General features: G+C 48.5%; 4 protein-coding genes across 5 annotated transcripts; 2 read left to right on the plus strand and 2 right to left on the minus strand.

Annotated features, from left to right (window-relative positions):
- Positions 1 to 800: 800 nt before the first annotated feature.
- On the minus strand, positions 801 to 7,705 carry TRNP1 (TMF1 regulated nuclear protein 1). Its single transcript, XM_072975021.1, has 2 exons — positions 6,686 to 7,705; positions 801 to 2,180 (listed from the first exon to the last, which is right to left on the minus strand). Exon 1 carries the CDS (start codon positions 7,554 to 7,556, stop codon positions 6,855 to 6,857), a length of 702 nt encoding a protein of 233 aa, XP_072831122.1. The 5' UTR covers positions 7,557 to 7,705; the 3' UTR covers positions 801 to 2,180; positions 6,686 to 6,854.
- Positions 7,706 to 29,436: 21,731 nt separating this feature from the next.
- Positions 29,437 to 36,552, plus strand: KDF1 (keratinocyte differentiation factor 1). Of its 2 annotated transcripts, none has more exons than XM_072975022.1 (4): positions 29,437 to 29,553; positions 33,706 to 34,776; positions 35,273 to 35,347; positions 35,910 to 36,552. In XM_072975022.1, the coding sequence occupies exons 2-4, from the start codon at positions 33,738 to 33,740 to the stop codon at positions 35,990 to 35,992; spliced, it is 1,197 nt and encodes a 398-aa protein (XP_072831123.1). In that variant the 5' UTR covers positions 29,437 to 29,553; positions 33,706 to 33,737; the 3' UTR covers positions 35,993 to 36,552. The 2 variants fall into 2 exon arrangements, with proteins under 2 accessions (XP_072831123.1, XP_031539736.2); XM_031683876.2 differs by lacking the exon at positions 29,437 to 29,553 and adding an exon at positions 33,471 to 33,514.
- Positions 36,553 to 38,449: 1,897 nt separating this feature from the next.
- Positions 38,450 to 49,271, minus strand: NUDC (nuclear distribution C, dynein complex regulator). The gene is made up of 9 exons (XM_006196834.4): positions 49,059 to 49,271; positions 46,787 to 46,864; positions 41,670 to 41,873; positions 41,517 to 41,582; positions 40,606 to 40,725; positions 40,337 to 40,531; positions 39,378 to 39,461; positions 39,167 to 39,285; positions 38,450 to 38,718 (listed from the first exon to the last, which is right to left on the minus strand). Exons 1-9 carry the CDS (start codon positions 49,137 to 49,139, stop codon positions 38,667 to 38,669), a joined length of 999 nt encoding a protein of 332 aa, XP_006196896.1. The 5' UTR covers positions 49,140 to 49,271; the 3' UTR covers positions 38,450 to 38,666.
- Positions 49,272 to 58,043: 8,772 nt separating this feature from the next.
- Positions 58,044 to 60,279, plus strand: NR0B2 (nuclear receptor subfamily 0 group B member 2). Its single transcript, XM_006196833.4, has 2 exons — positions 58,044 to 58,585; positions 59,700 to 60,279. Exons 1-2 carry the CDS (start codon positions 58,045 to 58,047, stop codon positions 59,939 to 59,941), a joined length of 783 nt encoding a protein of 260 aa, XP_006196895.1. The 5' UTR covers position 58,044; the 3' UTR covers positions 59,942 to 60,279.
- The last annotated feature ends 2,830 nt before the right edge of the window (positions 60,280 to 63,109 follow it).

The raw sequence follows: 63,109 nt of genomic DNA on the forward strand, positions 1-63,109 counted from the left end.
GTTTGTCTGCCTCCAGAGTCATTGCTGTTAACCCTTGCTCCATCCTGCCCCTACACTCTGATTTCACATGGCCAGCATGACATATGTCTCCTGTACGTGTATGTGACAGAGTATGTTTGGCATGTGACAGAGTTAAAGAGCTGGCATTACTGTGACTTCGCCGTTTTATATATAACCACGCAGCACAGTGTAGCAGAGTTGTACATTTTCTTGATGCAGCTGTGCCACCAGCCGTGGCTTGTGGTGACTACATCAGAGGCCCGTGTAGCAGCAGGTGTGCCTGTGGGTGTGTTTGGGCGTGGTGCAGTGTTTCCAGGTATGAGAAAAACACTGACTCAGTGGCTGGCATTGTTCTTTCGTGGACAGTTCCTGCAGCCACCTAAGATGCCAGGACAGGAAGGAATCAAGTACTGGGAATCAGAGCCAGAGAGGGGAAGGCTGAGGGGGGAAAGCCCCGTGCCCCACCCCCTGCCCCCACAGTGCTCTCCAAGCAACAGTCCAGCTCTCCCCCATCTCCCTCAGTGGGTGGGTGAGGGGAGCTCCAGAGGGGGAAAAAGCCTTGCTGTGAACTTTGGGAAACAGAAGATATGCCCCCGGGCAGTTATGCAATGTGTTGTCCCTTCCAGTCCCACTCTCTGCCCTTCTCCATGCTCTGTGCCCTTGAGAGGCTGACCTCTATGGACTGTGCATCAATGGCTCCCTTGTTCCCTGCCTCCCTGTTGGGTTCAGCCAGTGAGAGTCCCCAGCAGAAGTTACTGGAGAGAGGAGGAGAATAGGGTGTTCATTTCCCCTGCTCCCTTCCCACCAGGTGGCTGGTTGGCTGGTCTCTCAACCAAAGACCACTGCTCTGGTCAGGGGCTCTCCATACAGCTGTACTTTCCAGTCCTTGTGCCCTCCTCTCCCCTTCCCTTCTACCCTTTCTCTCCCCCTCCCTTCTTCCCCTCCTCTCCCCCTTCAGGCCCAGGACATGTAAAGGCTTCTCCCAGGTTGCTAGCCCCAGAGAGCTGCACCTTATCTTGTTAGTTTCTTAAGCTCAGCCCCCATCTTTAGAGATATTTCCTTTTAAAATCTCTCCCCAGTCTGAATGTGCCCAGTCTCCTGCTGGGACGCTGACTGACAGACAGGTCCATCCAGTCACCAGCATGGGCCCCAGATCATGCTGCCAGTTTATCACAAACATGCTCAGCCTCCCTTTGCATGCTTTCCACCCCCTGGCTTCCTCATCATGTCCTTAATTGGGGAAGACTTCCTGGAGAGGGTCAGCTTTGAGCCAGGTCAACGGAGAAGTCAGTCTGCAAATCAGTCAACCAGGCCCAGACTGCCAAACAAAACTGAACAGAAGCTGCTCAAGGAACTGCCAACTTAAAGAGCCATGACAGACACACACAAAGGAAAGCATCGAGCACACTTGCAGATGTAAGTAAAGCCTCAAAGCCTCAAAACCACACACATTTGTCTCACATTACTGAGCTTTATTCTTTCTGAATGTATAAATCAGGGGACTGACTCAATATGCATTCATTTTGCAGAATTCTACAAGTTCTGGGTTGCGTGTGAGTTAGTGTGGCCCCCATCCCTCTATCCCTAGGATATTTGAATAAATGTGCCCATTTTTTTTCATTTAAAACTTAGCTTGGAATTTTTATGTTACCAACACTTCTTCCAGGGACCTAGAAGCAATCATTTTTCTGAGGGGCCACATCCCCGTGCCCATGAAGAGAGGGCAAGGACAGTGAGGAATTCCTCAGAGCAATGTTTTCCCTCAAACAGGCCTCCTGGTGCTGTTAGACTGAGAAGCCAAATGGGGGCCTCAGCTGCACTGTGATTTAAGAATGATGACTATATTTTTAAAAGAAATCTTTTTCACTTTCACATTGGAAATGTTTGCTGCTCTCTTAAATAATCTGATTGCATCTCAAGGACCTGTATAATTGTAACATTTCCAATTGTACAGTGTAAGCCAAAGTCATATGTGGCATATATAAAGAAATTCATAGTATAGGCAACTTCCCCAGAATCCAGCCCCTTGCCACTATAAAGTGAAGGGCTCCTGTGAAGTGAGGAGGGCGCCATGCTTGTGTAAGGTCGATTCGAGAAGTCTTCCTGAAGGAGGTGCCCAGGGAAGGAACAGAATCCAGGAGTCCAGATCCAGAGACGAGGCTCTAAGGAGCTGGGAGGAGCTGGAAAGAATCATTTCAAGTGCTTTAATTAACTCTCTCCCACAGCCACCCAGCCCCACCCAAACCCTTCAACATCTACCTCCCTAAGAGGGACCATTGTGGAGAGAAGGTGCAGGGGCAATATTTTGGAACTGGGCTCCACTGGCTCCCGCCCTAGAAGGGGTGGGGGCTCCTGGGGTGAGCTCCCTTGGGCCTTTGTCCTTGGCTGGGATCCCCACTGGTCTGAGCAGCTGGAATGGAATGTTCCTGGGATAAAAAGCCTGTCCCCTCCTCCACCTCTCCCCTTATGGAGTTCCTCAGGGACTGTAGTGGGGGGAGAAAGGGGACTGTTTCAGGGCTGCCTGATATGGCGATGCTCTGGAGAAGCAAAGGCCCACACTGCCTTGGGGATCTGTCCTGGCAGCCTGTCCTGGGTTAGGCAGGTTGGCTCTATCGAACATTTCCCAACCTCCTCTATGTGTTAGGCACTTAGTGTGACCTCTCATTTAATTCTCAGAAGTTATCTCCTTTCTAGCTCCCCATGAAACACACACACACAACTGGCTCAGAGAAGGGTCATTTGCCCAAGGTCTCCCAGCTGAGAAGCTCCAGGCCAGGACTAAACCCCAGGTCTGTCTTGTTCTAACACAGGACACTTTGTGCCCTACCTTTCACCCTTCTCCTCTGCCATCCGAGGCACTTTGCTCTCCTTGGCACCAAACTCTCCAGCCCAGGTGTGCAGGAGAGGAGGCAGACCTCCAAGGCAAGCCCAGACCTTGAGCATCCTTGGCCCACCCTTGCCTGAAGCCAGGTGTGCTGACTCAGCCTGACTCACCCCACAAAACCCAGACAACCAAGCTGGGGAGCCAGCCTCTGGGGTTGTGTCCAGATCTTGTTGGGGGCACCTTCTGCCACTCCTCCAACATCTCATCACATCCCTTCCCAGAATCAAGGACCAGGGGTGACTGTACCCAGACTTAAAGGATGAGAGCCCAGAAACCCTCCAAATGGAGCCCTCATTAGCCTAATAAATAAAAAGCCACATAGCCTAATGTTTAAGGTATCCTTCACTTACAGGTTCTATGTCCTTGGACAACTCACCTGCCTTCCCTGACCCTCAGTTTCCTCATCCATGGAAATAGGGATAATTCCTACTTTGCAGAGTAGCCGAGAGGATTGAAACAGATAATAGGTGTTAAGTGCTTAGCACAGTACCTGGCATAGAGGAGGTGGTTAATATATTATTCTAGAACCAAGGATTCCCTTCACTCCTGGCCAGGGTGTGGTCAAGGACTAATGTGGGAAGAAACAGGCTGGGGACCTCCCAGCTTTCCCAAATACCTCTTCCCACGCTGGCTATCAAGCAAGTGACAAGGTTAAGGCTCTCCTTCAGCTTGGGGAAGCCTGGGACGCTGGGTTTTTCTCGAAGGACCTGGCTGTCAGGGAAAGGGAGCCTTCTAGAGACTACCCACTGCAGGCTTGGAGCACCTTAGCTGAGAATTGTTGCTTCAACCCAATCTCTAGGAAGCCTCCTGTATCCCCAGGTGGCAGCGGGATAAGGCTGTTCTAACAATTATCAGTGTAACAAATCTGTGAGGAGTGAAAACGACTCTGGGCTTTTACTCAGAACGTGACTGCCAACAAGGGCAACCTCTCTTTTCAGGAAAGTCTTTCCTGATGGACCTTCTCCCTGAGGTCAGTGGGCCCGCCCCTTCGCTACATGACCGCAAGTACCAGCTAATTCCGCCAGACCCGTAAAGCTCAAAGCCTGAGAAGCCCGGATAACGTGCAAAGGGGCTGATCGGGTGCTGGGACACTGGGGACCAAGCCTACTCCAAGCCACGCCCCCACGCCCCAGAAAGCAGCCCCACACTGCCCTCTGGTGGCACTGCCCAGAGGCGCCCTCACTTGGCGAGGGCCAGCCAAGAGAGTGAAAGAGCTCATCCAGCCAAGGGCCAAGTCCCAACTAGAATTCTGAACTGGTCTTCCAGCCCCAGGCACTGGCCTGAAGAAAGGCTCCTATTTCCCTCATTTCCTTCTGCTGAGATCCCACATTCACTGGTGGCTATCAACGTCCTCAGTGCACAGATCCCTCAAGATCCCCTGTACTCAGTCCAGTCCCCAGTGTTAGATGGCTGGGGGCCATCTAGAAAGTCTTCAGGAAGTCATGGGGGGCATATTATATAACCAGGGGCTATAGTTATTTGTGAAGGCCTAAAAACAGCCCTCCAACACCACAAACTGCCCAGCCCCAGAGGGTTCCTTGGGATGATGACTGCCAGGTAAGGCTGCCAAGAGGATGGCTGGGAGACGTGGGCCCTTGGAAGCATAGACTCTCTAATTCAGTGTTGCTTCTCAAGTCCCTGGACTGAGCAGATAGCAATGTTGGTTGGTTGAGTAGAATATGGAGCCTTCTAGAGGGGTGGGCTAGGCAGGAGTGCAAAGGTGACTTTAATTAGTTGGCTAAGGGGTAGTGGGCAGAGCACTGAGTCAAGAGCTGGGGTTAAAGTCACTGAGCGCTGTGTGCCCTGGCCAAGGCCCTTAGTGAGAATCAGTGGGACATCTGGAAGTGGAGGGAGGGGACAGAGCTGCCTGTGACACTAGGACCAATGTCCATTTCCTACATTTACCACTTTCTCCAGCAGGAGCCATCTCTAATTCCCTACCCTCCCCCACCCCCTCCCCCAAAGTCAGGACAAAGCTGATTACCAATAAATCCCAGAGAAAGGCAAAACTGTGGTGACACAGAGCACTTTACACCATTAGCTAAAAGCTTCTCTGGACCAAGCGTCCCTCTCCTGTGCAACCCAGAAAGCAAACAGTCCTGGCTGCAGCCCAGTGCTGCAGCCTGAGCTCCTCACTGTGTCACCTCCAGGGAGTCCTTGTCCTCTCTGGGCCTCTAGACCCAAAATGACCTGAGTAGCTTTGGGAGGTTCTCCCTTTCTGGGGAGGCCAGAGGATGCCAGAGCTCCTCACTGCTCTCCTGGTCCCCCAGCTCTTAGAGTCTCTGAGAACTCCTCCTGGACTTCTTTTCCCCAGCTAAGAATGCATTCAGGAAGGCCTGGCTATTAGCTGAGAAACCAGGCAAAAAGTCTGGTACCTGGGGAGAGGAAAGGTTGCTGAGGAAAGGTCAAGTGAGGGCCCCTGGGGCTCTGCCTTTCAAAGCAGTGCACCTGACCCTGAGGACTCCAGCATTAAACCAGAATCCCGTGACTCTGATGATCTTATCCGGCTCCCTTCTCCCCATTCCAAAGCCCTGGCATGAGGAGGGACAGCTATGTTCAGAGAGGGACGGAGGGAAATCCACCCAAAAAGGGGGCAGAGATGTCCTGGTCACACAGCAGGCAGGCTGACACCAGTTCTCTCTAGCACCTGCCCCGGACAGTGAAGAGATACTGCAGGAAGGATACACACAGGCCTAGGACCTACTTCTGTCCCTAGCTGGCATGTGACCTTGCCACTCTAAAATGAGGGCTTTGAATTAGCTCCTGGCTCCACCAGCAAAAGCAGCGCCTGTTTCTAGGACCTAGTAATCTAGATTTAAGAGAATAAAACACTCTTCCATGACTTATGGGAGAAGAAGACAGACCCCTGCCTTGTGTTAACCTCACTACAATCCTTCCAGGAAGTGAGGATACCCTCTTCAGAGACTGATAAATGAGGCTGCAGTCAACTCAGCTGGTGAGCAGCAAAGCAACAGCCCGGCCATTCACAGCTGAGTGGGGCAGGGACCTGAATGCCATGTGGAAAGAAAGAAAGGCAGATCTCATTTCAGGTCTGGCCCTTTAAGGCCCCCCTCTCAAGAAGCCAATGACATACCTGCCCCCCTGGGACCTGTTAAAGGATATCACCTGGTAGAGCCATCTTAGCGATTGGGAGGGGGCTCCTAGGAGATCCAGCAAGGCTTTAGGCAGTCACCAAACACCCCACCCTGGTCATCTGAGTCAGGCTGTACTCTTAATGAAGCTTCATGGGGGCTTGAGAAAAGATCTGTCTCCTGGAAGTGGAGGGGCCTAAATATAAGTATGATGCAAGCAAATCCTTAGCTTCTCTGGGATTCCACCTCCCCAAATGTGAAACAGGGACTTAGGAGAGAACTCAGTGGTAAAAGTTGTGCCAACCCCCACCCTATCCTGGGGCCTCATTACTCTGTCCTCCCAAAGGGAGGTGCCAGGAAGCAGCAGCCTCATGGGCAAGACTCTTCTTACAGCCCCAAGGGATCCAGGAAAGGCAACACAGGTGGTGGTCAGGGTAGGGGGTTCTGCAACAGCGCAGCGGGTTCCAGCTAGTAAAAGTTTGCTGGCAAACCCCTCCTGGGATCTGAGCACCCTCAATTTGTCCAACTCTATGGTGAGGACTTGATGCTATCACCTCGTTCCCCAGGAGGTCTGGGAGAGGCAGCAACAGAAAGCGGACATCTTTATTAAGGACCCACTGGACTTCAGAAGCCCCAGGAAAGGGAGGTCCGGAACCTGGCACCATCCCGCCCCGCCACCCCTCGGATGCACCAGCCGCTAAGACCGCACCTCAGTTCAGCCTTCTACTGGTCCCCCGGCCCCCTGACTGTCTCTTCCTGTGGTCGGCCAGTCGGTCCATCAGCGTCGGTGACACCGTCCATTCAGCTGGCGTCCCCAGTCTATCGGTCGGCACCTTGGCGATGGCTGGTCGGGGTGGCCAGGGGTCCCGGCGCGGAGGTCAGCGCTGAGGAGAGGCGGGGCCGCGGGGCGGGCTCCGGCGGAAGGGTGAGTCGGGCTCAGGACCGTGGCCCCGCCGCAGGCGCCCAGCGCCCCAGGGCACGCAGCCGCCCAGACCTAGCGCGGAGGCGAGCAGCGCGGGCGGGCGGGTGCGGCGGCCGCGGCGTGAGCCCTTCTTAAGGCGCGACCCGTGCGCCGCCAGATAGAGCTCGGCCTGGGCCACGCCGCCCCCCAGGCGGCCCAAGCTCTCGGCACGGTGCGCCAGGCGCAGCTCGGCCGCCAGAAAGACCCGGTGCAGCTGCAGCACTCGGCTCTCCAGCTCTGATACCAGGCGACGGCGGCCCTCCACCTCCAGCAGTCGCCGCCGCGCTTCGGCCAGCTCTAGCGCGCGGCCCCCGGGCCCCGCCGCCGCGGCCGCAGCGCCCGGGCCGCCGCCCGCGCCCCCTGCTAGCCCAGTGCTCCCCGCGGCCCCACTAGCGCCCTGGTGCCAGCGCTGCAGCTCCTGCCCCTTGGCCGAGCTTGCCGACTCCAGGGCTGCTTCGGGCAGCGGTGAGGCCTGAGCTGCGGTCGAGGCCAAGGTCGGGGTTGGGGGCGGGGGCTGAGGGGGCGACAGGGGCTCCCGGGGAGGCGGCGGCGGGGACCCCGGTTCCGCCGTCCCTTCCTGGGCCCCCGGGCCGCAGGCGCTGATCCGGCAGCCCGGCATCCCCCGCCCCCCGGCGGTCTGCAGCGGTCGGTCCGCGGGTCTGGCTGGCTGTCCCCCACGCTGTGGGTGGATGGACGCTGCGCACCGGAGAGAGATGTGGCCGGAGAAAGATGCGGCCGCAGCCCCCACGCCACCGCCGCGCCGGCCTCCTGTGCGTCTTATAGAACACGGGGCGGAGCGAGGGGCAGCACAGCCAATCAGAGACCGGCATCCCTAAACCCGCTTCCCCTGCCCCGCCTAGTCGGGACACTGCCCAAACCCTTCAGGTCCCTGGTCCTTCGTCCCATTCTACCCTTCTAGGGCATCCAGTCCCCATCTACCTCCTCAAAATTGGGTGGAAAGGGGGCCGTATCTTCTCTGGTCTGGCCCTTGAGCTCATATGCCCTGGTAGCTGTTGCTTAGAAATCATGGACTCCAGACCCCACCTGGGGGACGGTTTTGCCTGAGGTCACACTGTTTGACAGTGAAAGCCTGAGCTAGAACACAGGAGGCTTGACTCCTTGCACAGTGCTCCTTCCCGTATCCCACGCTGCTCGTCGGCCGAACCGGCTGTACCTGATCACCAAGACCGAACTTCGCCAGGACTCCCTTCTCCAATCTCCCTGTGGCGATGGAAAGGTTAATACAGAGGGATCCCAGTAGGGATCTGGCGGGGTTGGTTCCGAATCAGGCAGACCCTTCCCTAGTAGAACAAACCATAGCGCTGCTGTTGAGCTTGGTGAGGCTTTCACAAACCTTGGTGGCCGTCTTGAGCAGTCCGGGGCCTCACGGTGGGCAAAATTCTTCCCTTGCCCCGCTTCTGTTTGCTCCTCCCAGTAGGTGTCCCCACACCTTTACACAGAGGGCAAAACAGACCCAGAAGGTGCTGTGGAGTCTTGACCGAGGTCAGTGGCTGAATCTGGACCACTAAATGGGATAAGCTGAGCCATTCAATGCCCTTTAGGGGCTTAGATTCCTGGGTCTCCTCACTATCATTGAGGGGACCCTCCTTAACTAAGACTTTAGTCATATTGGCAAAATGATAGAACTGAGCCCTGGCCATTTTTTCCCACAGCAGAAGTGATCCTGCCATTACCCCCTCCAAACACAGACCTGGACATCATGGCCCTACCATCCACTTGAAAGTGCCATCAGAAATGGGAGGTCTCTGTGTTGGGCAGGTGCAGGGGTTGGAGGGCCAGAAACCAGCTAAAACCAATGGGGAAGAACTGTGGTGAACTTGGGCTCAGAGGGAACTAACAAAAGTGTAGCCAGTGTGATTACTGCCCCAGCCTGAAGAGGAGGCTGATGGGGTTACTGTACTGGCCTGATGAGGAGAACAATGAAGCACGCCCCACCCTCCTACTCTCCACATCATGTTCTCTAAGTGCTTTTAAGTATCTTAGATTGAGTGATGGGGACTCGTGGGTGAGACAGCTCGGCTCCTGAGAGGCAGCTCAGAAGGGGCTCAGAGAGGAGGAGAGGTTCATGAGAGGGTGTCAGGCCCAGTGAAGGGGAAAGGAAGACTTAGAAGGAAGGAGTGAGGGGGAGGATGTTCAGTGACCAGGAGTAGCAGAGGCTCAGGGAAGGCGAGGGGAGGGGCTCAGTGAATGTGATGGGCTAAGTGAGGGGAGAGGGGTTTACTGGGCACACTGGTGCTAGAGGCCCACAGAAGGAGAGGAAGAAGGGAAGTTCAGTGAGGGGGTTGGGGGCTCAGTGAGTCAGAGGGGCTTAGTGGGGATGACAGAAGCTTAAGAGTGACCAGGTTGCCTGAAGCAAGGAGGAATGCCCTGCTGAATGTTGTTATCCCTTTGAATGGTCTCCTTTGTGTTATCAAACCTTGTGTCTTTCTCTGTGCAGAAGACCCCTCCCCCATCACTGTGCGGAGACTGACAGGTGTTTTGCCTGCATCAAGCAGATCACCACTCCCAATTTCTGTGGGATGAATCAAGGGGAATAAGATCAGGATTTACCCCACCCTCCACCATCAGCCAGATCCAGAGAATCAGTCAGATCTGAGTTCAAATCCCGCACACACTTATCTTGGGCAACTTGTTTCTCTGAATAGGAGGAGATACTCAACCTACATTTACTGAATACATGAATGTTTGTGTCTCCACAGCATCCCTAAGAGAGGGGCATCTGCAGCCCTTGTTCCTGCTGAGAAACTGAAGCCCAGAGAAGCGAAGAGACTTGCTCAAGGTCACACAGCAGATAAGTAGCCAAGCAAAGATTCAAACACAGATCTGACCCACCCCAATGTCATAGCATACCTCCCTGCTCTTCTCTGATATGTCCCCAGTTCCTATCCTCTATGGAATTTCCCACAAGTCATTTATATGTATTGGTTTATTGTTTAGTTAATTTCTTTCCTTCCTTTTTTTTTTTTTTTTGGCTTGGTGGGAGGAGGTAATTAGATTTATTTATTTATTTATTCTTAGAGGAGGTACTGGGGATTGAACATAGGACCTCATGCATGCTAAGCATGCGCTCTACCACTTGAGCTATACCCTCCCCCCTTACGGTTCAGTGATTTAATAGTCTCTCCTTAGACTTGTTTTGCTCACCGATTTACTTTTCTGTTTTTCCCCTCATCTCTTGTGATGAAAATTTTGCCCTGTTCTTATTCCTAGAACAGAAGGCTGTGACTTGTATTCACAATGGATGTAGCAGGTTTCACGTGCTTTTGTGCTTCATCACATTTTGCTTATATCATTAGATTCCCTGAAGTTAGGTAGAGTGCCTGGCCCCATAGGCCATTTAAATAGTGTTTGTTTGAATTGAAAAATAATACAAGGGTAGACAGAACTTGTTGAGAAGTCCCCTTCTTTATTCATTCATTTATTCATGCTTTATTTCACCCATTCGACAAATGTGATCATTACTCTCTCTGTTGGGCTGGCTGCTGGAGGTACAGCAATGATCAGATAAGATCCCTGCCCTTAGGGAGCACACAGTCAAGGGAGGACACAGGTGATGGCAGTTTAGTGCCGTATCTCCTGGGATAGGGGAAATACAGTGGCTATAGGAACACAGAGCAGACAGTGAGCCCAGCTGGGTGGGGAGGGGAACAAGGAGGGTTCCCTGCAGAAGGTGATATTTAAACTGAAACCTGAAGGATGAATCAAAGTATGTGGTGAACAGATGGTGGGGGAACAGGAAGGGAGAAGGATTCTGGATGGGAACACCACGTGCACAGGACCAGAAGTGAGAGAGCTTTGGCCTCTGCCTGCTTCCTTAATTGTCCTAAGTTCCACACTCCTGGGAGTGGACCAGGGTCACAACCAACCACCTCTTGGGGCACAGCCAGCCCAGCAAGCACAACATTTGGAATTAGGAAATACATTTTTAAACTATAATGATTACTCATTTTTTCTGATCTTTATCAAAGTTATACATTCCTTTTGTAGGAAAGATGGGAAATAGAGAAAATACTAAAATTTAAAAAAAGAATAGAGAGAGGAAAGGCATCTGGAATTTGAGAGACTTGAGTTTGAATTGAAGCTCAGTCCTCTTTTAGCTGCCCAGCTCTGAGAAAGGCACTTTTCTCTGTGAACTTCAGGGTCTGAGAAATGGAACTGCTAATACTTAGGGCACAGACAAGGACACACGAAGATCAAGGATTTGTCTAAGGTTGCACAGCTGGTCGTATCTGTTTTCAGTCTGGGTCAGAGACCCTGAAAGAGAAGAGGCGGCCTAGGGGGGACCTGGTTCCAGAGTCCTGTTTATTATATACAATCCTACACTCCCCTCCCACGACAGCAGAGACAGAACCATATGGAGGGAGTGGTGGCCAGTGTGGCTGCGGCCCAAAGCCGGATCCCCTCCATCAGCTGAGAGTAGGGTGGGGCAGGAGGTCAAGGTTTGAGGAGTTGACTTCCATCCCAGCCTAGAAGATTCAAGGCCTCTGTGAAGACATCCAACCCCTCCCTTTCAGTCTCTTCCTGGCAACCTGGCCTGGCACCCTCTAGGATGTGATATCAGTTTAATAATTTAGCAGATGCAGACAAAGATAGCAGCTCTGAAAATAACCCAGCTAGGCCCCCGCCTCCATCTCCTCTTTCCTCAGCAGACTCCCCTGCCCCCCCACCAAGGTCTCCGGTTGCCCCAGGCCTGTCGGTCCCCTTGCCTGCAAATGATCACCTGATTTGACAACTCCTCCTTCCACTATCCTCCTCCTCACCTCCTCTTTCTCTCTATTCTCATATTAAGAGGTTTTGTATTAATTAGAGTTTAAAGGAATCTCATGCTAGAAGTCAGAAGACTTGGGTTCAATTCATTCTGTGGACTTGAGCAAGTCCCTTCTCCTCTTTAAGCCTCTGTTCCCTCATTTGTAAAATGAGGCCTCAGGATTCCTAAATGTGGCATGAACATAATGTCTGGGTTGGGGGAGGCACTGGCTTGGACAGGAGACTGGCTATCTCTCCCAGGAAGGCACAACTGCAGCACCAGTGCCATCTCAGTCAACAGCACTACAACCCACCCCATTCCTCCATCCAGAGAGTTCACAGGTTGTCTCTTTCTCTCTCTTTTTTTCTTTCTCTTGTAATGAAAAATTTTGCCCTGGTTCTTATTCCCAGAATAAAAGGCTATGACTTGCATTCACAATGGATGTAGCAGGTTTCATGTGCTTTTGGTGCTTCATCACATTTCTGACAAGTAGAAACGTTACTCCCCTCTGGGAAACTGGAAAGAGCAATACCTCTTCCCCCTCGAAGCTTTGCTCAAATCACCCTACCTTTTGGGTCTCAGTTTTCACATCTCTAAAATGGCCAGGTGTGGAAGAGTAAAAAGGGCAAGGTTAGAGTCTGCGATCTCTAGACTGCAAGCTCCAAAAGGGGTGAGATCAAGTGTGCTTTCGGGCATTCATTCAGCAACATAATTAAGCATTTAGTAGGTACCAACCACTGTGCCAGGTGCTAGGGGCACAGCAGTAAATATGAAAAGCACAATCATTTCAGAAACCAAAATAATTAAATCCCAAGAAATGTGCCATGAAGGAATAATAAAATACCTGCCAATATTTACTTAGTGCTTACTCTATGCCATACACAGAGCACCTATGCTATGAGGTATTTTTTTTTGAAGTACAGTCAGTTACAATGTGTCAATTTCTGGTGTACAGCATAGCATCATCCCAGTCATGCATACATATACACATATATCCATCTTCATATTCTTCTTCATTAAAGATTACTGCAAGATACTGAATAACATTCCCTGCGCTATACAGAAGAAATTTGTTTTTTATCTATTTTTATACCTAGTGGTTATCATTTGCAAACCTCAAACTCCCAAATTTATCCCTTCCAACCCCACTTCCCCCAGTAACCAGAAGATTGTTTACTATTTCTGTGAGCCTGTTTCTGTTTTGTAGATGAGTTCATTAGTGTCCTCTTTTTTCTTTCTTTTTTTTTTTGATTCCACATATGAGTGATATCATATGGTACTTTTCTTTCTCTTTCTGGCTTACTTCTATGAGGTATTATTATTAATATACCCCATTTTACATATAAGGAATCTGAAGGACAGAGTGGTTAAGTAAATATGGGCAAAAGACATATGGTCAAGGAGTGGCCAAGCTAGGATTCAACACCCAGGCCATCTGTCTCCAGAGCCTGTTCTCAACCACCATGCTTCTCTAGAAATCATGAACAAGGAATAATCTGATGACATGATAGAGAGGGGATTCAGGGAGGCTTCTGCTTAGGAGGTCTCATTTAAGATGAGACCTGAAAGATGAGCAGGAGTCAGTTATGTGGAATTGGGGAGAGAGATTTCCCAGCAGAAAAAAATAGTATGTGCAAAGGTCCTGAGACTGAAAGATCAGAATGTTCAGTGCCTGGTAAGCTGGCAAGAAAACAGGGAGAGCTGAGGTCATAGGAGCTGGGTCTAGAGGCCAGGGTGAGGGTTTTGGATTTTACTCTAATGTGCAGGGGAAGCCTTTAAAAGGTTTAAGTGAGGATCAACATAATCTGATTTGCTTTTAAAAGATCGTGCTTTTAGCTGTGTAGAGAATGAACTGAAATGTGGCAAGAGGAGAATGAGGGAGACCAGTTAGGAGATTACTGCAGTAATCCAACTGAGAGGACAGTGGCCAGACCAGGAATAATGGCAAGATGTTGGAAGGGAGGTGGATTTGAGTTTATTTGGAGGTGAAATGAGAGGACTTGTGGATGGATTAGTGTAGGGGTGAGGGAACGCCCTCTGCGTTTGTGGATAGAGCAACGGAATGGATTCTGGTGCCCTCAACTGAGAAGGGAAAGACCAAGGGAGGAACAGGTTTAGTAGAAAAATCAAGGTCGAGAGGTTTTGTTTTCTTTGTTTTCCCTAAATGATACCTGCTTCATTATGAAAATAAGAACAAAAGAAGTCTACAGTAATAGCGCATTATATCGTCCCATTTCTTAGTCTAATTAAGAAATAGTATACCTTGCAAGGGAAATAAATCCAGTTTCAAAAGTGGAAGAGTATTTGAAATAACTGACGTTAGCATAGCAGCAGTCAGATAATGCTGTTGGATGGTTTGAAATGGTTTGAGTTACAGCGCACTGGAAAATGAAATTCTGACTTGTAAAATCATGCTCAATATGTATCAGTCTAATGCAAAAAGGCAAAACTCAATTTAAATAACACAAAAGTAAAATATCTATTTCTAGTAAAGGTCTACACACATAGGGGATTCTTTTGGAAAGAATTTTGTTTTGGACACTTGTTTTGGAAACGATTTTGTTTTTCTTTGCTACTCTCAATACTCCACTCACAGAAACTTCACTTTCTGACACTTCTGGTCACCAAACGTGTGTGTGTTTTCCCACACCAACCAACTCTTCAGCACTAGCTGGATGTCCTGCAATTCAGTCTGATTCAATTCTGACACTAACCAGAGTTAGCACAGACCTTGCAGGTTAAGGGCTTATCCCCACAAGACAACCCTTCATTTCAGATGCCAATCACAAACAGTAGATCCCCGGGTTATCCATAGCTTCTGTCCAACTTAACTACAAATCAGAGGTTCCCACCACCTGCTCCTTGGATTCAATAATTTGCTAGAACAGCTGGAAAACTCTTGGCCTTGATTTCTCTACTAAACCTGTTCCTCCCTTGGTCTTTCCCATCACAGTCAAGGGCACCACAATCTGAGCACTCTCAATCCAGAGGAAGAGAAGAAGGCCATAAAGAACCAAAACAAATAAGATGATTTCAGATTGTGTTATGTGTGTGCTTTGAAGGAAGTAAACAGGGTGATGTCATAGGGAGTAACCCAGGCAATGCACTATAGACAGAGAAGTCTAGGATGATGGAGTGGGTAGATGTGGGTTTTGCCTTCTCGTTATCCATTTGTCCTACTTCTGATAACACAGTCTTTATATTTTGGGGGTAGCCTCTTCTACTATATGTTCAATGTGTGTTTCTTGTGAGGCTGACCCCAGCCCATCACCAAGAAAGGGCTTATGATCCTGGCCTGGCCAATGAAATTCAGTACTAGTATGTTTGCTAGAACTATTAAGAAAGAGAAACGTTCTTTGCCCAGGAAGTTTTGGCCAAGTAGATTATAAACCTGGAGCTGAAGGCAGTCATCTTGCCAGCACAAGGGAAGTACCTGCCTGCTGGCTGGAAGGAGAGCCCAGAAATCACTTGAGCATCTGATGCCAGCCTTACCTGAAGGTAGTGCTACCTTTGGACTTTTCAGTTTAGTGAGCCAATAGATTCTCCTGTTTTTCTTAAGCTTTTTTGAGCTATTTTGAACTTATAATTGAACAAATCCTGATTGATGAAGAAGGCAAAGGAGCAAAGCTACCAGGCTTAAAAGTGCCAGGGAGAAGTAGTCCAGATGGAAGGAACAGGAAGTGCAAAGATTCTTTGCAGAAGAGAGTTTGGCACATTTGGGGAACACAGAGGAGGCAAGTGAAGCTAGAATATAATGAGCTGTGGTGATGGAATGAGATGGAAAAGACCCACAGGAAAAAAGTTCCATTTCCAGCAGAGTGGCAGAAAAGGGGAGCAGAGAAACACTTCTCTATACATGGTACTTAAAAATGATGGATAAAGTTTTTTAAATTATATTTTGTAAAGCGTCAGTGAGCTGACTACAAAGTAAGGGAACTAACAGAGGTCAGAAATGACAAGAAAGGGCAATTCCTCAGGAGGAAATGAGTCCTGTAGCTGGTGTTTGCCCTGAAGGTACCTGTTGAACTCTAAGATCTAGACTGGTCAAATTTTTTTACTTAAACCCATGATAAGACATTTCACAACAATCATTTCATGATGTGTGTAAGTCAAATCATCATGCTGTATACCTTAAGCTTATGTATACACTGCCATATGTCAATCATATCTCAAAACTGGAAGGAAAAAAAAGCCATTTTACAATAGAACCCAGGACACAGACAAAAGTTTTGCAAGCAACATTCACCCTAATTATACCAGTCTAATCTATTCCATACTATTCAGTTATCTTTTTTTTTTTTAATGCTCCGTTCAACAATGGAGTGCTAGGAGCTGGAAAGTGTTCTGTCTGGGAAAGGGAAGCCAGGGTGCAATCAAATTGAAAGTTGCAATCAGTAGGCATTCAGAAGAAAGGGACCGTTTGGGGTCCCAGCTCCAGCATTTTGTTGGATTTTTCTTTTCTAGGGAGTTAAATATTGGCCATGTTGAGTTTGAAATGCCAATTAGATATTCAAGCAGAAATTTCGTGTGGGCAGTTGAATTTATATGCCTGGGAGTCAAGAGAGGCCTGGGTTGCAAGTGTGAATTTGGAGTTATCCGCAGGTAGGCAGTATTTAGCTGGCTGACACGACCACGGGAAGAGAGAAGGCAGAGAAGAGGAGAGGACCAAGAACTGAGCCCAGGGCACTCAGATGTTAAGCAGCCAGTGAGAAGAACTGACCCACAAGCTCTGCCCTTTTCTTTCTCCTTTTCCCCATCCTGCTGTCAGAAACATGGATGTGGTGGATGTCATCAAGGACCTTAAGATAAGGGCCTTACTCTAGGGGTGACAGAACAGTGAGCCATGTGGGGTCTGATACTTCCAGCTGAATCCAATTCCTAACTGACACAGGAACAATACTGAGAAACTCCTGGCAAGATTGACCAAGGGGGAAAAAAAGGAGATGGCACAAATAAACGTTAGGTTTGAAGATTGGGACCATAGAACTAGGTGTAGTAGGGGTTGAAAAGATAATCAGAGAATATTAGAAACAATTTTATGGCAACAAATTTAAAACAAAGGTAAATAGACAAATCCTGGAAAAATAAAAATGTGTATCAAGAACAGTCAAGGACAGTATGAGAAAGAAAAATTACAGAAAAATATTACTTAAGAACATAGCTGTAAATGCTCTAAACAAAATATTAACAAGATAAATCTAGCAATGTATTTAAAAGATAATAAACACGTAACGACCAAGTTGAGTTTATTCTAAGAAGGTTGATTCAACATTAGAAAAATCTACTGATGTAATATGTTAGAAGAGGAAAACCAAGCGAACTCTTCAATTTACTCAGAAAATGCACCTGATGGTTCAACAATCTTTTACATTAAAAATTCCTAGCAAACTAGGTATAAACCATTAACCTGATAAAGCGCCCCCTCCTGGAGAGTGGAGTATCTACATATATTTGGAATTTTGTAAGGAAAACGTCTTCTCCCCATTTATTCAATCATCTCTGATATTTTTAGTTTTATTGAGATATAATTAACATACAGTTATGTGTAAATTTAAAGTGTACAGCATGAGATAAACACATTTTTGCTGTATAGCACAGGGAACTATATTCAATATCTTGTAATAACCCATAATGAAAAAAGGTATGAAAATGAATATATGTATGTATATGTATGACTGAAACATTATGCTGTACACCAGAAATTGACACAACATTGTAAACTGACTATTCTTCAATTTAATAAAAGAAAAAAGTAAAAAAAAAATTAAAGTGTACAGCATAAATCAGCTCTCATTGTAAAAGAAATTAAGATATTTGTGCAGACCCCTAAAAATATTGAGACTCCTATGTACTGTGCTTATTGTACCCAGGGGATGAATCAGCCCAAATGATTAACACCACTAAGGGAATGATTAACACTATTTTCAGGATTTTTTTTGGAAGTATGAGGAAAGCAGAGGCCACAGAGGAGAGTCACACAGAGGGTTTCAAAAATGCTGAAATGTCCCATTAAACTAGTTGTGGGTGTCTTCATTTTTACTCTTTAAACAAACATATACTTTTATATTTTTATATGTATGTATATATACATGTATGTACAAACATATTCTTCTACATGTACAAGATATTTCACAATAAAATTTTTTACAATGGAATATGTAAGGACCAGGTCATGTAGGGCCTTATGAGACCAGGGTAGGGCCTGGCCCACCACAGGCACACATGAATATGCACTGAATAATTTAATGACCAGCTGGCTATGGATCAGGTCCCTCCTACTCACTCACACCCTCCTGTTTCAGTTCTGTCTGTCTGCCATCCCTCCCCACCACCACCACCACTACAGAGGTGGCTGGTAGAGATTCTAGGGATCTTCCTCCAGGCTCTCTGGCTGGGCCTAAAGCCTCCAGGCTCCAGAAGGACTGCTGGGCTGGCCTCAGCTGCTCAGCTGCAGTATGCTAAGGAACAAGGACTCTGCTAAGGGACAGAACTCCAGACTCAGGGGCCAGAGGGATGCAGGGGTATGGCTCTGCACTTCTAGGGGCCTGCCCTGGGCTTCTAGGGACCACAGTGGGAGGCACTTTCCACATCTCTTAGATAAGGAGTGGGAGTGGCAGTTCAGTCTCCCAGATTCCAGGGAATGGATGGATAGGCCCTGGGTTCAAGAGGACAGGTGACATTCAGAAGACTGGACCCAGCATCAAATGGCTTCCAGATCACCAAAGATTCCATGCCTCAAGCATGGCCAGCACAGTCCTTGACCTGATGGAGTCATGCTGGTCAGGTGATTAGGAAGGCCTGGTGACCAGGCTGAATGAAGGATCTTGTCTATGTCTGGTTCTGTGACCCTCTGGGCCTTGGCCCAACTCTAGGGGTCGTCATGGGTTGAGAGAACCCAACAATAATGGAAACTGGATTTTCCACCAGCCAGATGGAATGAGGGCTCTGAGTGGGTTAAAAAATAGCCTCTATCTTCCCTACCTGATTATGTACACCCGTATTCATACCCTCTACACTTGCTTCTACCATTTTTCTTCCTTCTCTCTTGCTGACTCTCTCTAGATCTGTCTCCATCTCCCTTTCCAGATCTTAGTCTGATTCTGCCTTCTCCTCCCCCCAGCCTCCCTCCCCTGCCCCACCTCCTACAGAGTACTCTGGTTCCAAGGAAAAGAGGCTTTTGCTGTAAGGGTATCAGATGTCAGGACCCAGGACCTCCCTCTTTCCATCTCTCTCCATCCATCCACCCTCTATCCCCGCACTTGTTCTCCTGTATCTGAGGCCTGGATTCAGCAGCCGCCCCCTCCATGGCCACCACCAGGCAAAAGCCGGGGAGGAAGGCACAGCAGGGCTCTGGCTGGGCTTGGTCTGCTCAGAGAGGGGCTGCCTTTCCCTTCTGAGGGGAGGCCAGAGCTCAGCTGGCTCATTGAGCTCCTGTGTTAGTGGCTCCACTTGGCAGAGTGCTGGGACCCTGGCACCAGTCTAGAAGAGTGGGACAGCTCAAGGTCATTCAGGCTGAAGCTGAGCTGGATGAGGCTCTAAGCTCCCAGCCTCCCTCCTGTTCCCCTGCCTGAGCCCCCAGGGATAAACCTGGCAACTCCTCACCCTTCCCCACTTTACAGGGAACCCAGCCCAGCCCTAGTCAGAGGTACCCCCTGGCCCTAACTTCTGACCTCTGCACAGTTTCCTTCCATGCTTCATTCCTCAGACAGGGGACCCCTGAGGGTGGGACTTCACAAGAGGGGCCTGAGGGAAGGACTGGGGTTCTCTGCTCAGGCTGGGGGCTCCAAATCTGGGTCAGCTCATCCCCAGTCCATGTCACCATCTCCTTTAATGTTTCTTCACAGGGCTCTGTCCTCCTTAAGGGAGGTGGCACAAATCCAGGACCCAGGGAGGAGCACTCCACAGCAATGCCAGGCCAGCCTCTAGGTACATCCCTGCAAGCTCAGGAGAGAGCCCTCTCCTCCCCTACCTTCCCTATGATTTCAGCAAGAATTGAAAAGGGTGGAGAGAAGCCCAGAATGTGAGGAGCTGAATCTGGGTTGAGTGACTTGACTTCCCCACTCTGAGCTTCAGTTTTCATCCATAAAATGGGAAGAAGAGTATCTACAGCTGGTCTTCCCAGAGCCCACTTGTGGGCTTGCTTTTACCTCTCCACTGTCAGGGCTGGAAGGCAGCTCAGGGCCAGGCTGGGGCCCAGTCTGGCCTCTACCTGCTCCAGCTCCACCATCTTGTCTGTCTAACTATCTATTCTTCAAGTACTCCTCCGTTGGAAACCACTCCAGGTCCTTTCCCTGGGACCCCAAAAGGCCCTGGAAAACCTCACACTGCCACCTCCCACACTGCACTGGCATCTGTGGGTTTGGCCGATACTCCCCAAATACTGTGAGCTCCCCAAGGTCACATGCCAAGTCTTATTCCTCTCCGTGTGTGCAGCCCTCAGAGCAGGGCAAGGCACAGCATAAGGCTTGCTCAGTGATGTCTGTTGAGTGAGGGAATGGCCTAGAGACTTCTCAGGTTCTCTACCTTGATCACTACCCACTCCTCTGCTTTACCATACTTGCCAGGGACTTTGTGTCTCCACTGTTGCTGGCTCTCCCAAGCCCACTGTCCTCCTCAGTGTCTCACTTGCAACTACCATCCCACAACCTCTGGCAAACTCTGTTTTTCCCCTTTGCCCTTGAATTTCACCCATTTCCTCAGGCCACAGGCCCAGAGATGGGTGCTAAATTGTTACACCAGTGGCCTCCAATGAAGCAGGCCTCCAGGTACCTATGCCCTTGTGTATCCCCTCCCATGTTGATTCTGCGCTTGGCTTTATGACTTGCTTTGGCCAATGGGATGTGAAGAAGCGTGAAGCAAGCAGAGATTCTAAACACTTGCACATTGGGGCCCGTCCTCTTGGAAGCCAGCAGCCTCACTGTAAAGCTCAGCTGAATGATGAGAGGCCCGGTGAGGAGAGGTCCTGGGAGAGGTGAAGCCATCTTGGTAACCAGCCCCCACTGCTCCCATCTGAATGCAGCCCCTTGAGCAACCCCACGTGAAACCAGCAGAACTGGCCAGCTGGCCCTGGCTGAACCATAGAGTTTTTAGAAATAATATATCATTTTAAGCCACTGAGTTTTGTGGTAGTTTATTTCTTAGCAATAGAGAACTGAACCCAAGGACCAGCCTGAATCCTCTATGCCATTATCTTCCACATCCAATCCTGTGGAATCCACCTCCAGAATATATCATGTACCCAACCACTTCTCACCGTGTCTGTAGGTACTTCCCCAGTCCAGGCCACGGTCTCTCTCACCTGGATTATTTCCAAAATCTCCCCACTGGGCTCCCTGCCTCCACTCTCATCCTCTTGCAGTCATCATACAGCGACCAAAGTGAAACTTTTGGGGTATTAGTCAGATCAAACCACCTCCCTGCTTGACATCCTCCAATCAGTTCCCACGTCACTTAGATTAAAAGACAGATGCCTCAGTGGCCATCGAAGCCCTGTGTGATCCAGGGTCTGCCTTGTCTCCTGCCCACCCCCCACCTCCAGTCACTCTCCCCTTGCTAATGCACTCCAGCCGTGCTGGCTTCCTTTCTGTTTGTTGAACATGCCAAGCTTATACCCTTCTTGGGGCCTTTGCATCAGCCCCTTACTCTGCCCAGAAGACTCTTCCTCCAGGTCTTTCCATCTAGGTCTTCCAGTTCTCAGCTTACATGTTCCTCCCCAGGAAGGCTACTTCCAGAAGGGGAAACTGAGGCTCAGAGAAGTGACGTCATTTCCCAAGAGTCTGAGCTGGGATTCCATCCTAGATCTATATGAGCCCCCACTCCAGGGCTCTTGCTGCCACATCAGTGGTTTGGGAGGGTGAAGGTCATGGGCTCCTGGGAAAGGGGAGGAGCTGGAGGGGCTTCCTTCACTTACTCCTTCCACAAACGCTCTCAGCTGTAGCCTTTGGACCCTGCCCTGGGCAGGGTGCTAGGGACTCAGAGATGAATCAGACCAGACTTTGCCCTCTGGGAGCTCTGGTCTGGGAACAGGGAAAGCAGCAGAGGAGGTCAAGGCCATCAGAGGGGCTCAGACAGTCTTCTGCAATAGCTCAGGGAGACAGCCTTCTAGCCAGGAGCTCTCTGGGAAAGCTTAACAGGGTATGTGAGATTGGCTGTGGGCGGGGAAGAAAGTAGGGGTGGTGTTCAGTGTCCAGAGCTGCTGATTGTTTCCTGTGAGTAACCAGGAGACTCAGCATCAGCCATGTGTGTCTGGAAACTAAAGCCCAGAGAGGTGGAGTTGCCTGTCCCACCTCACAAAGCCACTAGGTGGTAAAGGCAGGATTTGAACTGAGGCCTATCTTGACACCACACAGAGCAAGGTGAAGGAGCGGAGGTCCACCTGTTTATTCACAGGGTCCACTGTTTATTCATTGTGTGACCTCAGCTAAAGCGATTCTCCTCATGGGCCTTATTTCCTCATCAGTAAAATGAAGGGGTTGGATGACGGTCCTTTCAGCACAAGGACTCTGCAGAAAATACCTCTGCTAGAGCTTGGACCCAAATTCAGGACCAAAGAAGCAATCCCTGACTCAACCTGATGCAGGATGGCTTCTTAGCCTGCAGCTCCCTCAGGCCCAGCAACTGGGTGCCAGGCAGGCTAAAGCCAGGGAGCCTCAGGAATCCCCCAGTGTCAGGTGGACCTGGGGTCTCCCTCCCAATAGCCCAACCTAGAGTTCCAGAAGCCCCTCAGAAGAAGCTCAACTCCTTAGAATTCCAGGGCTCCAACTGCACCTTTATCCATGTTATCCTGGCAGCCTAGATCCCAGCTTACCTGTCTGTAACTCCCCAGGGTAACTCCTGGACTCCCCTGGTTCTCTCCAGCCTCCAGGACACACCATCCTTTGGCCATTGAAGGAAAGGGGAGAGGCAACTCTGAATGGTCATTGGCCCATTGTCTGATCAGTACAAACAGAACTGACCAATCAGAGGAGCTGAGACAACGTTAACTCCCATGTTCCAGTTCTGCTCATCCTCCACCATTCTGTTCCCTTCCACCCTACAGGGTTCCCTTTCAGTTAGTTCCATTCCACTTATTCCATTCAGAATTCCAGGAAATTATATCTGGGAAAGAGAGGTATGGTAGGTAGAATTGGAGCTGATTACAGTAGAGAATTCTTGAGGGGAGAATTCCCCCATTCTGCTGGGTCCTGGGGCATCCTCCAGGGCTCAGTATCAGTGGTACCCAGAGGAGTCACTACAAAGAGCTCAGGCTCTGAACAGAATGAACTTGGGCTCAATTCTGGGCTCTGCCCTTTACTAATTGTGTGACCTTGGGCAAAAGGCTTAAATCTCCAAGCCTTTGTTTTTTTAGCTATAAAATAAGGATTTGGGATCCATTCACTGAGTTATTGTGAGGCTTAAATGGAATAAGGCTCATAATGTCAATGTTCAGACTATTGTAATTCATTTTTAGGGGGGGACAGTGAGAATATTTAAGTTCTCTTAGCAAATTTCATTACACAATACAGTGCTAACAACTATGGATGTGTTAATTAACCAGATGGGAGGAATCCTTTCACAATGAATATGTGTATCAAGTCACCATGATTTATTTTTTCATTTGTCAACTACACTTCAATAAAACTGAAAAAAATTAAAATTTTTAAAAATTAAAAAACAAAAATCACATAGCAGATTGTTATGGTCAGTCATAGTAATTTGTTCTCCTGCTTATTCTCAGAGGCAGAGGTCTTGCCTTTGAGTGTCCTGGCTCCAGAACGGCTGAGGACGCAGAGAGAAGTCAGGAAGAAGAGGGTAAAATAAAATAGCCATCATCTGTTTAGCATGTAACCATGAGCCAGCCACTTTTGTAATTACTACATAAAACTATTACTACTTTCACTTTATAGACTGAGGCACAGAGAAGTTCTGTAACTTGACCAAAGTCACACAATTAAGTGGCAGAGTTGGGGCATAAATTCAGGCCCTCTGACTCCAGAGTTCAAACACTGAACCACTATACTATCCTACTTCACATCAAACCCATTTTTCAGATGAGAAATGCTGAGGTTCAAAGAGATAAAGTTCACACTGCAAACTGAACAGGAGTGCATCCAGGACTCCAACTTAGATCCTGTGACTCAAGTTCTGGCAATTTCCTCTGTTGAGTGCTGCCCCCTAGTGCCCTTTATGGGAGAAGCACACCAGAGGCAAGCGGCAGATACCCAAGGATCCATACTACTGCCCACGTTCTCCTGACCCACTGCTTCTCCCCTTGCCCAAAATTGCATGTCTTATAGCTTCTAAATACCACTCTGAATGTCATCCATATATACATGTATATTTCTTGGTATCTCACAAATCCTTAAATTCAACAGGTCTAACACCAAGTTTACACTTTTATACCCCAAACTTGCCTCCCCAGTCATCTCTGTCTATCCAGTAGCACAAGCCAGAACCCCAGCCATCTTTGACCCCTTCCTCTCCCCCCAATCTGTCACCAGCCCAGAAGCCTGAGTAGGGGCCGAGGGTGGAGACCAGAAAGGTAAACATCGGACAGAACAGAGCAACTGTGGTGGAAGCAGAGGATCAAGACAATGGCCCCCAGTTGTGGCCAGGAGGCAAAACAGAGCTCAGGTAGTAAGAAGGGCAGGTCTTTCTGCTTAGAAGGGAGCCCAAATACAGCTTAAAGGCTCAGGAGGAGGGCACAGTAAGGAATGCTGTACTGGAAACCAGAAGGACTGGGTTCCTACCCAGCTCCACTATTCAACCATAGTATGGCCTTGGGACCTTGATGTGCCTCTGTTTCCCCATCTGTAACGTGAATATGACAATGGCTACCCCTAGGGCTATTGTAAGGATCAAACTTAAAAGTGTTTGCTTGGTAAACTGTAAAGAGAAGTGCACAGAAGAGGTGGATTATTATCTGGAAATTTCACTGCAATAGACTTCTTTTTCCTTTGATATGCTGAATGCTAGACCCATAAGGTACCTTGTTTTGTTCTCAAAGAATGTCATCAGCTTGGGGGCTTTTTGAAAAATATTTGTATTGAAGTATAGTCAGTTTACAATGTTATGTCAATTTCTGGTGTACAGCACAATGCTTCAGTCACATAGGAACATACATATATTCGTTTTCATATCCTTTTTAACCTTTAGTTACTACAAGATATTGAATATAGTTCCCTGTGTTATACAGTATAAACTTATTGTTTATCTATTTTATATATAGTAGTTAGTATCTGCAAATCAAAAACTTCCAATTTATCCCTTCACACTCCCTTCCCCCACTGGTAACCGTAAGTTTGTTTTCTATGTCTGTGAGTCTGCTTCTGTTTTGTAAATAAGTTCATTTGTCTTTTTTTTTAGATCCCACATAAAAGTGATATCATATGGTATTTTTCTTTCTCTTTCTGGATTACTTCACTTAGAATGACATTCTCCAGGTTCATCCATGTTGCTGCAAATGGCATTATTTTATTATGTTCTACGGCTGAGTAGTATTCCATTGTGTAAATATATCACTTCTTTATCCAGTCATCTGTCGATGGACATTTAGGTTGTTTTCATATGTTGGCTATTGTAAATGGCTGTGAACGTTGGGGTGCACGTATCTTTTTGAATTAAGGTTCCCTCTGGATATACACCCAGGAGTGGGATTGCTGGATCATATGGTAAGTCTATTTTTAGTCTTTTGAGGAATCTTCATAGTGTTTTCCATAATGGCTGCACCAAACTACATTCCCACGAGCAGTGTAGGAGCCAGCATTTATCATTTGTGGCCTTTTGAATGATGGCCATTCTGAATGGTGTGAGATGAAACCTCATTGTAGTTTTGATATGCATTTCTCTGATAATTAGCGATACTGAGCATTTTTTCATGTGCCTATTGGCTACTTATATGTCTTCATTGGAGAATTGCTTGTTTAGGTCTTCTGCCTGTTTTTGGATGGGGTTGCTTGTTTTTTTCTTATTAAGTTATATTAGCTGTTTACATATTCTGGAAATTAAGCCCTGTCAGTCTTATCTTTTGCAAATATTTTCTCCCATTCCGTAGATTGTCTTTTTGTTTTGCTTGTGGTTTCCTTTGCTGTACAAAAGCTTGTAAGTTTAATTAGGTCCCATCTGTTTATTTTTGCTTTTATTTCTATTGCTTGGGTAGATTGCCCTAGGAGAACACTGCTGAGATTTATGTCGGATGTTTTCTTGAGGGCTTTTTTAATTGTGGTAAAAAAAAAAAATATATATATATAAATAGAAAATTTGCCACTTTGTCCGTTTTTAAGTGTACAAATCAGTGGCATTAATTACATTCACACTGTTGTGCAACCATCACCATTATCTATTTCCAAAATTTTTCATCATCCCAAATAGAAACTCTGTACCCATTAAGCAATAACTCCCCATTCCTCCCTCCCTCCAGCCCCTGATAACCTCTAATCTCTGTCTCTATGAATGTTCTGAATATTTAATATAAGTGGGATCATAGTATTTGTCCTTCTGGGCCTGGCTTATTTTAGCATAATGTCTTCAAGGTTCATCTGTATTGTAGCATGTATCAGAACTTCATTCATTCATGGCTAAATAACATTCCATTGTGTGTATATATCTTATTTTATCCATTCATCTTTTGATGGACCCTTGAGTTGTTTCCACTTTTTGGCTATTGTGAATAGTGTGCTGCAGTGAACACTGGCATATAGATACCTGTTTGAGTCCCTGTTTTCAATTCTTTGGGGTATATACCTACAGTGTCATCAGTTTTGGACAGGATTTTTCAATATGCACTGTCGCAGGGGAATGGGCCCTTGGGAACAGGACCCAGTGTTTTTGAGTTTGGGAGGGAGAGGGGCAGAGAAGGAGAGAGGTTTCAGTGTGGCTATGATTAGAGTAACAGCTAACTTGTGCCTTTTGCAAATTACTCCACAAACCACTCTAGAGGGGAAATATCATCCCCACTTTACCGAGGAGGAGAAGGGACGTGGCTTCTCCAGGGCCACATAGCTGGTGAGAGGCCAGGGCTGGGGCTCCAGAGAAAAGTTCTCTCACACATCAGAGTGCAGCCAGAGGTTCAGAGATCATATTTTCCTTCCTTTATTTTTCTTTCTGGGCAAAGAAAGTAGTTCTGAGCTGCTTCAATCATCATGTTCCTACTTATTAATCTACAGTGTTTAAGGTATCACAGAGTTAGAATTTTGTAGTGCACTTTTACTAAACATGTTCTGGAAAAAGCAAAGTATGGAGACAGAAGAAAGATCAGTGGTTTCCAAGGGCTAGGGTTGAGTGGAGGGAATCACTGCTGAGGGACTTAGGAGAATTTGGGGGGTAATGAAACTAACCTATATTTTGATTATGGTAGCGGTTATGCAACTATATGTATTTTTCAAAATTCACAGAACTGTACGCTAAAAACGTGAATTTTACTGAATGTAAATTACACCTAAACCTTCAAAAAATGATGAATAAGTGAATGGGGAAAAACTAAATAAGATTCTAGACTCTCACATTTTTGCTACCTTGAAAACTTTGCAAGTGACAGTGTCCTGAATTATTTAGTTACAGCATAAATTTCTGTTTTTTCACTCATTCATTCATTCATTCATGATAAAATGAAAGTCCTTGAAATGAAATGAATGAAAGTCCACCATCCTCTCCAAGAACCAGAACATCACTAAAAATTAAATCTACTTATGAGTTCCCCACCTTCCCTGAACCCTCTACTACCTCACCCCCACGTGATTACTATTCTGAATTCCGTGTTCCTCATTCTCTTGCTTTTTCTTTAAGTAATTTTTTTCACACATAAGTTAGGCTTAACCTTATGGATTTGCCTTTTTTATAGGTCAAAATAGGTCAAAAAACAGCAATTTCATGTGGTCGAACCCAATATTATGCCTAAATATAGTGATTCTAGTTATGAAAAGGATGCCATTCCACATGTGCTCTTCTGGGACTTGCATTTTTTTTCACTCAGTATTATATCACCATGATCCAGCCATATTGCTATTTTTCATTCATTTGTACCACTTAATAATTATTCCACATTTCTTTTTCTCCTGTCAATGGAATTTGGGTGTTTTCAGTTTGAGGCTACTGTGAACATTTCTACCACCATTCTTGTACATGTCTCTTGGTGTATGTGGCTGTATCCCAGGGAGGTACTTACTGGGTCTTAGGCTACACAGATGTCCAACTGTACACAATGTACACTGACTCACTTTATGAGCTCCAAATGAGGGTATAACGACTATTTGCACCAGGTGAGAATGTGGACAAGCTGTGGTGGGAGGCGCTGCCATAGAGGGTCTCTGGTAAAAATTAAAGACCTACTGTGTGCACACGGCAGGGCACCTGTGGAATGAGAAAATGGTCCTCTGAGAGGTGAGATAGGAAAGGAAACCCCCATTGCCGTGGGAATTAGCTTCCACAGAGTGTCCCACCCTGGCTGTGAAAGGGGAGGACTTGGCAACCCAAATAGGGCAGACAAAAGGTTCTGTCCTAATTGGCAGTATCTCCATCTGGGGTTGGGAGGTTGTGTATCTTTGATATGCCTGGAGGGGAAGGAGGCTAGGTAGCACTGAATTCCTCCCACTTACCAATCCTTACACCAGTGATCTCTTCCCATATCCTTTATCTCATTTTGCATCCATTATCTTTTTTAATTCTCCCATTTGGAGAGGGGTACTATTATCTCCACAGATGAGGCTTGGAGAAGGCAAGTGCCTTGTCCAAAGTCACACCATCTGGGCCAACTGCATGAGCAAATAATATCCCCTCCCTAAGCCTCAGTTTCCTCACCTGTAAAATGGGAATGAAAACACCTGCAAATGTTATCCTCAGGTGGAAGGATTATATAATACTATGCAAGTAAGGGGTTTAGCATGGATCCTGGAGATGTTCCCTAAAAGTCACTTGTTTATGATTGCTATTATTGTTATGAAGGGGAGCAGGAACCCAGGATAATCTGACCCCTGACTCTTGCCGCCCAATGATGTTGCCTCTTGCCGCCCAATGATGTTGCCTCTTGCAGAGAGACCCCATAGGATGCGGTGATCACAGCCCATCTTGGCCACCTCTGCTGATCTGGAATGTCTTTCAGGACTGCACAGTTCAGTCCTCTTCTCACCCTGCTCCCAGGCCCCAGAGCAGAGGCCCTTATCTTCTTCTGCCGATCTCCTGAAACAGAGAAGGTGAGCAGACCAGAGCAGAGGAACTAGGCCCCCAGTACTGCCTCAGGACAAAGGGGGAAATCAGTCCAGCGGTTCACTCAATAGAGAATATCTGCTGAGCACCTAGTATATGCCAGGTCCTATGCTGAGCACCCAAAGCATTTGGGAACAAGACCATACCCTAGTCAGAGGCTAAAGGAGGAGATAGAAGATGAGAAAACAGTATGCTGAGTATTATGACAAAGAGTACAGGGAACTGTTCCATGTAACAGAAAACCAGACAGGCGTTAGTGGTCAGGAGAGGCGTCCCAGGAGACATACCCTTTGAGCTGAGCCTTTAAGGCCTGGCAAGTGCTCCCCGGGCGCTCAGACAGTGCTGGGATCACCTGCCTATTTAATGGAAGAGAAGATTGAGCCCCGCCGTCTGTCCACCGCGCCCGCTCGTTCTTACTTACCCGGATGAGGCCGAGAGCTGCTCTCGGAATCCGCAGGCCGAACGCGGGAGCTCCTCCACGGTGCCCGCCCAGCTCCCGGGGCGGGGCCACGGCCCAGGTGCGCGGCAGCGGAGCTTCGCGGAGGCAGGAATTGTGTCCCCAACGGCGGCCCGTGCAGCGCTCCCGCGAGACGCTCACCTGCGCCCCAGGTGAGCGGCGAGGGGGGCGGGGGAAGGGGCCGAGCCGGAGGCGGCTCACCTGGCGAAACAGGTAAGCCCCGCACGGGCCCGAGGGGGCGCGAACAAGAGCGGCACCAGTGTGGAGAGACCCCCAAGGCTACGCCCGGGCGGGCGAGGGTCCCGGGGCCGGTTCCTCAGGCTAGCCTCCCACTTCCGGGGTGCGATGGCCGGCCCGGCCAGGGAGCGGCCTGAGCGGGCGCCTGGGCTGGGTGGGCAGAATGGGGTGAGAGGGGCTGTCTTGGCTCTTAGGACTGCTCTGGCTTGGGGTGGGAGCCTTGCTCTCTCGAGGGACGGGGGAGGAATGGGGGAAGGGAACCGTGCGCACCTTGAACAGTGTTAGAGAGGCTGTGTCCGCCCGCGGGCAGAGGGCCCTGGGACTGGAGAGGGTGGTGCTTGCCTCGAAGGCATTGCTGGTGTAGGGGCTGTGTTAGTCCGACGGGCAATGCCGAGGTCTGGTTCTCCCTTGCCCTCGGGACTAGGTGCCCGCAGACGGAGTCGCGGGCTGAGCCTTTGGGGCAGGAGATCGAGGGTGCGTGGATGCCGGGTGCCAGAGCTGACGGCTGTTTAGTGAGCAGGGCTGGGGTGACCCTCTCTGCTGGGTGTGCAAAATTTGGCTGAGCTCTGGGGTGGGGCAGAGGCTGGTGCGGCTGAGCCTGTCTTGGGTACCTTGGGAGAAGGGGGATGGTACGAAAACAGACCCCTGAGTGTGTGTGTTCTCAGGGACCAAGTGGGAGGGAGAAAAGAGCTTCAACAAGAAATTTAGGGAGGGCGCGCCTGACAACTGGGAGCTACTCACTATGCAGTGCCTTGAGGCGCCCAGTGACCCAGCCCCTCCCAGGTGCCAGGCAAAATGCTAAGGCCCCTGCACGCAATATCTCATTTAAACCTTATGGTCGCCCATAAAGATACTCCTCTCTCCCTTTGTTAAAGATGAGAGAACTGAGGCCAGGAGTCTTGCCCGGGGCCACAACAGGAACAGGAGCTCTCCCCTCATTAAACCAAGTGACCGGTGTTCCTAGGATTTTGGAGGTGGCAGCATATAGCCAGGACAAAATGGGCTGAAATTGACTTCTGGAGGGTTCAGAGAATAACGGGAAGGGGGGAAATGAGGCCAGGCACTGTCCCTTACCCCAGGTCTTGCCCCTTTCCTCCATCCCACCCCCTCTTCCAGATGTGCGGTACAGAGCAAAGTACAGGGGCTCTGGAGTTTGGCAGACCACAGTGCAAATCCTGCTCCATCCCTTTCCAGCTAGGTGTCTCTGGGCAAGTCATTTCACCTCTTTGAGGTGAATCGAGCTTCAGATTCCTGATCTGTAAAGTGGAGATGTAATACTTACAGGGCAATTGTGAGTGTTAAATAAACCAAAAGTCCTCTTGGGCTGGAGCCTGGTTCTGGCCCATTCACTGCTGTTTCCTCAGCATTTAGCACAGTACTGGGCACATGGTAGGTGCTCAGTAAATATTTATTGGATGGACTTAATGAATAGTAGCCGCTCCTAAAACCTTGGAGGTGGAGGAGGAGACAACAACCTACACCACAATCAGCAACCTCGTGATGTTCTTACAAACCCCAGGTACCCCAGAGCTCAGTGTAGTTGAAACAATGTAGATGTGCCCACCCTCCTCATCCAAGGGCTGAGCCTGGAAAACTCAGGGCTCCCTATGTGGGCCCTTCTTGGGCACAGGCTTGTCCATGGAGCTGGCAGCTGGCCACTTTGACTGCCCCTTTCCTCCCAAGTAATAGATGGGATGGGGGTAGTGGGTAAGAGTCTAGGCCAGGCCGCTTGGGTTCAAATAGATGTGTGGCTTTGGATAACTTATTAACCTCTCTGTTCCTCAGTATAACAGTAATAATAATAAAACCTACAAATAGGGTTGTGAAAATTAATTGGTTTAAGATATTTAAAGCACTGAGAACAATGTACAGTATCAATAATTAACTCTTTCACTAGAATGCAAACTCCTGAAGTTAGGGAATTTTTTCTGTATCCACCGAATTTAGAACAGCATCTGGCACACAGTAGGCTCTCAGTAAATATTCATTAAGTGAATGAGTGAATCTATACCCACCCCCACATTGCTCAAACAAGGCAAATTTTTTAGTATATTTGCTGCCGAAGCGAGCACCCAAGGCAAACGTTTTTAACTGTTTGTTCTCTGGGTTGTAAGGGATTTTCAAGTCACCTGTTTCAATTTCAGTCTGTACACCTTTGGAGAGGAAATTTCACCCCCCTCCTTCCAGACTGCTGCTCCTCCAGCTCTGGTCTAGAACCTAAGTCCTTTTACTTTCTACCCAGTGGTCCTGTTTCTACCCAGAGGTCGCACAGAATGTGTCAATCCCTTGAAGCACTTACTGTACCAACCCTGTTCCAGATACTGAAACAGAAAAGAATAAGACACAGTCCCTGCCCCTTGGGGTCATATATAGGCTTATCTTCAAATATGGCTTCAATGCCAACTCAGCTGAACTGAGAGCCCAGCAGAAGGCTGTGGGGAGAGGGTCCCCCATCTGACTTTAGGTTCTGGAGAGTCTTTGGAGAAGGAGTGCCAAGTGGGGCTGAGGAGTGTATTGACGAGTTGCAGGAATAGTTAGAGAACTCCTGTATCCTCCTCATCCCCATTCCCCATGGCTAACATTCTGTGCCTTTCTCTCTCTACACACATATACCTTCTGTTTGTGGGGAACCCTTTGAGATTAGGTTGCAGACATTACATCACTACGTAATATTCTTGCAGGCAGAATTATTTACTCCCATAATGCCTCATATATCCTACATGTTCCAGCTTATGAGATTTTAGGTATCTGTTTTCCCTACAAAACCATGTGCGAATCACAAGAACAGGGTCAATAGTTCATTCATCTTTGGTTCTACATGCCTAACACAGAGCCAGGCTCAGTGTTTATGGAATGAATGAAATCTTAGCTCTGAACTTGCTAGCAACCAAGTCACAAAGGGAATGAAGATGATTTTTGTGGTTCAGCTTTCTTATCTAATCAAAGGAAGCAAAACAGTGCTTGGTGTTAAGTGTTGACTGGAGAGCAAATCTGAGGCAGACTGAAATATTGACAGGGGACCTGTTGCATTTCCAAGTCTAATTTGAAGGAATAGTGGAAGAAAGGGAAGATGGTAATAATCAGGTTCTGTAGCAAGTCACAGGGAAAGGTATTTGTTGAGCAGCCTCTGAGGCTTACCAGCAGTGGGAAGAAACTAGGGGAAACCATTCCCCAGAAAGTAAGGTCCCAGGAGATTTTTGTTTTTATGTGGTAAAATGTACATAACATAACATTTACCATTTTAATTTTTTAAGTCACTTTAGCCTTATGGTCTTGTGGCATTAAACACAACCACATTGTTGTGTAACCAGCACTACCATCCATCTCCAGAACTTTTTCATCTTCTCAAACTAGAACTCTACCCATTAAACACTTAATTTTCTCCCCACTGCCCCCAGCAACGACCATTCTACTTTCAGTCTCTATGAATTTGATTATTCTAGCTATTTTGTGTAAGTGGGACCATACAATATTTGTCTTTTTTGTGTCAGGCTAATGTCACTTAGCATAGAGTCTCAAGGCTCATCTATGTTATAATATGTGTCAGAATTTCATTCCTTTTTAGGACTGAATAATATTCTATTGTATGTATACACCACGTTTTGTTTTTTCATTCATCCATCAGTGGACATTTGGGTTGTTTCCACCTCTGCCTACTGTGACTAATGCTGCTGTGAACATTGGTTTACAAATATGTTTTGAGTGCCTGTTTTCAGTCCTTTTGGGTATATACCAAGAAGTGATATTGCTGGATCACATGTAATTCATGTTTAATTTTTTTGATGAGTCTCCACTCCACAGAAGTTGTCCCATTCTACACCCTCACCAGCAATGCCAAGTGTTCCAACTTACCCATATCCTCTCTAATGCTTGTCGTTTTCTATTTTTTCGATAGTGACCATCCCAATGTGTGTGAAGTCCCAGGAGATTTTGACATGTAGGTTAGACCACAGAAAGAACTTCCTTTTTGGGGAGGGAGGGAACACTAGATGAGGGTTTGTGGGCAGACTTGTGCCTGTCCACATCACAGACCTCTCAGAAACCAGAAATCGGAAGCTCCTCAGGTCATAGTGCAGGAGCTTGTCCCTGAGTTCTGATACTGACTCCTTTCTGGCCTCTCTCCTACAGGTGCCTGGCTACAGCAAACCATGCAGTGAGCCATGCCTCGACCGGGACACCCTCGCCCATCATCTGGGCCCCCACGCTTGGGACCCTGGGAGCGGCCAACAGAGCTATGCTTGGAGACATACGATGAGCCATCCAGGGCCCCACCAAGCCGCCGCACCCGCAGGCCAGACCCCAAAGACCCTGGCCACTATGGGCCTGAGAGCCTTACCTTCATCTCTAGCTCTACTGAGCCAGCTGCTGAACCCCCAACCTGCTGCCTGCTCTGGCGACCCTGGGTGTGGGACTGGTGCCGGGCTGCCTTCTGCTTCCGCCGCTGCCGGAATTGCCTCCAGCGCTGTGGAGCCTGTGTACGGGGCTGCAGCCCCTGCTTGTCTGCTGGGGACTCCCCTGAGGGGGCTGCTGAAGCCAACTGGGCCAAGGAGCACAATGGAGTGCCCCCCAGCCCTGACTGCGCCCCTCCCAGACAGCGGGATGGCCAGCGGCTCAAGTCAACCATGGGTAGCAGCTTCAGCTACCCTGATGTCAAGCTCAAAGGCATCCCTGTGTATCCCTACCGCAGCGCCACCTCCCCAGCCCCCGATGCGGACTCCTGCTGCAAGGAGCCACTGGCCGAACCCCCACCCATGAGGCACAGCCTGCCCAGCACCCTTGCCAGCAGCCCCCGTGGCTCTGAGGAATACTACTCCTTCCACGAGTCAGACCTGGACCTGCCTGAGATAGGCAGTGGCTCCATGTCCAGCCGAGAGATCGATGTGCTCATCTTCAAGAAGCTCACAGAGCTGTTCAGCGTACATCAGATCGACGAGCTGGCCAAGTGCACCTCAGACACTGTGTTCCTGGAGAAGACCAGTAAGATCTCGGACCTTATCAGCAGCATCACCCAGGACTACCACCTGGATGAGCAAGATGCTGAGGGCCGCCTGGTACGCGGCATCATTCGCATCAGCACCCGAAAGAGCCGCACCCGCCCACAAACCACAGAGGGGCGCTCAACCCGGGCTGCTGCCCCTGCTGCTGCTGCCCCTGACAGCGGCCATGAGACCATGGTGGGCTCAGGGCTCAGCCAGGATGGTAGGTGGGGCCCCACAGGGCTGCAGAGGCTCTGGCTAGGGAGGGTTGCACTGAGGTCTTTGGCCACTATGGGTCCACCCCTTAGCTGGCCCCAGCTCTTCTTCCTCCTTTTTTTCCACTCCTCTGCATCCCCTAACAGTCTCTTTCTGTCCCTTGCTACCACCTGCCAGAGTAGCTTTTAGGCTTAGCCTGGTTAACAGGACCCCAAAACCCATATAAATTTGGACCTCGGGCTTGTCCCCACCTAACCAAAGTCTCCCCGCCACCACCACCACTACCACTGCACAGACTAACACACACACACACACACACACACACACGCACACACACACACACACGCACGCTGTCTATCAGTGTCTCTTGTTTTAAGCATTGTTTCTCTATCCCAGCCAAGGGGTATGTAGCCCCTCCCTCAGAAGGGAAATGGGGCAGAAGTGGGGAGTAGGGTTGAAAGGATGTGATAATGACCAGTGCCCTCCTCATGTTCCCTCCCTAGAACTCACAGTGCAGATCTCCCAGGAGACGACTGCAGATGCCATCGCCAGGAAGCTGAGGCCTTATGGAGCCCCAGGTTTGGTCCTGACCTGATGAGTGCGGAGAGGAGAGGGGACTGCCCTAGGGACCCCCCACATGCCCCTCTCCCAGCTTCCTCCTGGGGTGGGTGAGGATGGGATTAAAAGGGATGGGATGAGAAGCCTGAGCAGACTCATACCCCATCCCAATCCTGCAAGCTGGCTCAAAGGGTTCAGTTGGGAGATTCAGGGGGCTGCCCCTGAACCAGTGTAGGGATAAGGGCCCAGAACCTGCATCTAAACCCAGGTCACTGGAGAGGAAAGTGGAGGATGGAGCCGGGGCTGGGGCATCCACTGGTGCTGAAAAGGCATCCTGTGTGGTTTCTACTGCTGTCTTCTTGACCTTCATGACAAGCCCCCGGGGAACCGGGTCATTACCTTTTGCAGAGAACAAGCCTGGGGCTCAAAGAGGTCAAGAAACTGAGTGGGTCACCCAACCAGGATCAGACTGGCCCAGGCTCAAGTCCTGCTCTGCTCCTTCTCAGCAGGCTTCTCCCTGCCTGCAGGACCTGCATGAGCCCCTCCCCACTCTGAGCCTCTCTCTCCTCCCTTCCCCCTCAGGATACCCTGCCAGCCACGACTCATCCTTCCAGGGCACTGACACAGACTCTTCAGGGGCACCCCTGCTCCACGTGTACTGCTAACCCCACTGGGCCTAGTGGCTGCAACCCCTTCTGAGGAAAGGACAGTCTACAGCAAGAAGAGGGGGACCAGAACCCCATTGTGGGAGGCAAGACTATGAGCCCAGAAGCAGTGCCTACTCTGGCTCTTCCCGCCTTGGCTGACTGGTTCCTGGACCACGTGCATTTCACTGGGCCATGGTGCCCACGTCCCCCTGGACCCCCTGCATGGGCCTGTTCTTTCCCGCCCACCGTCTTCAGGAGGCCTGGGTCATGGAAAGCAAAGACTAAGGAGTTAACTTCTGGGATTGAATTCCGACTCTATCCCCATAACATGCTCCCCCTGTAACATATACCCCATAACCAATCATACAAACTTCCCCCTCCCCAGGACAGGCTGGGGGTTGGGGGCGGTGTGTAACAGCTAAAAGGAGCTTGTCTTAAATGGATTGGGCAGGGCCTCTGTCTGGAATTCTGTGGGCAGCGCCCACTCCACATTATGTTCTGTTGAGCAGTTAGGTTCTTGGCTGAAGTTCTACATGCTAACATGACCATAGTACAATAATAGACGTCTGTCTGCTCATCTCGGCGGTGATACTGTCCTTTCTGTCCCATATGCCTGACTGCAGCCTGAAGCAGGAGACAGGATAGGGCATCCAGCCTGGCTTAGTGTTGGAGGTTGATGTCAGAAGGCTAAACTGAGAGCAGTAATGCCCACCTCTTAGGCTCACTGTGCGTTCCAGGAGATGTAGCCAAGCGCAGTGTCTGTATCTAAGAAGGGTTTAACGAGCAGTTTCTCATTGTTGAGAGGTCCTTCTAGGCAGGTCTGCCTGGACTCCCTCTGCTATCCCAGTTCACTACCTGCAGGCTGGCCTGCTTCTGGCCATCCCTGCAGTTCCCCAAACCCCTGAGCATGTGCCAGTACCCCCTACCCCCAGCCTCAGACCTGCAGCTCCCTCCACCTTCCCCTTGCTGCAGACAGCACTGGTTCACTGGTGTCTTTACACTCCCAGCAACCCTGCAGTGGGGTCATTCTTCTTTCACAGGGGTTAGGGCTCAGGAGACTCAATGCATTATGCAGCTAGGTAACTGTGGCTCTGCACCCAGTTTTGCCCCCAAACTGGAGAACTGACCTGTTAGGGGTAGAAGGGCCCCCATGTTTGGACATCGGAGCCCAGCTGGGTTCAGAAGGATCCTTAGCTCTTCCTCACACATAGTGTGTTTACCTCAGTGAGGCCAGAGCAGGCCCACCAGTCCAGTATTCACTGATGAGTAAGCCAGGTGTCCAGGAGCTCTTCTGCCCCCATCTCCCCTGCAGCCCCCACAGCCGTTTTTAGTGTCCCCATAAGTACCCTTTGGAAAGTGACTAGACAAACTATACTTGTTTATCAAGTTTCCTATTGGACACACAGGATGGTCCCTGACTGTGGCCATGACCGCAGGGCCCAGTACCAGTGATAAAACTGGCCTGTTTCCTAAGGCTCTGCTGTCTCATCCAGGTCAAGGCCTCTGACTGAAAATGACCACGGGGCACTGGAGCCCAGGGACACCACTGGACAGAGTAGGAGAGTGATGCTGTAGTCCCTCCACCATAGCCTTTGCCCAAGAGCACCATTTCCCAAACTCATCCTTGGGAACTGCTACTGGCATTCCCAGAAACAGTTTATTGAATTTGGTAAACAGACAAAGCCAGATACTACATAGCTTAAGTCTTTAATGAAATATTCTGAAACGCCAAGAGAATGGCCGTGCTATTTCCACAGAGCATAGCACCCTGGGCAAGCCAACCTAGACAGTCTTGCTGTAACCAGAAACCCTGTGGCATCCTGCACCGTGACCTGCACTCTCGCCAAAGTGGGACAGGGGTCAGATCCCATGGGTGGATTTGGGCAGAAGAGAGTTCCTCTCTGGCCCCAGCACTGCCTCAGTGGCTGACTCTGAGAAGCCCTAAAATCTGCAGAGGTCCAGGTCAGAGACACACAATAGGGCTCCACAGGGCTTCACCTTGTCTTCCTGGCCAGATCCCCCCCAACACACAAAGCCAGTCTGAGGCTTGGGCAGTCTTCCCCGCCTTTGCTACTCTCTGCCCCTGGGAAATACGTATATAGTTTTAGAAACATGTGACCCAGGGTTAGAGGACAGACCCACTACAATGGGAAACTGTCTTAGAGATGTAAATAAAATCAAGTCCAGCTGATCTTAAACTTTGCTGAACCATGGGCCCCTTTGAGAATCTGACATTATGTTCTGGTCCCTATAGCCAGAAAAACTCACTTTTGCTCAGAATCATACACAGACTAAAAGCCTTGTTTGAATCCTCCATTTAAGTAATGAAAAACTGAGCTGCAAAGAGGGACAAGGACTTGCCCTAGGTCACATGACAGAACCTGGGCTAGAAGCCAAGCCCCTAGTCCCAGCAGCAGCCATAAGAGGCTTACGACCCAAGGAAAGGCCAGGGGGAAAGAGAAGACACAGGTGGAATTCGGTAAATAGCTTTAATGTGTAACAGCAGGCCAACTAGGGAGGACAAGAACCCCCAAGGCCCCAGCCCTTCTCCCATGATGCCCTGGGACCTGTGTGCGTGGGCCAGCCCCATGCCTGTCCCAGCCCTAAGGCCACAAGTCCTAGGGAAGGATGGGAAGGAAAGGTGGGTAGCTGGGGACTCAGCCCCAAGAGTTCAGGGAGGCACACATAGGGACTAGTTGAATTTGGCCTTGGAAAAATCCATCTCTGGATGCTGATCCATGAACCTGGGGAGGGAAAATAGGAGGAAGGTGAAACAGGCCATCCCTCTCCCCTAAAGTTAGTCCCTTTTTCCTAGCCCCCAACAAGATGTCTAATCTCTTTAGAACTCTGAGCAACTTGGAGTCAGGCCAGGCAGGAGCAGGACCCCAAGGTCTCTCTCTGAGGTCCACTTGAGCCCCTGAAGCTGGAAGGTGAGGTGCGAACACTGGCACTGTTCTTCTGTAGGTGGCAATGACCATCTGTTACTCTGAGGTGGCCTTGCCCTCAAGATGACCTCAGCAAGTGATTAGGGGAGGCAAGCCAAGGCTATAAAGCCATAAACTTGGCTGGCTTATCCTGGAAAGGGCAGGGCCGCTCCTGTGTTCTGCTCAGTGACACATTCACTGTTGTCATCCAGGCCCAAGCCCCCCAAAACACCTCCCCCAAACCTCCATATCTGTCTGAGTTGCTCACTTCTTCAGAATCTCCTGTTTCTTCTGCTCGTCCGAGGTGGGCAGCCCCATGGACTTCTGTCTCTGGTCGTACATCATCTTTTCCACCATGCTACGGGTCTCACTGTCCAGGTCTGACAGCTAGGAGCAGGCAGTGACAGGGATAGGTGAAGCTGAGGCCACCTAGGCCCCTCACCTCCCACCCAAGGCTCCTCCAACCAGCCAGGGCTCACCTTGGAGTTCTCGGGGTTGATCTTCTTGGTATTGATCTCAGGGTCACTGGACACCAAGCGGTTCCACCACTCCATCTTGTTGATCTGAGAGGAGCACCAGGGGAAGGGAGGTGGCTCACCTTGGGCCCTGGAAATCACCCCCAACCCTTCCAGAACCAAACTCTCTCCCACCCACATCCTGTACCCGGGACACACAAAGGACTGTGCTCGGACCTAGGGTACAGAAAGGCAAGACCTCTGCCTTCCCCAGTGGCTGGGAGAGACAGACACAGAGACAGTCACAAATCAGTATGATAAGAGAAAGAATAAAGTACAGAGAGAGATATCATCCAGGCAGAGAGAGAGAGGTTAGAGCGACACATGGGCTCAGACTTAAAGGACATGCAGTAAGCCACATTCAAAAGCAAGACAAGAGAGAAAGCAAGTGCAAGGACACAGAGGAAAGAGTGAGAGACAGCTAAGACCAGAAAGGCTGGGCTGGGCCGGGCCGTATGTGCCACGTGACACTTTCCCTGGACCCTTGGCACTTTACAGAGACCACATTCATTTACTGGTGCCTGTGTCTCAGCTCTCTGAGGGAGAAAACATAGGCTTCCTGAGGGCATGGTTCTCTACATTTTGTTCATTGTTCTCTCTCCAGCACTTAGAACAGTTTCTGGCACATAGTAGGAGTTCAAGCATTTATTGAATTAAATGTATGTACAAATCTAATGAGAAAGAAGAGGTTTTGGTATGAAAGACTTCTGAACCTGAGGTAAGAACCTAGGCACATCTCTGAGCTGTCCTTTTTCTGACTCTAAAACGAGACAGACCAATTTAAAAGTCTTGTTGTGGGCATTAAATAAGATACATCTATCAGGCTCCCAGCATTGTCCTTGCATTAATGAACAGGACCCCCCCCCCCCGACCCTGCCCACCTCCTCTATCATCACACAGGCCAGAGGCCGGGATTCTCGCACCTTCTCCAGATGCACCGTCACCACCTTGCCGTCCTCAATGAGCCATGAACTCTCCTCCACCTTCACCTCATTGTAGAGCTCACCATCAATGATCGCTGGCTGCCCCTTGAGCCCCACCCGGAGGTGCCGCCGCTGGATGTCCACAACCACATCCTTCCCCTTCAGCCGGAAGGTCACACAGAAGGGCACTGCCACCTGTATGGGGCAGGAACAGTCAGGAGGGGCCCCAGGCTGGCTCCCTAACCTCCGCCCAGGCACCTGGCACTCACGTCCAGCTCCGACAGGGTCTGGGTCCAGCGGTAATTGGGCAGGTCTGCCCCGTTGCCAAGGTTAGGCTTCAGTTTTCCTTTGTCCTTCTCGTCCTCCTCCTCCTCGTCCTCCTCAGCCTCCTGCTCACAGTCGGCATATTCAGCTACTGACTTGACAGACCCAGACTGAACCCCACTAGGCCAGGCCCAGGGCTGGCACGGGGCATATGGCCACAAAACAGAACAGACCTGGTCCCTGCCCAGTCCATGGCCCACTGGGAGCCAGAGGTAAAACCTCTTCTCATTTCTGCCTGAAAGGAACTCAGACTGTTATACCATGTGGCAAAGGACACAGCTGAGGGATAGTGACAGTCAAGAGATGGACCCATGGGACCCAGCTGGGGGTCCAAGCCAAGAGACTCGGGAAGAAAGCCCAGCACAGAATGGAAAGTCATGAGGTGGCTGTGAGCAGGGATGTTCTAAAATAAAACTAGGCTACCAAATGATCAATTTCCTTTTTCTGCATTTGTAGGGTTGAGACCCCAGTCTCAGATCAGAACTTCTGGAAAACCAAATGATTCCCAAGGATTATTTGGGAAGTTGGACTCAGGTCAATGGAAGAAGCCCTGAAGGGTATGTGAGAGTAACCCACCACAAAAGGCCAGGCTGGGCCCACAGACCCCAGCCCATCTGAATGGTACCTGTACAGGCACTGCTCTCTCTTGGGCTTTCCTGCCAAGGTTTAAAGCCAGTGGATTTTGGTTTTGTTTAACCCACTTTGGTCCAGTGTGGGATCCTGAAGTATGAGGAGGATCCTCAAAGCTATGGGAAGGGTGGGGGAGGGGAGGGCATTCCAGAGAAAGGGAAAGGCTACAGAGTCCCTTGAAGTTCCCAAGCCCCTTGCTAATCCCAAGCACCCCCGTCCATCTCACCTGCTTCCCTGGAGAGCCAAGACTGCCATTCTTGAGCTGGGCCTCATGATTCTCTGCATCTTTTTTCTATGGCAAAGGGCAAAACAGTTGGCAAGAGGGTCCCCAATTCCAGTGCCAATGGGAGCCAGAGGGGGCGGGCAGGCCCACTCTCACCTGGTCAATTTCCAGCTGCAGTCTCTCGGCCTCCTCATCAGTCAGTTCCTTGATCTGGGGCCCAGAGGTCTCTGACTTGGCCTCCTTGGCCAGCCTGGCTGCCCGCTCTGCCTTCTCCCGCCGCTCAGTCTCCTGCCGAGCTCTCTTCTCCCGCCGAGCCTTCTGTGCCAGCTGGTTGTGGTGACTGAAGGTCTGTGTGATGAGCTGGGGAAGGAAGGGAAGGCAGTGAGGCATCAGGGAAGGGGTCATGTATCCAGACGTGAAGCCAGTCCCATCTCTATCTGCTGAATGCCTGGACGAGGTGTTGCCCTCAGAGCCTCAGTTTCCATGTTTATAAAATGGGATTTACTACACACCTATCTCATTGAGTTGTAATGAGAATACCTGCAAAGCATTTAGTTCAATAAACAGTAACTACTTAAAAAAAAAGTGCTGTCCAGGGACTAGGACCCAACACTTAAGTTGGACAACCAGAGTTGTAATCCAGGCTTTGTTAACACCCTAGCTACTGTATTTTTGGCAAATTATTTAACCTGTAAGAGCTTCAGATTCCTCATCGATGAGGACGAAGCCTTAGCTCACAGGGATGTTGCATAGACCAAACCCCCAACTTCACGCCACACTACAGTAGCTCCATACTCTTCAAGGTTAAAGGGCACCAAAAGCACCCTCCAAACCAAATGGGTTAACAAGATGAGATGTAAAAAGAAATGAGCCACCTGAAGGCCATTCTGCTGTCAGTAGAAGAGATCAGCATGGGACAATTACGCCAACAGAGACTGTTCCATCACAGGGCCTTGGTCCCAAGTCCCTAATCAGGGAGACCTTGAACTCAAGCGATTTGCCAACAAGTGGCCAAGGGAAGGTGGGAGCAGGACCCACCCCTCTCCCAGCTCCAGTGAATCATGTTACAGCCCATTCATCCTGTTCCTTCCTAGCTCCTGGAGGTTAGGTAAGGGCAGAGCTGAACCAACAGGCAGAGTCAAGGCCAACCCAGCAGCCTCTGACCCCTCCTCCCTGTCTCCTCCCATGAGCTTTACCCAGGACCAGCCCCAGGGAGAGACCCCTGGGAGTATGGAGCCTACTCAGTGGTGCCAACCAGCAGGCTGTCAGAGTCCAGCTTCTTTCACTGGACACATCTTTGGGAACCACAGCCCAGCAGACTGGGGAAGGCTAAGGAGGGCTGGGTCAGTTCCAGAGGACAGGCTCCAGACTGGTCACTGGCATACCTGAACACAGCTCTCCCTGACCTAGGCTGGGTGACAGGAGAATAGAGTGGTTTCCTCCAGTCTGGTCAGGGAAGGCCCCGAGAGATTTATGATAAACCAGAAGGCATGAGGTCCTGAACCTGACTATGGAGGGTAGAGGGGCCACATCTGAGGGAGAAGACACACTCCTGTTCTAGAACTTTATATAAATGGAATCATTCAATATGCGCTCGTCTGTCTTCCTTTAAAGGCTGACTATTATATGTATATATGACATTTTATTTATTCACCCATCAGTGAACACTTGGGTTGCTTCCACCTTTTGGCTATTATGAACAGTGCTGCTATGGGTGTACAAATCTCTCTTCAAGACACCGTTTTCATGTCTTGCACCCCAATTTTCATAGCAGCACTATATACAATAGCCAAGACATGGAAGCAACCTAAATGTCCATCGACAGATGACCAGATAAAGAAGTTGCAGTATATTTATACAATGGAATACCCAGCCATAAAAAATAAACTAATGTCATTTGCAGCAACATGGATGGACCTAGAGATCATCATTCTAAGTGAAGTAAGCCAGAAAGAGAAAGAAAAATACCATATGGTATCACTCATATGTGGAATCTTAAAAAAAAAAAAGAGGACACTATGAACTCATCTACAAAACAGAAACAGACTCTCAGACATAGCAAACAATCTTATGGTTACCAGGGAAAGGGGGTGGGAAGGGATAAATTTGGGGTTTGAGATTTGCAAATGTTAGCCACTATATAAAAAAATACATTTTTAAAAAGCTTCTTCTATATAACACAGGGAACTATGTTCAATATCTTGTAATAACCTTTAATGAAAAAGAAAAAAAATTTAAAAAAAGATACTGTTTTCAATTTTGGGGGCATATATACCAACAGTGGGATTGCCAAATCTTACAATAGTTCTATTTCTAACTTTTTGAGGAACCACCATAGTTTTCCACAGCAGCTGCTCCATTTTACATTCCCACCAACAGTGCCCTGGAGTTCCAATTTCTCCACATCCTTGCCAACACCTGGCTGTTTTCTGGGGCTTTTGATAGAAGCCATCCTAATGAGTGTGAGGTGACGACATCTCACTGTGGTTTTGATTTGCATTTCGCTAATGATTAGTGATGTTGCTCACTTTTACCCACAATGTCTGAAGAGTACCCTTTTTTCCATATCCCTGTAAGCAATTTTTTGGAAAACATTGTCAGTTTGATAAGGAAAAAAGGGCATCTCACTGTTTCTTTCCCCTACATTTCCTTGACTATCAATGAATTTAAGCATTTTTTTCATATGTTCTTGGAACTGCCCATTTTTGTTTATCCTTTTGTCAATTTATGACTCCCTACATATTAAGTTAGCTATTAAATTTTGTCTGTCCTCTGTATTGCAAACCTATTGTTTTTCAATTGACTTTATATGTCATTGCAGCTCTTCTGGCATACACGTTTTCTACATTTGGAGAGGCAAACAGCTACCTTCTCTTCTACAGCTTCCAGGTGCCTACCTTTGCAAGGCCTCCTCCACACAAGATTATACATAGTTTCCTAGCTTTCCTCATGAAGCTCTTCTTGATCAATTTATTTTTAAATATGAGTAAAACAGATGGTACACTTTTGGTTTTTTACAGAACAGCCAGTTGTAACATCACAACTTACTGAATCATCCTCTGCCGACTGACCTGCGTTACCTCATTAGACACGTCTTAAATCCTCACACAAGCTAGACTTTTTCTGGGTTCTCTATTCTGCTTCACTAGCCCATTGATCTCTTCCTGTGACAGTAATATGCTGATTTGATCATTATGGCTTCATTCAAACCCACTGTCTCTTCTCTATAATTCTTAGCCCCAAAGCTATAAAAACTAAAAGTGTTCCTGCATTTCTACAAGTTTGTAGCATAAAAATATTTACAGTCCTCGAATCTCCCACTTGGTAGAAATATTGATAAACATTTCTCTGCAGAAATATTAGTTTCATTAGAGGATACGCTCCTGACCCCTGGATAGGGGTATTACACATAATCTACTGTACATGCACTACACTGCCTCCTAAAATCCAAAGGATTCTAAATCCCGAAACATATCTGGCCCCAAGAGGTCCAAAAAAGGAACTGTGATCTATGCCAGCCACTTCATCTATATTACCTCTTTTTATCCTCCCAACAGCCCTGGGAAGGAAGGATTAGCTCCTCTTACAGGGAAGAAAAATGAAGCTCAGAAAGTGATTCACCCTACGCCACACAGTTGTGAAGCAGGGAGTAGCGGAGGATTCACTCACATCTACCCAGAGCCCATGCTCTTAACCAATGCATTTGGAAATGATACATCTGGTGGCCCTGCACACAGTAGGTCCTCAATACAAAGGAGTTACTGTGTTTTAACTAAAGACCAGGAGGGAAGGCTGGACAGGTTTCTGTCTGCCTAAGAGTCTGACCAACCTCCTGGGAAAGAGTTAACTCTAAGGGAACAAAGAGCCAGGGAGCATGACAAAGTCTAAGAGGGACCAGGAGACAACCAATACATGGCAGCTACCATCACTACAAGCATCAGCTACCTATGATACTCCTGAGACATCACCTCTCTCCTGCCTGCTACCTCTTACTCGCACCTCAGGCACCACTTCCTCATGAAGTCTTCCTTGAGCCCCCAGCCTAGGTTAGTTCCCATTTTATGCTCCTAGGACTTTTGCCCAAACACCCACCACTTCTTTAACTGTCCTTTTTTTTGGGGGGGGGGGGTGAGGGGGTCACTGGTAAGGGGGCTACACTGTGAGATCCATGAGAACAAAGACCATGTCTGTATTCACCTCTGTAATCCCAAAGGGTCTATCATAGTAGCTAACATAGGCAAAGTGTTAACTGTTTCAATAATCATTAGTTGAACAAATGAATGACTGACAAGGTAGTCTGGCCCACAGAAAAACCAGAGGTGCTACTGCTAATACAGAAAGAATATCAGAAGGGGTCCTACAGGTCAGTGAGTCCCCCTTCTTCCATTTTACAGATGTGAAGATTGAAAGGACCAGAGGATTGGTGGGAAATCAATCAGGCCACACAGCTGGGCCAAGAACCCAGGACTCCTCCTCCAGGTGGATGTGTCTATGACAGACTAGCTTCAGATCGTTAAGACACAGTATCGAGCACTTCAGCTTCTTAGAACTCTGAAGCCACAGAAAGCAGTTTGCAAAATGTCTCCTTCTCATTACTATGTCTCTTAAGTGAAAACAAATGCCAAGGTTTTAAAAAAATCACAGCTCAGTGAGGTGACATCTTCATGATTTACCAATCTTCTAATATATAATTACAATCTAAGGAATCAGAAGTAAATCCAAGATCTAAGAACTTGTACCACAAAATGCAATTCTGAAATCCTTGAACTTTGAGTCACAGCATCCAGGAAGACTGGGACTGGCTGGCTTTGAGTTTTCCTACATCTCTGTCTTCTAAGCTCAAAGTTTCTAACACTTGCTTGCTCCCATCTCCTGGCTATGTAACTAGATAAAATCCTCTCAATGGAAAAGGAACCAAGAAGCATGGTGTCAGGGGCAGAAGGCAGTTTTACAATAGCCCTGGTTCCAGCCCTGATTCCAACCCTGGTTCTCCCACAACTCAGCTCAAGACTCTGGGCAAAGGGCCCCAGATCAATTTCTTCATTTGTAAATGGGGATAGTAACACCTGCCACTCTTAAACTGCTAAAGGATCATGGGAAAAGGGGTAGATAAAGCACCTGGCAAGAAGAGGGGCTTCAATAAAACTTCCCTTCCCCGACTCTTTGCCCCTGGCATTTCACTTCTGCTGAGGATTATTATGACAAAGAAATGTCAGGAAAGCTCTTCTTCTGGAGAAACAGCTGCCCAAGGGACAGCAGGCCCCAACACTCACCTTCTCTGCCATCCCCTCTTCTCCCCCAACGAAAAAGTCTGTTTTGCGTCGAAGGAAGCTGAAGAAAGTGTTCACAAGCTGAAAGACAGAAGTAAAAGTTGAAGCTGTAGAGGTGCCATACTGGACACCTCAACCACACAGAAGCTAAATTCCTTAGTCTAGGAGGGCAACTGGACCTGGACTGTTTCATCCCTGAGCCTCCCAACTGGAAGGAAACATCCTCCCCACAAGCCCCGTCTTAGTCACTTCTGCCAGGAAGCCTAACTTAACCTTATCCAGATCACCTGAAAGGCAGATTTCTCACTTCCTGTGTGCATATGTGTGTGTGTTTCACATTTTTTGTGGTGCCAGAAACAAAGCAGCCTAAGGATATGGGACACTCCTCTGCATCCAGGGCTTGAAATGCCTGGGGCCCAGCTTTCCTCTCCAGATAGTAAAAACCTCATCCAAAGTGGCACTGGCTGAGTTACAAGGGCAGAGCTGGAAGGAGGGGAGCAAATGAAGCCACTTCAAAGATGTTTAAGACCAACTAACTCTGGCTGGGGTACCAGTGTAGACAAGTGGTTAAGAACACAGGTTTGAGTATCAGACTGATATACATTAGCTCTGTGACTCTGGGGAAGTTCCTTAACTCCATAAAACAGAAATAGCAGCAGGACCTATTTCTAGGGATAAAGGTAAGGAGGATGTTTTGTGAGAACCAAAGGAAATAATGGATGTGAGGCCCTTAACGGTGTCTGGTCCAGAGCAAGAGACCTTCTGCCAGAGAGGGAGCTCCTCAGGAGCAGGCACATTGAACCATGAGTCTGTCTACATCCCCAGTGCCTGGCACCAGACCTGGCTCAGAGTATATGTTCAGTAAAGTTTCTGCTGAATGAAGAGATATAGTGGTGACCTAGGGTTAGTGTGTGCGTGTATGTGTGTATAAAATATATACATATAATATATATAATATATATGTATATATAAAAGTCCTGTTATTTGCCCAAGTATTTCTAATCTGATGCTATGACTTATCTCAATGGTTTCAATTCCTGCTTCTCGACATCCTTTCAATTCACTCAAAAATATACTGTCTCCCAAATCCAGTTCTGTGTCAACAATTTAGAGGGATGGAGGACAAGAGCCCTTCACACTTGCAAATTAGTAGCACTTTTCCCATATCTAGGAGCTTAGAAGTCCCTGGTCACCACAGGCACCTGAATGAGAGAATGGGAATGGAAAGCTCCTTGAAAACTTGTCTCCAGTGAGACACAAAATCAGCAATGGGCTGTGCAAAGCACACACTGGCCCAAGGATTCTGGTCCCCACCAGGTCAGGAGCCTGTTGGATGATTCTGGGCGAGTTCCTTAAGTTTCTTTATAGAAAAAGTTCTGGACTGATTTTAATAGGCTTTTCTCTTTCCATGGTCCAAAAAACCAACTCCAGAATCTCTATTAATTGCTCCTTATCCTTCATACACTATGTGTTATTGTGTCTGGTCACTATGCATAAATTATGTTCTTGAAAAGCTCTTTGTAAGTTCCATCAGGGCAAGAACAGGTTTCTGCTCACATTATGTATCCCCCAAGACCAGGTCTAGAGAGTGTCTGACACACATCAATTACTCAAGAAATACCTATTAAATGTTCAAGCCTGATTCCTAAGAGTTCCTCACTGTCCTTCACTTCAAGACATTACTCTCCTCCAAATTCAGGAGATAAGGATTTGTAGCTCTGTCTCAAAGGCTTGGAGATGTGGAATGGTTCCAAGTTAGTAGGTGGTGGAAAACAATTGTGAACACAGGCCTCCTATTCCCCATTCAAGGCCTAAAAAGACCACGTGTTACTATTACCCCTCACCCTCGCTCATATCCTTCCATTCGCTCCAAATCTTGGTGGATGCAAATCTCAATGTCTGGAATTGTTCGTGCTAAGGGATACTCTTGGGGGCGGCCACCCGAGGGGAAACGGGGCCGGAAGCTCGTGGGAGACTAAGGTGGGGGAGAGATCCCAAGACTCTCTCCTACCCACGTTTTCCAGGGGCAGGAGCAGGGTCGCCGGGGTTGCTAAGATAGGAACTACGGAGAGGTCCCGGGGGCCCAGGACTGATACGAGGACATGATTTGCGGAGAGGCCAGACCGGAAGATGGGGTGCAGTTAGAATGCGGGGGGATTCCAAAGCCCACGAGGCCTAGAGGTGGATCTCGGCCTTCGAAGGCAGGGAAGGACGGAGAGCGTGGCTGGGGCCGCCTAGGTGGACCAGGCCGAGCCAACGCCGCGCGGGCCGTTACCTCCTGCACGCCGCCCTCGTGCTGCTGCGCCATGGCCAGCAACATGCCATCGAACCGCTCCTCCTCCTGCTCTCCGCCCATTGTGCCGGCTGCTAGCCACGCTCTTAAGTCTGAGCTCCGCACTCGCGTCTCGCGCTCTCGGTTCCTGCGGGTCGCGTCCGGTCCAACGGCTCCTGTCCTCCACCTTCCGCAGCGGAGCCGGAAACACGCAAGCGCCCCACCGCCCAGGCCCGCCTACTCGCTCTCTCCTCCCGCCTCCCTCCCGGCCTGCGGCCATTCACCACGCGGCAAGCAGCCCGCTTCTCCGACTATTGGTCAACTTGCTGAGCCAATCAAAGAGCGCGTTCGTAAAGCGGTGGACGGAACCGAGGGACTAAGAGTTTGGCGTGAGTTGCTATGGTCACCGGATGCTTTTTGGAGACTTCCAGAAAGACCTGGGCTTAAATCCGGCGGTGTTGGAAGTTAAAAGGCACAAGTTTTTGTTTTTGTTTTTGTTTTTTTTAATTTAAACTTTGCTTTTACGCCTTGAGAGTGACCTCCCAGCTTGTAGAACGGTGAAGCTGAAAGTGTCCTTAGTCATCTCTTCCAATTCTTACGTGAATCGTGAATCGATTGAGGCCCGGAAAGGAGAAGGGACTTGCCCAAAGAACAGCCTACCTCCGTCATCGTCACATCCTCCGTACAAATTGTGCAGTCACAAGGGCTCTGTACTTGGTTTAATGTCCTTCTGCTGCAGTCCTGAAATTCTTAACAATTTCAAAACAAAAGACCCCCACATTGTCATTTTGCACTGGTCCCAGCAAATTATGCAATAAGTGCTGTAGTTGACCTTCACTTCTGCTAAATGTGCGGGAATAAGTACCAGCTAACTAAGGCCAACCCCTCCACTTTTGTACTGAATTTCATCATCGTCGTCTTTTCAAGGATTCTACTTTTGTTATTATCATTTCCTAAATCTCCTGCACCACAGTTTTCTTTCTTCTGGATCATCCCCTTCAATTTACTACTTTAGTGTCACTTTCTTTTTTACTCTTCTATAATCCCACTTTCTCCTACCACTCCAATTTTCAGTTCTCTTAAGATTGCCATACTTGTTTCCACTTCCACCCCTTCCATTTCTCGATTTACTCTAATTAGTCTTCTTAAGATTCAGACCAACTCACATGGCTGGTGGTGGATGGTGGTGATGGTTGCACCGTCTTAATGCCACTGAACTGTGCACTTAGAAATGTTTAAAATGGTAACTATAATGTTATGTATATTTTAACACAATTTAAAAATTTTGTAACTTTATGAGACAATTTGAACTCTTAATAGTCTATTATATTCAAGAATTATCATTATTTTTTAAACATTTTTATTGAGTTATAGTCATTTTACAATGTTGTGTCAAATTCCAGTGTAAAGCACAATTTTTCAATTATACATGAACATACATATATTCATTGTCACATCTTTTTTTCACTGTGAGCTACCACAAGATCTTGTATATATTTCCCTGTGCTATACAGTATAATCATGTTTATCTGTTCTGCATATGCCTGTCAGTATCTACAAATTTTTAAATCCCAGTCTGTCCCTTCCCACCCCCAGCCCCCTTGGCAACCACAAGTTTGTATTCTATGTCTATGAGTCTGTTTCTGTTTTGTATTTATGTTCATATAAAAAATTTTTTTAGATTCCACATATGAGCGATCTCATATGGTATTTTTCTTTCTCTTTCTGGCTTACTTTACTTAAAATAACATTCTCCAGGAGCATCCATGTTGCTACAAATGGCGTTATGTTGTCATTTTTTATAGCTGAATAGTGTTCCATTGTATAAATACACCACAAGAATTATCATTATTTTTTAAAAACAACATGGCCAACATTGATAGTCTCACACACACACACACACACACACACACACACACACACACACACACACACACACAAATTAATTCTTCCCAGTCTTCCAATTGAGTTAAATGGCCTCTTCAAACACTGATATACAAAAGCTCAAATTTCCACTCATCAACTCATTTGGACAAGCTGAAATCTGGCCTCAGCTAATCCATTAGTAAGTCCAGTCAGCCCTCCCTCAAAAATATATCCTGATTCTGTCTCCATCCCACCTTGCTGGGTGAAGTATGGTGCTGTTAGTACTCCAGTCTAAACTGGAACATTATCTCTTACTTGGACAGCTACTCCTAGGGCTTCCTCATTGGTCTCCTTACCTCCTTTTTTGTTGCTTTGGAGTCCCTCATCCACTCAGCAGCCAGAGCAATTGTTCTAAAGGATAAGCCAGTCTTGTTACTCTCTTGCTTAAAATTAGCCCCTGGTGGATGGCCATTGCATTCAGGATAAATTCCAAACTCCCAAACATGGCCTCAAGGGTGCAACACCATCAGGGACCTGCCCACCTCTCCAGCCTCACCTTGTCCTACAGTCCCCTTCCCTCACCAAGCTCCCTCCTCACTGGCTGCTTTCACTTCCTCAAATGCCCTGTCCTAGTTCCTGGGCCTTCTCCAGCAACTTCTTTTCACTTATCAGGTCTCCACTCAAATGCCACTTCCTCTGTGAGGCCTTTACTGATGCTGCTATACAGATAAAGTCTTCAGCGCCATGATTTTTGCTTTCACAGTAACTTGTGCTCATCCTAATTACTTATAACAATTGAAATATACAATTAAGAAATCTTGGTTTTATAGCCATCTCCTCACTTGGCTGATTGATTCGAGCATTTGATTCAGAGCCTCAAATGTTGTAGAAACTCGATAAATACTTGGGGACTGAATAAATGCTCTTTGCCTGATACCATTGAATCTCATTATATAACTTATCAATAAATATTGGTAAAATTTATTGATTTCTTATTAAGTGCCCAGTACTGTACCAAACATCATTTGACTTAACATAATGCTCCTGTGTTATTATCTCCATTGAGGGGATGAAAAAACAGGGGCAGAGAAATGAATTCATGTGCCCAAAGCCGCACAGCTGAAAGGTGCAGAGCCAGAATTCAAACCCACGCAGCCTGACTCCAGAGCCCAGACACTTACCCACTTCATGTTAGAGCTCTGCCTCCCTGAATTGGCATTCTGATTTTATAAATCAGATCCAGGGGCTTATTTGATGTGACTTCCCACTGAGAGAGCAAGGCCTGATCTTGAACCCTGGTAAATTCACTGAAATAATTAATGTTGCCCAGGAAGCCCTCTTGGTAATCAGTCAGCACCCCCTAGTGATCTCTGACCTCAACTACATTTGAACACCACCAACAGCAGGTAGGTGGATGATTACACCACCATGTGCTAAGCACTCTGTTAAGGGTGTGGACAAGAAGACCTGCGAACTCAGGGAGGGAACAATTTATTCTTACAAAGAGGTGCAGAAGGAAAAACCATGAAGTCTGTGCTAGCCCATTAAGGGTGGCCAGGAGCTTACCAAGCAGACAGGGTGAGAGAGAGAGATTCCAGGCACGGGGAACATCATGGGAAAAAGCTTGGAGGCACAAAGGTGCATGACATGTTCAGGCGCCTAATGCTGGCTCTCTGTCTCCCAGTTCCAATCCTAAAGCCAAGCCCTCTGCCCCCCAGGACCTTCCAGCTGTCCCCTCAAGTAGTCAGAAGTCTCTGTACAGAACAAGAGAAGTATGTGCACCTGGCTGTAGATTGCAAGGCATTTTCACATATGTTGCCTTACAAGGTGCTCTTTAATTTACAGATAGTGCCCAGCCCAGCCCAGTGCCTGAGCAGAGGTAGTAGGTGCTCAGTGTTATAATTCTTAGTATGATGATGGTTGTTGTCCCTGCTTGGATAATAACACCTTCGTCCCATTGTCACATGAGGATTAACTGAGATAATTGTTGTGAAGGTGCTTTGTAAACCATGAGGGCAGTACAGATAGGAGAGTATAGTCACAAACTTTTCCTCCCAGAAGCCTTCCAAATCCCAGCTGCTCAGCCCCACTGCTGCACTTGAGCATTCCCGCCACAGTGATGTGGCATCCTGGCTCCCCTGTAAGAGCCACTGAGAGCGGTGCTATCTCTGCCTCCACAGAATGGGGGCTCCTCAAGGCTGGCCTGGGTCTCCCCAACACACTGAAGTCTCCCAAGAGCTGGATTATCTCCTCTATCAGACTACGGTCCCTGATGGCTGACCTGTGTCACCCCAGTTAGATCTTGAGTTCCCAAGGGCACACCTGTGTCTCCCCCTTGAGACTGGGGACTCTTGAGGGTTGACCTGTGTCTCCCCCTTCAGATTGAGGGCAGGGCCTGGGCAGAAAGCAGCTAATGGACCATCTTTCCCCACAGAGGCCTCTGAGCAAATGGCCACAGTCAGACTCTGGGCCTGGAAATTCCAGCTGAGGCCATTCCTAACCCTCCAGGGCCTCCACCACTGGCACCCTGGCCTTAAGGCCACACATGGGGCTCAGAAAACATCGCTCCCACAGTGCAAACAAATGCAAGACTGAAAACCTAGGGGCCCAGCTTCCAGCCACACTTTACCGTGATCCCTGCTGAGGGGTCTCCTCCCTCCTCAACCTCCTCTCCCTCCCTTAGAAAAAGCGGGTGAAAGCAACAACAATAACCATGACAACTGCCCTCCTTTATGGAGCACTTGCTGTGCCCTCACAAACACCTCATTTGAGCCTCACAAATGTCTAGGAAAGACAGTAGCAGATTTGCTGTAAAGCAAATGAAGCTTGAATTTCAGAGCCCCAGCAATGTCTTTTGTGGGGGGAGGGGGTTGTTAATTAGGGTTTTTTTTTTTTAATGGAGCTACTGGGGATTGAACCCAGGACCTCGTGCATGCTGAGCATACACTCTACTACTGAGCTATACCCACCACCCACCCCCAGCAATGTCTTCTTAAAGACATTTTAAATTTGCAAAAATAAAAATTTAAAACTACAACTGGTGAAGATGACTGTTTCTTCCTACTCTATCCTTCCCAATATGAATTTTTCCCAGGACACCAGGAAGGATTTGGGTGGCGGAGGAGAAACAAGGATCTGTGTGGGGCAAGAAGCAAATCTGTGAAGAATTCTTTCAATCACTCCTCACTAAACTCATTTCATATTGACACCAACTCAAAAAAGGAAGTTCTCTCCTATAATAGGCAGCACAAGCAATTATAAATATTCCATGCGTATTTTTCTTTTTCAATAGGAATTACAAAGTAGAGTTTATCAGAACTCCTATTACAAACCTACAAGCCATACTACAAGTAGAAAATACATCTATGTGTGAAAGTCATGTTTTATGTCTCCTTACTATCAACAGTAAAACTTTAAAAAAAATCAACCCCACAAGAGGAAAGACAGAATCATCTCCCCATTCTCACTGTAGATATTTATTTTTAAAAATCATGCACCAGGGGAGAGAAGGCGCCACTGTGGCTTTAGCAGGGGGAGGAGGGTGTCCGTGTGGAGCAGTGACCTGGCATGGGGCGACAGGCCCAGCAGGGGGGAGGGGGCAGCCTGACACCAGGTATCAGAGCCCAAGTAGGGAGAAGAGGGCATCTCACAGCAGAGAGGTTGGTGGTGGAGATGGCAGATTGGTTACAAATGGAGGCCTGATCCACTAAGTAAATAAATCAAGAATAATGAAAGCCAGATTTCTCAGTGTCAGAGAAGGGAGACATAATATAGAAAGGGTGACAACGAGAATGAACCCTGTTGTAGTGGATTAGAATAGCAGGTAATAGTATAATAGTATGAATTCATGTTTTTCAGTATCTATAACTAAATACAGAAATAAATGTGTGTGTGTGTGTGTGTGTGTGTGTGTGTACATCCCTTAGCTCTGGGAGGGCCTAGGTGCAGTGACACCCTATAGCAATGAGTAGATCATGGTTTCTAAGTATGATTCTGGTGCCCAGATCATGGTTTTTAAATGCTACCCACCACTGAAGATTAAATCAGAGCTTCTAGTAGTACTGGTTGATTGCAGGGGCTGGAAAAGTGATATCTTCATATACCAGGAAACAAAGGATGTTCAAAGAGTGATGGGGCATGTCAAAAGGACAGAGACCCCAGCTTGAAGGGGCTCCCATTGGCCAAGTCTATAACAATCTGAGTATATAATAATAATAATAATAATAATAATAGAAAAAGATTACTAGCCACTGAATAAAATAGAAGACCTTGAATTCATACCTACGTACACACACAAATACATTCAAAATATGAGGAAGAATGTCTATATAGCTTCAGAAATACTGATTCATTACAAAGGGAAAAAGAGTAATTGATACATAGAGAAGTCTGGCAGAAATCCCCTTAGTCAAATGACCAAAGTGAACCTTGGGACAAATGGAATTGTGTGCTCCCTGACATGTCAGGGTGTATCAAGAACACAGCATCACTTCCTTGATAGTCCTGCTAAAAATACATAACCTGAGTCTAACCATGCGGAAGCCTCAGACGAGCCCATGTGACAAAATAACAGCTCTTCAAAAGAAGGTTGTGAAAGGCAAGGAAAGACTGAGGATAGTTTTCCTGTCCTGTAAGGGCTAAAGTGACATGGCAAAGAAATGCAATGTGCAATTTTGGACTGAGCTCTTTCACTATGATTTCACAGAAGCATCAGTGAAACTTAAAGGGGAAAATCTAAGAGATTAGATGTTAATTTCCTGAAGTCTTTCAATGAGATTAAGTGTTAATTTCCTGGTTTCGTTGAATGTTAATTTCCTGACGTAGGTAAATGTAGGTTATGTAGAATGTTCTTGTTTGTAGAAATTACACACTGAAGTATTTGGGGGTGATGGGACTCGGGTTGGCAATTTACTTTCAAATGGTTCAAGGTTAAAAAAAAAAAAGTTCCCTGTCCTGTACTTGCAGACTTTCTGTGTTTGTGATGGTTTCAAAATAAATATCATTGACACATGAAGAGGCAAGCAAAGAGTGCACAGTTAAAATATGTAGGCAAATATTGTCAAGCAATTGATCAGTAAAAGTACTTTGTTATTCTCCTGGGTCCGTGATGTCTGTGTTTTCTGTCAGCTTATTTTAGTTTGTAATTTGTAGTGATTTGTTTTCTGATTTATTGAATATTCACGTCACACCTGATTTTCTATTCTTAAAGAAGGCCCTACAAAATTGTATAAGCTTCAGGCCCCATAAAACAAATATTCACTAGTGGCTTTTCTTACTAACCCTTTAAAGATGGGGAAACTGAGGCACAGAAATGTAAAGTCGCTTGCCCAAGGTCACTCGGCTAAGTGATGAAGCAGGATTTGGACCCAGCCACTCTGACTCTAGAGTTTCCTTCCAGGGATACTGTGGCTACAGTAAGAGAAAAGAAAATTAAAGGAACTATATGTATGTTAAGATTAAGATTATTATGTGATTGTAATCATATGAAAGATGCACGCCTGTCTGCTGGGTCCTGTTTGTCTTAGGTTCTCAGATAGAGGGAAGCGGGAGCAAAGTCCTCTTCCTGTATGCCAGAAACTGCTTGGAATTTGACATCTAGGACCTCACTTTGTCCTCACAGCAGCCCTGGAGGCAGGCATTGTCCCAGACGAAGTTTCTGAGGCCTATAGAGATTTGGGGTTCAGCCCATGGTCACACAACGGGAAAGTGATAGAGCCAGGAGCCGAGGCCAGGGATGGCGATAGCTACCCAACAGTGTGTTAGCAAAAGGCTTGCCAGGCAGGGCTTGCCGAGGTCCACAGACACGACACAGCCAAGAACCTTCCCACCAACTCTCACAACCCATGCCCCAGCATCTGACACAGATGACCAGGACAGAGGAGCCTTGCAGCTGGCAGCAAAGCAACGTTTCTGCCCAGATTATAAGTGGGCAACATCTGCAAACCAAGCAGCAGCGAAGTCGGGGCCCGGGTGGTCACCGGCTCTGGGAAACCTAGACCACTCAGCTCTGGTTGCACGATTTGACCAATGCGTGCAGGGGAAGAAGGAAGAACTTTGGAGTCAGACTGATAAGGGTTCTGTCTCTTCTTAGTGGTGTGAGCTTGGGCAAGTCACTTTACCTCTTTGAGTCTCAAAAAATACTAATCTTGTCTTATAGGGAAACTCCGAATATTAGCTTGGGCAGTGCCTGGCACAGAGTAGGTGCTCGTATTTCATTATCATTCTGTGAGGGCTTAATAGCAGATAGGGCCTTTCAAGAGCTCCGGGAACCTGGGCTGAGGAGAAAGAGTTCTCTTTTTTGTTTTGTTTATTTTTACTTACTTATTTATTTAGGAGGGGGGAAGTAATTAGGTTTATTTGTTTTTGGAGGAGGTACTGGGAATTGAACCCAGGAACTTGTGCATGCTAAGCATGTACTCTACCACTTGAGCTATACCCTCCCCTCTGCCACCCAAGAAAGAGTTCTTAAGGACCTTATTTGTGCAGGGCCCCCCAGAATCAGAGTCAGGGGAAGGGGGTCTCTGAGACTATACAATGGGCAAAGTCCTCCCAGCTCCCCAGGGTCTTGGCTTCCTTCCCTGCAGCCTGTTCCTTGCCGACAACAGGAGCAGGGCCCCAAGGTTAGGCAAACAAGCGAGCGATAAGGCGCTTCCAGGTTGGGCCTTGCGTTCAAGGCTTGTCCAGCTCTGGGGCTGGCCTCCCAGCTGAGTGAGACTCCTGCAGGCACCAATAGGGATACCTGCCATGGCCACCTGCTGATTGTGCACCTGAGGCCTTGGTGCCCTGGTACAGCCTGGGTTAATGACCCTGTTTATCCACTTGAGTCATCCGATAAGGGGCAGCCAGTCCAGCAGGCAGGCGGCCCTGTGCCCTGCACCCTCTGCTTCATTGACTGAAGTGATATCAGGGCCACGTGGAGCTCCCAAGGCCCCCTCCCTCGCCACTTCCCCACCGGTCCTGCCAGGGTCAGTGTGTGTTTCTTTTTTTTCAATGAACATGACTTCTGGAGTCAAGGTTGTTGGGCCGTTCCCTCCTTCCTCCCCCATTTGGGGATATAAATAGCACCCACAGCACAGAGCAGAGGGCGGGAGAGCTGGGAGAAAGGAGAAGCAGATCGTCAACCATGAGCTCCAGCCAGCCAGGGATCTGCCCGTGCCAGGGGGCTGCAGGCCGCCCAACGATTCTGTATGCACTTCTGAGCCCCAGCCTCAGGGACCAGCCCTCCGTGCCCCCAGCCCGTAGCCGCTGCCTGTGCAGGCAGCACCGGCCTGTCCAGCTGTGTGCTCCCCATCGCACCTGCCGGGAGGCCTTGGATGTTCTGGCCAAGACGTTGGCCTTCCTCAGGAACCTGCCATCCTTCTGCCAGCTGCTCCCCCAGGATCGGCGGCAGCTGCTGCGGGGCTGTTGGGGCCCCCTCTTTCTTCTTGGGTTGGCCCAAGACACTGTGACCTTCGAAGTGGCCGAGGTCCCGGTTCCCAGCATACTCAAGAAGATCCTGCTGGAGGAGTCCAGCAGCGGTGCAGGCAGTGGCCAGCTGCCTGATCGGCCCCAGCCCTCGCTGGCTGCAGTGCAGTGGCTTCAGTGCTGCCTGGAGTCCTTCTGGAGTCTGGAGCTGGGACCCAAGGAATATGCTTACCTGAAAGGAACCATCCTCTTCAACCCTGGTGAGCTCCCAGACACTCCTGGATGGGGGCCAAGGCTAGAGAGGGGCAGGGTCCAGCCAGGGAAGGCACTTTCTAAGGGCTTGGCATCCGTTAGCTCTTTGGGTCCTCATTATCACCACATAGTCATCTCACAAAAAGAGGCTCAGAGAGGCTAAGTGACTTTCTGAAAGTCACACAGCCAGGTAGGGGCAGAGCAAGGATGTCAGAGACTAGCCCTTGTCACTCTACTCAAGAAACTTGCCCTGACACTCAGGAAAGCTGGGAGTGGGGGAGGAGAGGGTGGGCAGACACAGCTGTGTCTCAGTCATGTCTTCATCGTTGGACCACATGGTGAAGTTTTTTTTTTAGTTTTTTATTTATTATTGTATTATTTAGTTATTCTATTTTGGCAGATCAGGGGAGGTAATTAGGTTTATTAATTTTTAGAGTAGGCATTTGAACCCAGGACCTCCTGCATGCTAAGCACATGCTCTACCACTTGAGCTATACCTCCCCTCGCATGGTGAAGTTCTGAAGATGAAACTCCATGGGTTCAGAAAGACCACATAGAGAAGAGGAGTGAAAATGTGGAGTGTGGGGAAGGAGAGGGAGGAGTCTCCGTAAACTTCAGCCAGGAGAGCCACAGATAATCTAGAGAACATCTAGGTGAGAATTCCTCACCAAAAGGCCCTGATGGAATGCATTATTACAGTAATTAATTATAATAATAATAGTGAATACTCATATTACATTTACCATATGTTAGGTCCAATTCTAAGGGTTTTACATATACTAGCTCATTTAAACCTTGTAACAAGCCTAGGATATAGGAACTATAACTTATCCCCATTTTACAAATGAGGAAGCTGAGGTATAGAGATTAACTAACTTGCCCAAGGTCACACTGCTAATAAGCGACAGTGTGGGATTCAAACGCAGACAACCCATCCATAACCATTGCTCTGTACTGCCTCTCCATAAATGGATGGATAAGTAAAGTGGTAAATAAATAAATAGAGGAGGTAGTAATGGGGCCGCAGGGCTGAGCTGGCGGCCTCAGGTCTTGGACCAGTCTCACCCTGGGGTGTCTCAGAGCAGAGTGCTCACCAGCCCTCTTTGCCTTCTCTGCCCACAGACGTGCCAGGCCTCCACGCTTCCTCCCACATTGGACACCTGCAGCAGGAGGCTCACCAGGCGCTGTGGGAGGTCCTGGAGCCATGGTGCCCAGCAGGCCAAAGCCGTTTGGCTCGTGTCCTCCTCACGGCCTCCACCCTCAAGTCCATTCCACCCAGCCTGCTTGGGGATCTCTTCTTTCGCCCTGTCATTGGAGATGTCGACATCGCTGGCCTCCTCGAGGACATGCTTTTGCTGGGCTGACCTGCTCCAGCCCAAGCAGAGATCAGGTGTAGGCTGGGCAGAGGCTGGCGGCACTGATTCATGGCCTAGCTGTCTCCAGGGGTGAGCCACTGCTCCCAAAGGGGCAAGCCTGGGCACACAGCACTCGGCGCCCCAGGAGCAGCTGGTCCTGGCCCAGCCAGATGAGCTATGGGGCTCTCATTCAGCCATGCCCCATCTTGGCCTTCCTTGGTTTTGGACCAGTACTTTAGCTGTCTGCCCAGCCCTTGGCGCTCCCAGAGCCTCTGGGCCAAGGCTCCTGCCCCCTTCTGGGACAGAGTTGGAAGTTTCAACTGCTCATTGGACCAGGAGTCCTACTGACTTTGCACAGAACTGACTTAAGTTATTGACTTTTGTAATAAAAGGTGTGACTCCCTTGGAGCCTGACACTGTAGTCTGTGCATGTGGAAGGGACCGTCTCACCTCCAGGGCCACCCTGCCCCTATCAGAGGGAGCCCAGGAGGAAGGAACCATAAGGGGTACAGAAGCCAGACCTCAGGAAACTAGAACTTTAATTTTTCACAGTGGGATGATGATTTCATTTCTGGGGATGAGATTTATTTTGCACGGGTCTGAATCCAGGGGACAGCATCAGGTCAGAACCCCCGCAAGTCCCTGCCTTTATCTTAGAGGAAAGGGGTTATCTCTTCCTGTCCCCAAATCCTCTACTGACCCCTCTCTCAGCTCCTGCCCCAGGCTCCCTCTCACCTCAGTGAGAATCATATCACAGCCAACAAGGAAAATGAAGCAGCCCATTCCCAAACTGAAACAGACAGGTCACTGGAATTTCTGCGGTTTGGGATCATTCACTTTCCCCAGTCTTTTCAGCAGACAGAAGACGGTGGTCCATTGTTATCCCAATGGGAGGGGGCAAGGGCATTCAGGGCTGGCCTGGCAGCTGCTTGGAGGCCAAGGCCAAGGCCGACCACGGCTCAGCTGCCACCCCAGCTGTTAAGGTCTGAGACACTTCCATGGCAGTTGGATCACAGCCACTCTGGAGCCCCATGTATTTCCTTCTACTGCCGCTCTGTGCCGGCCCTTCTCCTGGAATCCATCCCTGCGTCCAGCAACTAGAGAGGCAATGCTTGGCACAGCCATGGCCTCCAGGGCTGCTCCATTCAGTGTGTGGCTTGTGTCTGCTCTGATTGGTCAGTGTCTGTGCCTCACTGTTTGTTAAACATTTTGAATATCATCCGGGTCAGGGTCACTAACCTGCAGGGTGGGCAGAAGGGAACGATAACAACACACATGTCTATAGGACCCCCTTTCAGGCCTCCTCCTTTCTCTAGCAATGAGGCCTGCCCCAAGCAGGCCCGACCCCCCTTCACCATCACAGTCTGGATTCTTCTCACGGGGGGGCCAAGTTAATGATTATTCAACAAGAGGTCATTCACTCAGGGACAACAGTCTAGGAGTCGTCATTCAGACCTCTCCCTATGGCTCCTAGGAAAGGGACCACAGCTGAATTGGCCATGGACCCATTATGGGCACCCAGTGCCAGCAGCAAGGGCACCCCGTCCCTTACCCAATCACCCGCTCACCACTCAGACACCCAGAATGAGACAGAAGCACACAGTTCAGACCCCACAATGAACACACACATGCGACTCAGACCTACAATTCTCTCAAACACGCACACTAAGTCATACAACTCAGACACGCCTGCACAGACCCACAAAACAGACCCTCCATTCGCCCACACCTAGCACAGAACTGCACAACCCCACACACTCACCCGGTGACATTCAGCCAACGCAAACACATTCACTCAAGGGAGATGTGCCCCCAAGCCAGGCATTCACACCCACACACCCCTCTGCCTGAGGCTGGGGCACAGCAGGGCCTGCTCTCCATCTTCTGTATGTCACAGTAAAAGAAAAAGTGGCCCCCAACGTAGGCAGACCTGTGTCTCCACATCTTTAGAGTCTACCCGGACCCTGCAAATCCAGGCCAAACAGCTCTGCCTGGCTTTTGAAGCCTCAGTCACCCCCTTTTCCCATGGTGACCCCAACATCCAGCCTCCTTTCAGACAGGCCAAATCCTGCTCAACAACAACCCCTGTAGCCAGGACCTAATCAAATCCCCAAATAGAGGTGTCCTCTAGAGCCCGGCATCGCTCCACCCCTTCACCCCCACACCAGAACCCCAGACCCAGATATCAGCCCCAGCACCACTCCGTCCTGCCCCTCCCACCAATTTGGCGCATCTCACCCTGCAGACAGATGAGGCAACTCTTTCAAGAGTAGACGTTCCGTCTCCCCATAGAAGCCAAATCCAGCAGATTTGGGGATTTGATGTCATTCTATCTTTTATGTCCCTTCACTAACTGCCCCCATTCATTTATTATTGCACCTCTCTGAATCTTCAGGCTGAGTCTTCCTGCCTCTCACCTCTCCCTTCCTCAAAACCTGAGCAGCCGTTAGAAAGCACTCCTCTCCACCATCCACCCTAGCCTTTTCCCTCAACTTAGCTAATGTTTCCATCATCCAAATAGCTTCCTTTCTTAGCCCTACCTTGTTCCTTTGCAAATTTCTTCCCTACCCCTCCACATGATTGGGGAGATATACTTCTATTTCTCATCTCTCTTCTGAGATATTTCTTGAGTCACTCTCTGTGCCCTACCCAAGCCTTCTAGAGGAAAATAAAGACAAATCCAACAAAATTAAAGAGAAAGTTGTAATACACATTAATAAGGGCAATAGTGCTTTTTTTCCATTAGACTGCAGGGTTTCCAAAGATGGGGTACTAAGTCTCCACTATCAGTATCTTAGGAGTGGGAACTGTGTCTCACCAACCAGAGAGGGTAGAGGAGGAAACAGGCTCAGACAGGGTATGCAACTTACTCAAGGTCTGGACTGATCACTGTCTGTGCTGGGATTTGAACCCAGGCCTGTGTGACTATGGAGGCCAGGCTCTGGCCACCAGCACAGGCAGGAGTGAGTCATGGTCAAGATCAGGTTGTCTGGAGCCAGCTCAGCCACTGTTTACTGTCTAACTCTCAGCCATGATCACTGTCCTCAGGCCCAGACGAAGATGACTCACTAGTAAGCACAAGAGCAACTGTGACTCTGGGTCACCTCAGGTACCATTTTATTATCATCATTATTTCTACCTTCATTAGCCAAATCATTGACTGCTTATTAAGCAGTC

This window comes from Vicugna pacos, chromosome 13, assembly GCF_048564905.1.
Source record: "Vicugna pacos chromosome 13, VicPac4, whole genome shotgun sequence".
In the NCBI taxonomy this organism is placed as follows: Eukaryota; Metazoa; Chordata; class Mammalia; order Artiodactyla; family Camelidae; genus Vicugna; species Vicugna pacos.

Excerpts from the sequence above, each read along its gene's own strand:
- TRNP1 (XM_072975021.1), bottom strand. The coding sequence starts at position 7,556 with ATGCCGGGCTGCCGGATCAGCGCCTGCGGCCCGGGGGCCCAGGAAGGG.
- KDF1 (XM_072975022.1), top strand. The coding sequence starts at position 33,738 with ATGCCTCGACCGGGACACCCTCGCCCATCATCTGGGCCCCCACGCTTG. Across the intron at positions 34,777-35,272 it reads CTCAGGGCTCAGCCAGGATG|AACTCACAGTGCAGATCTCC; the intron begins GTAGGTGGGGCC and ends TTCCCTCCCTAG. Across the intron at positions 35,348-35,909 it reads GAGGCCTTATGGAGCCCCAG|GATACCCTGCCAGCCACGAC; the intron begins GTTTGGTCCTGA and ends CTTCCCCCTCAG.
- NUDC (XM_006196834.4), bottom strand. The coding sequence starts at position 49,139 with ATGGGCGGAGAGCAGGAGGAGGAGCGGTTCGATGGCATGTTGCTGGCC. Across the intron at positions 41,874-46,786 it reads AAGAGGGGATGGCAGAGAAG|CTCATCACACAGACCTTCAG; the intron begins GTGAGTGTTGGG and ends TTCCTTCCCCAG. Across the intron at positions 40,726-41,516 it reads TTGGCTCTCCAGGGAAGCAG|GAGGCTGAGGAGGACGAGGA; the intron begins GTGAGATGGACG and ends GACTGTGAGCAG.
- NR0B2 (XM_006196833.4), top strand. The coding sequence starts at position 58,045 with ATGAGCTCCAGCCAGCCAGGGATCTGCCCGTGCCAGGGGGCTGCAGGC. Across the intron at positions 58,586-59,699 it reads AACCATCCTCTTCAACCCTG|ACGTGCCAGGCCTCCACGCT; the intron begins GTGAGCTCCCAG and ends CTCTGCCCACAG.